Source organism: the organism of the source record quoted next, unplaced genomic scaffold, assembly GCF_019419815.1.
Source record: "Pyrus x bretschneideri cultivar Hongxiangsu unplaced genomic scaffold, Pyrus_bretschneideri_v1 Contig24, whole genome shotgun sequence".
In the NCBI taxonomy this organism is placed as follows: Eukaryota; Viridiplantae; Streptophyta; class Magnoliopsida; order Rosales; family Rosaceae; genus Pyrus; species Pyrus x bretschneideri.
This window is the reverse complement of record NW_025999546.1, coordinates 1320224-1382260: the sequence shown is the minus strand read 5'-3', so window position 1 is coordinate 1382260 and position 62037 is coordinate 1320224. Positions and strand designations below refer to the sequence as shown.

The 62037-nt window shown below is 37.0% G+C and overlaps 6 protein-coding genes and 2 long non-coding RNA genes across 8 annotated transcripts; 4 read left to right on the top strand and 4 right to left on the bottom strand.

The window, feature by feature from the left end:
• Positions 1-5428: 5428 nt before the first annotated feature.
• LOC103927876 (glucomannan 4-beta-mannosyltransferase 9) lies at positions 5429-10256 on the bottom strand. The gene is made up of 9 exons (XM_009336839.3): positions 9511-10256; positions 9176-9274; positions 7926-8178; positions 7236-7346; positions 7009-7145; positions 6642-6755; positions 6334-6533; positions 6037-6231; positions 5429-5910 (listed from the first exon to the last, which is right to left on the bottom strand). The coding sequence occupies exons 1-9, from the start codon at positions 9790-9792 to the stop codon at positions 5748-5750; spliced, it is 1554 nt and encodes a 517-aa protein (XP_009335114.2). The 5' UTR covers positions 9793-10256; the 3' UTR covers positions 5429-5747.
• Positions 10257-17170: 6914 nt separating this feature from the next.
• LOC103927884 (ATP-dependent RNA helicase DBP3) lies at positions 17171-22174 on the bottom strand. The gene is made up of 7 exons (XM_048586339.1): positions 21902-22174; positions 20885-21529; positions 20533-20621; positions 19685-19784; positions 18753-19004; positions 18036-18202; positions 17171-17607 (listed from the first exon to the last, which is right to left on the bottom strand). Exons 1-7 carry the CDS (start codon positions 22061-22063, stop codon positions 17322-17324), a joined length of 1701 nt encoding a protein of 566 aa, XP_048442296.1. The 5' UTR covers positions 22064-22174; the 3' UTR covers positions 17171-17321.
• Positions 22175-25028: 2854 nt separating this feature from the next.
• On the top strand, positions 25029-28065 carry LOC103951727 (GABA transporter 1). The gene is made up of 7 exons (XM_048586340.1): positions 25029-25295; positions 25927-26157; positions 26292-26389; positions 26655-26844; positions 26930-27060; positions 27247-27480; positions 27569-28065. Exons 1-7 carry the CDS (start codon positions 25178-25180, stop codon positions 27947-27949), a joined length of 1383 nt encoding a protein of 460 aa, XP_048442297.1. The 5' UTR covers positions 25029-25177; the 3' UTR covers positions 27950-28065.
• Positions 28066-28214: 149 nt separating this feature from the next.
• LOC125478272 lies at positions 28215-29144 on the bottom strand. Its single transcript, XM_048586341.1, has 2 exons — positions 28888-29144; positions 28215-28515 (listed from the first exon to the last, which is right to left on the bottom strand). Exons 1-2 carry the CDS (start codon positions 29047-29049, stop codon positions 28357-28359), a joined length of 321 nt encoding a protein of 106 aa, XP_048442298.1. The 5' UTR covers positions 29050-29144; the 3' UTR covers positions 28215-28356.
• An 8168-nt stretch (positions 29145-37312) lies between these two features.
• LOC103927871 (GABA transporter 1-like) lies at positions 37313-40360 on the top strand. The gene is made up of 7 exons (XM_048586057.1): positions 37313-37579; positions 38198-38428; positions 38562-38659; positions 38926-39115; positions 39201-39331; positions 39516-39749; positions 39838-40360. Exons 1-7 carry the CDS (start codon positions 37462-37464, stop codon positions 40216-40218), a joined length of 1383 nt encoding a protein of 460 aa, XP_048442014.1. The 5' UTR covers positions 37313-37461; the 3' UTR covers positions 40219-40360.
• Positions 40361-41669: 1309 nt separating this feature from the next.
• Positions 41670-52194, top strand: LOC103927886 (GABA transporter 1-like). Its single transcript, XM_009336848.3, has 7 exons — positions 41670-42262; positions 50157-50387; positions 50530-50627; positions 50825-51014; positions 51101-51231; positions 51343-51576; positions 51753-52194. The coding sequence occupies exons 1-7, from the start codon at positions 42145-42147 to the stop codon at positions 52131-52133; spliced, it is 1383 nt and encodes a 460-aa protein (XP_009335123.2). The 5' UTR covers positions 41670-42144; the 3' UTR covers positions 52134-52194.
• A 1547-nt stretch (positions 52195-53741) lies between these two features.
• Positions 53742-55283, bottom strand: LOC125478205. The gene is made up of 2 exons (XR_007258959.1): positions 55186-55283; positions 53742-55101 (listed from the first exon to the last, which is right to left on the bottom strand). It is a non-coding gene; the product is annotated as an uncharacterized LOC125478205 (long non-coding RNA).
• On the top strand, positions 55098-60127 carry LOC125478204. Its single transcript, XR_007258958.1, has 2 exons — positions 55098-58410; positions 58495-60127. It is a non-coding gene; the product is annotated as an uncharacterized LOC125478204 (long non-coding RNA).
• Positions 60128-62037: the final 1910 nt, after the last annotated feature.

Here is a 62037-nt window from a genome sequence, read left to right as displayed (position 1 = left end):
AACAAAATAAAGCATGAGGATAGAAAGAATTTTGGAACGAAAAAGTGTGGATAAAGGGTATGAAGCTAGCAACTGATGATGATTGGGTATTGATGGTAGTTATCGGAGTACAGAATCATACAACAACAGAGCATTTGAAGGGTCATTCACTTACTAGTAGATTATTGTCGGCGACTTAGTTGGTGGGGAAATATCATTTCAATTTTTTAGGAATAATAATGGGGTGGGGAAATAACATTTCATTTGTACCTTCTTATGGTGTGTGAAATTTTAAAGTGGGTGAAGAAATAAAACATTGAAGTGGGTCTAGCAATTCTCGTTATATATAACTTACTAAACTAAATAAAATTAAAGAGAAAAGTTATGAACAAATAAAAGACTGTCACATTATATGTTACCTCCATCCATTTAATTAGACTTTAGTATTAACTTTTCCATATGCTCAACGTATGGTGATGTCATGTCCAAATGCATTTTTCATTATCTTTGCCTCATATGATTCATCACATATATAGAAACCATCCTTCTGAAAACAAGGTAATGATTGTCTTGTATGTCTTTTTAGATAGTATAAATCGAAACTCTCGAATGCATATATTTTCTATCCAACGAAAAAAAGTTACCATTTTTAAAGGGTGTATGTTGTCTATTTCTACTCTTGTATTAACAAATCTCTAAGAATGGTATTTTAGTAGGTGTAACGCGTGAACTGCCTTTACATTTACTTGACTAGAAAATAAGTGCATTTTGTGAAAGACCGCTTTGTCATTTGAGAATAGGGTGCTCAAATTGGAAAAAGGGTGTGCATGAACAACAATAAAGTTTTATCCCACTAAGTGGAGTAAGCTGTATGAATCCTAAAACACTACTGCGTCTTGTTTTGCGCCAATTTTTCGTTAGCTCTAAGTACTCTATGTCTTTTCTTAAAATCTCTTTCTAAGTCTTCCTAAATATTCCTCTACCCCTTTTTTACTGAGTCTCTACCTCATTACTGCATTTTCTAGCCGGAGCATCTATAGGTCTTTGTTTCACATATCCAAACCACCTTAGCTGGTTTTCTCTTATCTTATCTTTAATCGCGGCGGCTCTTACTTTACCTCGGATGTCCTCGTACCTAGTCATGTCCTTTCTTGTGTTCTCACACATCCAACGAAGCATTCTCATCTAGTCCTTTCTCGAGTACTTGAATAACTTGGCATAATAAATTGGCATGCCTAGCAAGTAACATCTTTTGTCATTGTCTCCCAACTTATGAAAAAGTGTGCTTCAGAAACAACCTTTTTAAATCAACCCAATTACAACTTATTAAGAAGTGTTTAAGAAACAATCTTTTTAAATAAATCAAGTAAATGTGAACTTATTACTTTTGGATTAAAACGGTCAAAGCAAAATATGAAATTAGTGCATTTCCATTTATTTGTTTAGGCATAAATGAGTGGTTGCTTAGCTCCTCCATCTGTGTAAATTGACTTATTTAAATGTGGTTTAAATGGCAACAAATGACCATATCTTGAGAAAATCTTCTTGTGATATGAAATGAAATGTTAAAATGTGTTTCACTGCCGGCGGCTTAGCTCGCCGCTGGTGCGGCCGAGTGTTGGAGCCGGGTGAAGGGGTCAGTCAATGGCGGAAAATACAGTCAGTTTCCACAGCAACACAGGAGATATGCGTGTGTTTATATATATGAGAGAGAGAGAGAGGGAAGAAAATTAGTCCGAGCACTTCAGGTATGTACAAAATGGGCACCTGGGGAGGTTAGACAAAAGCTCAGGAAACTGCTTTTGGTAGTTTGTTTCTTCAATTTAGTACGTTGCCTTGAATGACGTTGTGGTAAAGTTCAATGTAAACGGATGCCCAAGCGCTGTTACCATAACGAATTACCTTTTTTTTTTCCTTTCTTTTTTGTCAATTGAAAAATAATGACTTTTGACTTTTGCCTTATAAATAGAACTAGGGGACCTCCCAAAACAAAAATTAAGGGGATCCAAAAGTTTTCCAAATTTCAGCTAATCCCAACAATCAAACGTACCGTTATTCTTATTCCAGTGTCTTATCTTTTCACCTACTTTTTAATGAAATTTTTATTTACAAATTTACTTTTTATAAAGTGACTGATAAAGACCTTAAAAGATATATAATAATAACAAAAGAACAACAACAACAACAACAACAACAATAATAATAATAATAATAATAATAATAAGAAGAAGAAGAAGTTGGACGCAAAGGGTAACAAGAGCCTTAAACTTACACTTCATTGATGGACACTATGTAAACCGAATTTACAAAAACAACATAAAGCATGAGGATAGAAGGAATTTTGGAACGAAAAAATGTGGATAAAGGGTATGAAGCTAGCAACTGATGATGATTGGATATTGATGGTAGTTATCAGAGTACAAAATCATATGACATCAGAGCATTTGGAGGGTGATTTACTTATTGGTAGATTATTGTCGGCGACTTGGTTGGGAAATACCATTTCAATTTTTTAGGAATAATAGTGGAACGGGGAAATAACATTTCATTTTTAGCTTCTTATGGTGCGTGAAATTATAAAGTGAGAGGAGAAATAAGACACTGAAGTAGATCTAGCAGTTCTCATCATATGTTACTTACTAAACTAAATAAAACTAAAAAGAGAAGTTATGAATAAATAAAAGACTGTTACATCATATGTGACATTCATCCATTTAATTAGACCTTGATATTAACTTTTTCATATGCTCAACCTATGGTGATGTCATTTCCGAATGCATTTTTTCATGGTCTTTGCCTCATATGATTCATCACACATATAGAAACTATCCTTCTGAAAACAAGGTAATGATTGTCTTGTATGTTTTTTTAGATAGTATACATCGAAACTCTCGAATGCATATATTTTCTATCCAAAGAAAAAAAGTTACCATTTTTAAAGGGTGTATGTTGTCTATATCTACTCTTGTATTAACAAATCTCTAAGAATGGTATTTTAGTAGGTGTAACGCGTGAACTGCCTTTACATTTACTTGATTAGAAAATAAGTGCATTTTGTGAAAGACCGCTTTGTCATTTGAGAATGGGGTGCTCAAATTGGAAAAAGGGAGTGCATGAATAACAACAATAAAGTTTTATTCCACTAAATGGAGTAGGCTATATGAATCATAGAATGCTACTGCGGTCGGTTTTGCGCTAATTTTTTCATTAGCTCTAAGTACTCTATGTCTTTTCTTAAAATCTCTTTCCAAATCTTCCTAAGTCTTTCTCTACCCCTTTTCACATGTCCAAACCACTTTAACCGGGTTTCTCTCATCTTCTCTTTAATCACGACAGCTCTTACTTTACTTCAGATATTCTCGTTCCTAGTCATATCTTTTCTTGTATGCTCATACATCTAACGAAGTATTGTCATCTAGTCCTTTCTCTAATACTTGAATAACTTGGCATAATAAATTGGCATGCCTAGCAAGTAACATCTTTTGTCATTGTCTCCCAACTTATGAAAAAATGTGCTTCAGAAACAACCTTTTTAAATCAACCCAATTACAACTTATTAAGAAGTGTTTAAGAAACAATCTTTTTTAAATAAATCAAGTAAATGTGAACTTATTACTTTTGGGATTAAAACGGTCAAAGCAAAATATGAAATTAGTGCATTTCCATTTGTATTTATTTGTTTAGGCATAAATGAGTGGTAGCTTAGCTCCTCCATCGCTAGCCTTTGGTGAAATGAAACGGCCTTTGGTAAAAACTCCTAAACAAAATAAAGGCCATAAGTTTTGTTGTTCCTTTTCTTGGTATACAACGAGGACCATATGTTTGTATGTAACTACAAATCTGCAGGAAGTACTTAAAAAGCAAAACTTTCATTACATTCTCATTTTGCATTGTCGTTTTGTGGAGATCGAGCAATTGGTTGCTTTGCTAAACCTTTACTCCCACATGTATTTTTTGCGTCACCGACTTGGATATGGGGCAATGTATTGACACAATCCGACTTGAATATCTACATAGATACCGAAATCGAGGTATGCTGGCTGGCACCCAAAGGGTAACGAAGCCATAAAGTGAAGGTGATATGTAACAAAGCCATATAGTAACCTCTCTCAATCATGTAGTTTGCAAAATCATACTATGTAAGTATGAAAATCAAGGTACCGAAAAAATAAATTAATCTCAAGAATATGGGTACATCGCAAATATCTCCACAATATAATATGATATAATAATATGATATAATGTAATGCTTATCAAAACGTGTAGGCACATTAGTCTATGAAGAAAGTAGCCATATGAACAGATTGAGTGTATAAATTTATGTTCTAGTACAATATACATATAAAGATGGCGTCAAGGGCATGATATACAAGTCTTAGTTGCCTAATGCAAAACTAGTACATGTTGGCACCTACAATGGATCCATTGTGAATGTAACGGTGCATGTGAATATACACATAAAGCTGGTCCTAGCCCCAAACAGTGCTATAAACACTATGCAAACATACATGATGAGCAAATAAAGTATATTTATGATCATACCATTGACGGATTAACAAAGCTCATAAATCATAACAATAGTAATGTATAAAAACATTTTGTTTTTTACAATCAAAAGTCATGGCATGATATATGAGTATTCATAAAACAATTATGGAAACCATATAACATATATATAGTTGAAAACAAAAGCCCATTCACTGTAGGGACGTAACCGTCTTGCCCTGTTTACCCTCTGAAATTCTTATGATAAGTCTTTCCGATATGAGAAACAACTATACTAATCATTAATCTAATTTCGGGAGTTACAAGTGTTTGAAAAAGAACTCATCCGCCATCACACGTCACCAGGTGTTGTCAATCACGCGTCACCACGCGCCGTTACCCGCCGACATGCACCAGCACTCGCTGACACGGCATAAAGTAACGTTCAGGGTACGAACATTGTATTGTACTGTTTTGTTTATGTACTGAAATTTACCTTAACATAATACTTTCATCTCTTTTTTTTTTTCTTGAACAATTAGTTTTTTTTTTTTTTTTCAACAATTAGTTTGACCTCATTTTTTTTGCAACATGTTTTATGTTTCTTCGGACAACTTATTGTTTTACAAACAAATCAACCATTTCACCCTTTGTAGTGTTGAGCTTGTTCATTCTACATAAAAATTTAATCGTAATCAGTATCTCAAAATAGCAAAGTGGAGAAATAGATTATGATTAAATTAATTCAAGAGGGTGAGTACTAAAATAAAATCACTCAAAATAGCAGTAAAGCCCTGACCCTCTTGAATTAATTTGATCGTAATCCGTTTCTCTACTCACCCTCACAATAGGAATACTGCTATTTTGAGTGATTTCATTTTAGTACTTGCAAGACTTAAAAGTTATGTGTGCCTATTGAGCAATCAGTGCAAAGTGCAAAGAATGAAAGATGGCGCCAGTCCACTTAAACAGAGTAAACCTTCATGTGAACCATGTTCAAAATTTTATTCTTGTCACAGTTTCAACAAGTTTGGTAAGCTTTGTTGGTGCTTGTGTTTACAATATGATGCGCTTCCAATACATATCCTTGTATTTTCCTAGACTATCCACAAAGAAATAGCTTATTTTGAACCATCGCTCGTCACAAAAGAATGATCCGCCTTCATTAATCTTAAAACACCGAATCTTGATAACGAAAAAACAGTAGTCTGATCTTCTGATGAAAATGCCGGAAGGGATGTTGATGAATGAATTCTTGAAACAATTTGAGGCAGTGTATGCGACTATGAGTTGGGGACAAAGGTGCCAACGTAACCAACCCCCGCGATGAAGAATGCAATAGATTGGATGAATAGGAAGATGAAGTAGCCGTTCTTTCCAAAGGCAAGATCATAGCACCCGCAGAAGAAGAGGTAGAATCCAACAATGAGCTCAAGCATATGCAGTCTGTTCATTAGGAACCAGAAGAATGGAAAACGTAAACATCATATTCTCGCCTTCAAAACAGACGGACATATGGTTCTACGAATGATAAAGAAAAGAAAAGAAACGAAATGCAAAGAATCATTATACCTTTCTCCAATCCTCGATCGAGGTCTCCTCGCAGCCTTTCCTCCTGATTTTGTCTTGAGAGCATCTCCCAGTTTCTCCGTGACGACCCATTCATTTACTCTCCCTGCTTCAAATAGACCTATAAATGTTGCCTTGGTACGGTGCAGAGACATGACATTCTCAAAGAGGATCCAGAAAATCATAAGGTGGAGTGATCTGTAAATACGACCTTTGAAAGTATTAGTAATGAACATCTATCGCATTATCTGTCAATGTAGAGATAGGCTTTAGTTCGTAATAATTCGAAACAACAAAGACCTTGGAGTTCCAACGGCGTTGAGGAGAGTAATGATGGATGGAATGTAAACAGCACCCCAAATGGGAACTTGAACTTCAGGAACCAAAACAGTAGCTGGTAAAATGATACAGTAGAACACAAATGTAACAATATGCGCTACAATCTTGCGAACAAAGAAAAAGCTGTAGATCACATGAAGCTTTTTCATTGGGGACACCTTCTGCAATATATTTAGAGTAACAGTGAGTAGGAAGAAATTAAAGGATCTAGTACTTGTGCCTTCATAAACCGCTTTCATAACCACAACAGAAACGGTGTGGAAATTTACCTTGTTTCTTACAATCTCCATTACCATCTTTCGGAAGAGATTAGCAGGGCCACAAGACCATCGGTGCTGTTGATAACGGTAAGCTTTGAAAGTACTTGGCAATTCATTTTTCACCTGAAATGTACACAATTATTAATATTGGATCAAAAGTGAAATGCTCACATCTAAAAAATCACAGAACAGGATTTCTACTAAAACGGTAAAATTATTCATTTGCACGGTAATTTTCGAAACCTCGATACCAGGGGATGATTATCATGGAAATCGTCTTTCTTAAGGCATGATTAATTCGAACTTGTAGTAAATGTAGGTAGCTAAGATTTCTCCATATTTTGACAAGACTGTTATCATTAGCATATTTGATTACCTTAACGTCAGAAAGATATACGAATTTCCAGCCTCCGAGACTAGCCCGGACAGCTAAATCCATATCCTCCACAGTTGTTCGGTCCTTCCATCCTCCGGCCTCATTGAGTGCTGCAATTCTCCAGACACCAGCCGTGCCTGCACCACATTCTCAGTGTCATGTCATTAATTGGGGAAACCGGAAACTGCTTCGTACTTCCCTTGGCAATTTTTTCTAAAATGCTTTACCATTGAAACCGAAGAAGGCATGAGTTGCAGACCCCACTTCTTGCTCCACTGTGAAATGGTAATCCAGTGACATCTCTTGTATTCTTGTCATCAAGCACTCATCAGAATTTACTGCAACAGCAGCACCAATAAATTATTATCACACCTTTACCCTTGCGTGTTTTTACAACTCTATTTTCCTCCATTATATTAGATCGTAAAGAGAATCTAAACAAACTCAATCACATATCCACAGAATATTTGAAAAGCCCTGAAATTGTGAAGTGCTCAACTAATCTTGGATTATGGTTTTTATGCATCAAAGTAGAAAAACCCTCGTGATGATGTTATGCGAACATATGTATACGAACACTTCTTCTCTTCTTATAGTATCTAAAATTATGCAACAAATGTTTACTAACACTTCTTCTCTTCTTATTCATTTATTCGAGTGGTACTCTAATTTAGTTTAAACCAAATTACATAAAGAGGGATTCGAACTTGATCCAAAAGATGGAGCACACTGTTATAGCCAACTTAGCTACATCCGGTCTTATCCTCTCTTTAAGAGACCCGAAGTAATATATTTAAGAAGCACTCAACTCACATTCCACATAAAGTATGGCTATCAATAATTAAACAAGTTTAGTCAAGTATATAATAATAATTATATGATAATAATAGTAATTAAGAAGAAATAACGATGATTACCAAATTTCCAGCGAGTTTGGACAAGACCAACTTCAGGGTTGTGGATGAGAAATGGAATGGTGCGCCAGAGAAAATCAGGCTCAGGTTGGAAGTCAGCATCAAAGATGGCAACATAATCACAGTGTTTGACATAACTGTGCTTCATTCCTTCTTTCAGAGCCCCTGCCTTGTACCCATTTCTGTTGCCTCTGATCTCATACTTTATGTTTATACCTTTGCTTGCCCATCTTTGCACTTCTAGTTCCACCAAATCCTGTTGTTTTTCGAGGTCAAAACCCACATCACAAATTGAAATGTTTGTTGATTTAATTGGGCAAGTTTTGGTTTTATTTTATTTTTTGATGGGGAAATTGCTGCATTGGACTTTTCCCAGAAGGGAAATACTAGCAGAAAAAAGTTATTAATTAGTGGGAATTCCGATCCCCGTTGGATCCTCTTTATGAGAATTTTGAAGATTCGTGAATCGTGTTCGTTCATTGCATATCTTGAGATCATAAATCATTTTAAATATTTTTATTTAAAATTAAACACAAATAGTACTTAACAAAATTAACAATATATTATACGATAAACAGACATAATTCACGAAGCTTCAAAAATTTCAACCCAGAAAAGACCCTGTTGGAATTAGTGGTCTGGCTGCGATTTGTCTCATGTTTTTTGACCCACATGGTTTTTTATTTTTTATTTTTAGTCAGATTATTAATTTTCTGGAGGAAAGTTGATTGAAGAATTGTTTTTTCATTTTTGAATGTGTTATCCATACATTTCAAATTACTTTTCACACACCCTTGTTTATTTCTGTCCGTTGATATTCTTCAATCCATCCGATCTGATGGTCGAAAATTAGAAAGATGTGTAAGAAGTAAAATGAAATGTGTGGATATCACACTCCTTCGTTTAAAGCACTCATAAAGGGTAAACCAGCTTGAGCAAAAAGTACATAAAACTCATAAAATGTGCAAAAGTTCACGTCTTTGTGTCATTGTCACTTTCAAAAAAGTCATTCATCTTCTTTCTTATAAAGAGATGAGATGTTACAGTATAAATAGATCAGGATGATTTTTTTGTAATGTTAATACCAATTCTTAGATTTGAATAATCTCATATTTAATATATTATGTTGTCATATTGTCAATCTAAGGTATGAATTAAACAACTCTTGTCTAAATGCCTAATCAGTCTATCAACTTTGAAATTGCGAAGAAGAAAAACTCATGAAGTTTAAATAATATGCTAGAATAAAGAACCTTGATGGCTGGATCTGTTGAATCATCAAGAACTTGAATGATGATCCTGTCAGATGGCCAGGAAAGTCCACATGCCGCTCCAATTGATAGCTGGTAAACCTGCATCATGCACCACAATATTACACGAGAAACTCTAAATTCATTTTTTTTTTAAATAAGATGCTATAATATTTATAAGGTGGGAAAATAAATTGTTATTGAATTTGTTGTCTATAAAATTAATTTAAATCTAAAATCTTCTATTTAAAAATGAAGAAAAATATTTTTAAACTGTAGTACAACGTGGTAACTCCAAAACCAAACTTAAGCTACCGACAAAAGAACACAAAAAATACCTCTTTTTCGTTGTACATTGGAATTTGCACAAGAACCATAGGATAAGCTGAGTTTCCAAGCTCAACATCATCCTTAACGGCCTCCCATTTCCACTTCTTCTCAGGCTTTCTTCTAAACAGCTTAATCAACGTTATGACAATGCCCATGTACACCTTCTCGACAAAAAGCATCACAGACATACCCAAGCACAAAACCACCACCAACTTCAGCAACGGTACGATTAGCGGCGCCTTAGCTTGCTGCAAAACCAACCCAATTTGCCCTCCTTGCATTGCCTCCATTGTCAATGGTAAGAAATGAACACTGAGTTGGCTTTGACAATAAGTGCTTATTTGGAGGTTTGGGAGTAGAAGTGCTTATAAGGTCCCTGCTGGCTTTGCGAAAAGAACAAGTTTCTTTTTTTGTTCTAGCTTTTGGTTGTATTGGTGTGCACTGATTTTTGCTTCTGCGTTACTTCAACCTAATGCTGGAGAGCTGGATGGAGTTGTGTCAGTGAGTTGGGTTTTATGATCACAAAGGAAAAATTGGAGACTTCACTCAAAATTCACCAAGAAAAAAAAAAAAAAAAAAGTAAACGCAAGCAGGACCTGGATTTTTTTGCACCTGATGAGAGAGAAAGATAGACTCATAAAATTGTATTTTTTTAGGCCTCTCTTTCTCTTCACCAACGGCTTGCCCTGCTCTGCAATATATTTTTGAATCCAGAGAAGGGTTTGCTTTTGAACCTGCAAATTATGTGTGACATGCAGTGTGTTTATATAGAGAAAAATATTTATTATATGAAAAATAGGAGACAGGTCAAAATGATGAGGACAGTGGACCGGAAACAATGTGTCATACTCCGGCAGCGTTTATATTACAATTTACAACTAATTAGAAGAAAAATAGAGTTGTTTCACATAATTAATTTTATCATTACAGTATAAATTTCCTTTTGGAACTACCATATTTTCTTCATATATAGCATTAAATTTTCATTAACTGTAATTTGCTAGTTTAGATATCATTTTCTTGGAAGGTGAAACGTTGGCTATATCTTGAATTAAGTCTCAATTAAACGGGTTCTGAATTCATTTGGATGGACTCCTCCAGAACCAGCTAATTATTTCTTCGAAAGTTTAAATTAATTTGAATCATTTGTTCAATCACAACGCTGCACGAATATGATTGCGTTCAAATTGATAATTTAACATATGCTTTTATGAAAGATATTACTGACACTCTAAAAATGTTATTGTACACTCCTTCAATATCAAAATATCCGTAAGTAATTGTAATTTCCGTAGTTCATAATGACTTTTTAAGAGTAACAATTCTCTCTAAAATATTTGTAAGAACATTTCTTATCACAGATCGACTAACTACGTTTGCGTTTGAAAGACAATTTTGAAACCTTTTTGTCGAATTTTGAAACCATGTGAAGTCACGACATTAACTTTACATACATGTTTAATTACATCCTCTTAAAGCGAGCTTCCCCAAAAACTAAATTTAATTAAAGCATAGAATATTCCTCGGTGGGTTCTATCTTTTTGTTCATATACCATGGTATTCCAAATGCATTTGAGTGTAAAATTTAGAATTGGCTCTTCAACTTTTAATTTTAGGTTACAATGAGTTTTTGAATTGAAATTTTAAAAACTTGTTTGTTTGTTTTTAAGCAACGATGTATTAGCATTAAGGGGTGGTGAATAAATTGGTTACGAACCTGTCATTCTATACGATATTTGAATCTAATACCTTTAAGTTATAAGTGAAGAGCAATGTCACTAGATCGTTGTACTAAATGGATAAAAGCTTGTTATTTGATGTCTTTGAATTTAACAAAACATGGACTCAGTAACAATCATTAATGAATTTTTAGTTAAACTTCCGAATTTAGGACTAAAGTAACATGTTCATTAACCTGAGAAATACCTCATATGAAAATTCAGGAACTAATTCTAAATTTCAATTTTTTTAGGACTAAAGTACTGTGTACATTTGAGGCCAACTTTTTTTTTTTTTTTTTTTATGTTAATTAAGCCTGAAAAAATTCCTGTGATTTTCTATCCACCTATGGTGGTGTGGTGCATCCTAGCCACTAACCCCCTCAAAAGCTTCTAATGTGTGCATTTGAAATCATCTTTCTAACATGGTGAGGAAGAATTATTTTACAGTGAATTTTTATGGGTCAAATCCACGTCGAGGGTGCACCTCATTGTCTAACCAATTGTGTTTGACCAATTTGCACGATACATGTCATAATAAAAAATATTCGTTTTTTCTTAAACCTTATTTGAAGATCATATTTGTAATAAAAATAAAAAATCAAACTGGACATCTTAATTTCATTTTTATCGAACAAATTCTAACGATTAAAACCCTAATAATGAAACTTAAATAGTTTGATGCGTATGCATGGACGCTAGATGATTGATCTCTAAATTGATTGATTCCTTGCAAAGATGGTTTATGAAGAATGACTTATAAAAAGATTTCGATTATGATATGTGTATTTTTAAAACTCGATCATAATTACTACGTGGACAAGAAAATGCACCCTTGAAGTAGCGTATTGTGCAATTTTTATTGGATGCATTTTTGCTCATTATCCTAAAGTGGTAGAGGTGAACATCATCACCACATTGATTATCGTTAAATGAGTGTGATTTAATCTATTTACTACACATATATTTGTACTTTTAACGGCAATCCATATGGTGTTAGTACTCACCACCACTTATAAGTGGTGAGCAAATATATTTCTTTTTTATTTAGGAAATTATACTATTATTATTTATTAGATTTATGGGACTTCAAGTAATTATTATTAGACCATTCTTATTGTGTGCGTGCATAATGCATATGTGTAGGGGTGTACTTCTACACATTCTAAGCAAAAATATTTGTCAATGTGCTCGTAATTACTTAAGCCCGCATGCATTCGGATCTCTTTGGCTGTTTCTAGATTACCGGTGAAAGTAATTAGGCCTGGAAGGAAACGATTGGGAAGAACCCTCCTCACAAAGCGCAGGTCCTCTCTGTGAGAATAATTCTATGGATTACATATACATATATAGGGATAGGATCAAAAGACAAAGATTTTGACATTCCTTTGTAGCCTCTAGATCTTATAAGATCCAAGGTGATTAAGAGTGATTTGGAGGCTTTTAAAAATTAAATGACTTGGATGATTATGTGGATTATAACTAATAAGGAAAACACTAATTTAAATAAAAAGAATATCAAATAATAATAAAATTGAAAAAGAAATAATCAAACTTTGAAATATCCAGTGTAAAAAAATTAAAAAAAAAAAAACATGAAATTCCATTTCCATCTTTGTTGAAGAGGTCTACAACTTCTTGATGAAAAGTCTTTCTTTCCTTCAAACAAAGAACCCTAATTACAGAAGGAAAAAAAAAAAAAAAACATGATACCACGCAGAAAGAGTTTTGCTTCGACAATAATTTATTTTTAGTTTAAGCACCCTAATCCTAGGCTAGCAACTCAATCACTTTGCCACCTCCATGCATGTTTGAGATTTCTACAGCCACAAACTCATCAACCATTCATTTGCACCGTATTTAATAATAAAAAAAAAAAGTGAAATCCAAGAGTCCAGATTGAAGATTTAGAATTTAGGATTTTTTTTCCTGAGAAGATTTAAGAGACTGATAGCTTGATTCGTGCACATCAAAATTTTTATTAGTTGAATTAGAGTATCACATGTAATGAGGCGTGAGAACATCGATCTGTCTTCTCACCTTTCTTGGGTATTCTTCACTATGGGTTTTACATTCTTTTTTTATGAGTTCAAATTTTGATTATTTTTTTCAATTTTATTGTAGATAATTCTACTTAATTTAAATTTGTGTTTTCCTTATTAGTTATAATCCACAAAATCATCCAAGTCATTTAATGTTTAACAATCTCCACATCTTTCTTAATCTAGACCATTGAATGTTATAGGATCCAAGGACTACAAAAGAGTGTAAAAGTGTTTGTCAAAATCTTTATCCCTTAATCCTATATATATACAGTTTTCAACTTTCATATCTTTTATTTAAAGGCTAAGGGATGAGTAGAGAGGGGGGCAGACTTTAGGCATAAATGGGTTCATCAGTTAAGAAAGTAAAATCATTACGCAAAGATGTACGTTTTCTTTGTAGTAAAGGACCATCCTAACTAGTTCAGCTTCCAGAAACCCTTCGATATGCTCGTGATGGATTGAAATGCCAAAGAATACATTGCTTATTATCTGAAGGTAAAATAGTAAAAATCACATATTGAGAAGGTAGAGACATATTTCACTCACCAACTACAATTCGTAGTTCTCTGCAGATTAGTCAGTGTCATATCTCAATTTTTTTTCGATTTAAAATATAAGAAGCTCAAACTCTATGAAAAATAAGATATTGTGATGTACAGAAATTACATTTTGTAAGTTAATGTGAAGAGATAGGGTCCATTAATATAAGTCTTACCCTTTATTACATAGATAATTTAAATGTAATCTACAAAATGTGATCTGCCTAGAGAAATTTTCTCTTGTGCCCGTAACACCATGTGTTATTATATAAATGGTGGAAAATTTTATTTTTTATGTTATTGATTTTTTAGCACAATAATCTCACCACTTATATAGAGACACGTAGTGTACCATCCCGTGTTTCAAGCACATTGAAAAATCTTTGATCTGGCTAACAATTTTTCTTATCAAAATAATGGTATATGGAAAGCGTATTCGTATCGTGCATGTCTGGAGGCTAATGATACACTAATTTAATTAGCATGCAAATTAGTCATGGGTCAGGACCACCAAAACAGCTATATATACGTTTTCACGCAAGCTAATTGATCTATAACTTGTGTCGGACATGCTCGTTGCTAATTAATTACATTTTTTCATAGAGGTAGGATCTTCACGAGATCCATTTATATACTTAGTCGTTCATGCATGCATGCCCGCTAAACCTACGTACGTGACCTCAAATGTTAAGTTACACATATAAATGGTCAATGAATTTTGAACATAACAAATTTTCACATGAGATTAGACATCTATTTTCTTTGTGGGCATCCACTTCAACTCTACCTAACATTTTTATATGTGTCGTTGCACCCAGTCAAAGTGTAAAATTGTCTACAGTTACTTGAATCGATAAGGATAAAAAACTTGAATCCATAATTAAGGAACAATTTGTCAGTTATAAACCTATTGTTAAGGTAGAATAAAATGTCTATTAAACGAACAAAAAAAAAAAAAACTCAAAAATCATCAACACATGGACACTTAGGGTTAGTCAATTAAAACATTATCAATAGGTAGGAAAATTCTATCTACATCACCTTTGCGATAGGTATCAAAACCTATATTTCCACGTACATAACCTATATATTTGGTATCAAACTCATCTATATTACTACACATTTGGTATCAAATTCATCCACTTCTACCCATCTATAAGACTCAAATATAATAAATTTTAAATTAAAAATCAATTTGTTTCACACAACATTAAATAAGAAAAATGATGGTTGACAAAAAAAAATTATGGCGGTAAAATAGGCATGAAACAAAATGACAAATGAGAACCTTAGTTATTAATTGACCTTATCATCTTACTATGGAAAGTTTTTCAACATCACAAGATTGTCAAAGATATATGAATTTTTCCTAAGAAATTCTAACGAAAGTGGGTCGATATCAAATTTTCTGTTTTTTTTTCATGCACAAGTGACAGCTAGTAATACTACAAGCTTACAAGTTACAAATTGGACAGTGCTACCCGCACACCTATTTTTACTTCTCACACATCTTTATTAGTTTTTGTTCATTAATCTTCTTTAATTCATCTACTGACGAAGGAAAGTTGAAAGAGTTGTGTAAAAAATAAAAATAAATGTGTGAATATATATCACATCCCCATAAAACTATTTGATCAAATATCGCGCATGCTGTTAAACCTTTATTTACTAACTTAAATGCGCAAACAATAAATTCATCAGTAAGATCGGGAAGCTGGTTATTTGACAAACTTGATTGCTTTTGTACATGGGACGGTGATCTTGCTGGCCGCTCATGCATGGCCATTTCTAGACCCACACAAATTAATTAAAGCAACATTTTCCACGTGTTGTGGAAGAACAAGTTAATGTACTGGCCATCAGGTCATGTGGGAAAAGAGGAACAAAATGTAAAAAGAACGAAATCTTTTCATGATGATGACTGGATTTACAAAATGTAAAATCCAGGATTAATATATAGTTAGATTTATTATAAAACCTTAAACTATATATATATATATATATATATAGGTGAACTTCAATATTTGTAACACAAATCTCAGATGAAAAGCTGAGTTAATGTCAAGAAAAGCAGAGATTTATATTAGACCAAAACATGTGTCAAAATGTGTCGCAAAAGCATAAGACATACAATCCCACAAAAATCTATGTCAAAATGTGTTGTAAAAGTGTGTGTTTCCGAATCCTCTAGTTATAATTTGATCTGGCTGTAAGACAATTATGAATTTTTATCGTTAATATCGTTAATAGTGGTCACAAAAGACTATGGGTGCCTGAGTTTTAGAGCATCAAGGTAGGGCAAGAGTTTGACAACTTACTTAAAGTAGATTGATACTGAACAGAAAACTGATGATATTCTTCCATTCAAACCTTGGAACTAAAGCTTAAAAAGGTGTGTGGTTAAGGCGTCCAACTCAGAGAATGATACTTCATTTGTGGCAGAAACTTGAAAAGGAAAATTGATGTGGATAAAAGTGATGTAGAATAGCACGCATAGCTCCAAAAGCTTATTCAACTCATGGTCGATGGCACATCATTTTTATTTCGTGACGTGAGGAACTTAGACATCCTACTCTTCTCCCCAACCAATAAACCTTCGAAATTAGTGTTCGATCGAAACTAAACAGATAATATGATTTTATTGATAGCAGTAATTTCATTACAAACTACTCTTCTCCACACTTTCGGAAACGTTGTGCTGCCCATAAGCCCATAGCAAAGCTAATTGGTGAGAAAATATAATTACTTTGATTTTCTTATCAATTCGAGAGGATTCAAAGTTCAGACATCATTTGACTTAGGATACGCGTATTATATTCGTACGTATGTACTTTTCATAAAACTTCCGTTTTCTGTATACATATTAATGATCCGATAAATTGCATGTTTTTAAAACCTCCGACATAAGATACACACATTATAAACATACATACGTACTTTTCACGTTTAAACATGTTATTTTCACATGTTTTTTAATAATATATAAAAAAATTCATGCATTTTACTAATATTTTAATTTTCTTTTACAAGCGATAACATTAATGTGTTAACTTGGTAAATGTTAAGGAGAGGGAGATCAGTGGGAATTTTAAACTCAAACCAGACCAGGGCGCATAAACATTATTGCTTTCTATCACTACGAGTATCTTAACATATTATTGAATAAATAAAAACAAATAAATTTTAAATTAAAAAATGGCCAAAATTTTCAAGGTATTATTTAGCAAAATTGCTGAATATTACACGGAACATATTTTTCACGTACTATATCCATTTGCATTTTGCTAACTATGCTTCCAACATAATTAAGAAAAATATCACAAAACTAAAGAGCTAATTGGTGAAAAAATAGAGAGAGCCAAACGATTGATAAAGAGGAGAATTTTTCTTAGGGGATTCAGGCAATAGAATTATAACGTATTACAATTAAGACTTGCAAGAAGAAATCAATTATAAAACGACAACATTTGCCAAAATTGGTGAATCAAAACGGACGAAACAAATCCAAATGTCATTGCTATGAAGACGACATTTTTCTTAGGGCATCAGGCACTGCCTGCCCACATTGTTCAAGGATCTTAATCAACGGTGCAGCAAGCTTTGCATCTTCTCTGGTAAAAAAGCTATGCAATACGCCATTCACAGAGTACCGAGCCATTCTCGTGAGGATTTGAACGTAACTGTCAATTGAGAGAATCAGATCGGGTAGAACTACACATTCGTATTCACTGAAGTCGGTTGCACCAATTTGGTCTATGTCAATCATGGAGACTGCAGGCCTGGTCCTGCCCTTCATTTCCACACTGAACAGATGACAAAGACAAACAATGAGCCATTCTCAGAAAACAGAGCATGAGCATATATTGAGCAGCAGTTTAGTTTATGGGACTGCAGAAAGGAATACAATACTGTTTTCTCATAAGCACACCAGTCGACTACTGCCACGAGGAGCGTTACCGCAGTAACTAACTTCTCCCTGACCAAAGAAAAAACTAACTTCTACCTTTTTGTACATGATACAAGCCCTCAAATTTGTATAGCATGCCTTTAGTTTAAACTAACTCAATTAATTGAACATTCGACCCAAAAAACACTCGGTTTATTGAACAAGATGCCTTTAGTTTAAACTCCGAATTTGTATAACACAATAAACTCCAAACAAATGCTGCATGACAAATATGAAATACAAGTCATTGAAGGCATTCATGAATAAAATAAAGAGAATAACGACCTGTTCCCAACTTCTGTAAAAACTGAGTCAGATGTGACGGAATAACCCTTGAACTTCAGAGCGGTAGCTAGTTTACGATACTTATCATCTTTCCCTACTATATATAGCACCTTAGAAGCCTGAGGCTGGTGTCGACCACGATAAGCCTGATCAAGAACTCCGATAGCCTGCAAAAGTACTTGACAGGTAGGTATAACTGAATTCTGTTTCAAGGATGTATTCCCCAACAATCCAGAGCTAATTAAATGAATAAATAACTACATGATAAAGCTTTCTCCACTATAACTGAGCAGCATTTTCCTTCATATTACTCGTGTAATTACTCTTTCTTTTTCTATAATGCACATTAAAAAATTCAAGAGAGTGAGTTATGTTTACGAAATCCTTCGCAAGTCTAGCTACATCAAGGAATTTTAGAACTTGCACATTTAAGAATTCAATAGCATCCTGTTGCTCTTCAACAAACCAACCCTAAGTCCTCTAACCATCACTACCATCCAATTCCTTAGGTAAAGATACACATAACGTATTGAGGCTTACAGCGTACCTCCACATTACAAACTTTTTATCAAGATACGATTTTTAAATATTAAAAAAGACAACAGTTATAGTGGAAAATTGAAATAATTAAGAAACAGTATTCTTTCGAGAATTACAGTTAACCTTACTATCAACATCACACATGGAAAGTAGATTTTCTTTCAAAAGTCCACATACCTTTGGCAGTTTTTCTTTCGAAAGACACATGTTTACAGACTGAATGATGCATGCACTTTGACTGGTGAGAGAACTATTTAGAGATAATCTATGAACTGATCCCGTCAGAAGATTTTGCACCACTTGTACACAGGCATATCTATGGCAATCGTTGAAAACAACTGTATGGGTTTTTCCACTTATAGATTGGCGAATAGAATTTATTTTATCCAAGCACCCTTTGCTATAGAAAGATTCCAGTCCATCAACAACCTGTTCAAGTGACAAAGGAATACATTAAAAAAAATCTTTCTAAAAGTAACGTAAAAGGAACAAAACAAAACATCATTATGGACACCTGGTGGATTCATGAAACATACTTAACTGTTAGCTATCATCGATCTTAGAGTGAAAATTACTACCCTATGTTTCACAAAGGTCTATGAAAAGCATTGGCTAAAGGTATTGTGAGCTAAGGAGACGAATTATGAATTTATGGTGTGGTTGGATGAGGAATTTCCAGTAACAAGGGATTTAGGCTAAATTAGTCCGAAATGCACCGCAAAACATTAAGCAGAGGGAATGAAAATGCACTTAATAAGCCTTACAAAACTGTTAAACAAAGTATTTTCAAAAGACTCATTTGAAGTAGTTATGTACAAATCCCTTCGTGTTCATGTTTCATCTTTTGTAGTTCATTTGTTAATGTAGCTAAAATCCTTGGTACTTGGTACTCCCTCATCCAGCACAACATTCCAATGTATGGGAGGTAACAGTGATAGTGTAACTATACCTACAGTAAGTCATTACCGCTCATTTTGAAAATTCAATGGATTTACAAATGGGCTAAAGAGTAATTAGAAATTTAATAAGAAGTAAGAAAAAATAATGTAAGATTAACAAATGTACACCTGATTCTGCACAATAAATAAAAAAGTTCAGGAACAAAATACCAGCAAGGAAACCCCAGATAGATCAACGGCCTTCAAGGAAAGAAGCTCCAAAAGTCTCTCAGGTGTTGAAATCATAATCTCAGGTTCAGAGCTTTTCAGACTATTTACAAAACCACAACTAATCAGAAACTGTAGTAAGGAAAAACTGTTTATGAAAGGCTAAGTAGATCCAGCATAAACAAGAAAGGCACACAACCAACAACTTAAAGCTTGTGTTTATAATTCTGCATGCATAACTTAATAGACAACGAGCATAACTTAATAGACAACTATACAACGCAAATTTACATGTGCATATAAGCACGGAAGAACAGTCCCATGACAAATGTGCACCCACACATACAGGCGTACATGCACACACACCTGCAAGCCCGCATATATACACGAACACACACCCCAGAGCACTAAGCATACTTATTAACTTGATAAGAACGATAAGAGACGTGCTATGCCAAATGTACTCCATTTTGTTTCCTTTTTACATCATTTGCAGTTCATGCTTAAAACAGCAAAGCCATTGCATCATAGACCTTTTTCTTTTTCCCACAAGTTTAAAAATCAGAATCATGTTGTGTAAATGGTCATGTTGTATCACTGGTCTGAACAAGCATGCCACAGAGCTTTTATATGATATATATATATATATACACACACACACTTGTAAGAAAAACTTTAAAACAAAACTAAAAACATCAAGCGTTAAGGTTACATGAAAGTCACTAATTAATATGGACATGGTAAATCAAGAATGCCCATGACAAGAATTGCAAAAAGCAAATGAACTAATTTTGCGACAAATGCGCCAAAATGGCATTATCCTGAGGCACCAATTTTGAAATATCAATTACCCTTCAATCTGGTGATCCAAGGAAGCACCAGGATGTATACTCACTGTATGTATTCCAAGAGCCTTCAATGGTTTGCATACTGAACGTACCTGATCATCATTAAACAAACATGTCATACAACAACATAAATAACTTAACGAGGACAAATGAAACTCTAGAGAGGGCGTATGTGATTCCATAGATATGGAGTCGGAGCAATACATCGTGCTTGAATTAACAATTTAACAGTCTCATGCACCGCATTTATGTGTCACTTTTATGCAACCTAGATTAAACCTTAAAGTGGTCGGCCGCTCAAAGTGAGCTTTAAAATTTTCAACCAATGATTGCTAAACTACTATATCATACAAACCTTTGTGGCCTTCTCCTGGGATGGAACAAGGAACAAAAGAAACGGGCTGGTGACTGATAAACCTTCTTCATCCTTTCTAGAAACTGAATCAGCAACGCAGGAAACCATCCATGCAATTTGCTCCATTGTAGAAGAGGTTCCGGTTGTCTCGAGTATATCCTTCCCAGCTGAATAACATTTCCAAAACTCAACTCCCCAAGTACTCACAAACAAGGGCTTATCCTCCTCGTTATCGTAGGTACCATCACAGCGAAGTGAATTTTCTATAGCATTCAAGCACTGAATAAGATACTTAGATGGACAATCTAAGTTTTCGCAGACCTTTCCCTGATGCCCGCAGATGCCACCATTCCCATCCAGCTGAATCTTTGTATTTCCAGGGTCAATTCGGCTTCTACGAGCCATGGTATTAATAGACGCCAGTGATTTCTTTAGCTCATCCTTCAAAACAGTTACCATCTCCTTCTTCTTCGCTGGACCATCCACCATTTCAGTATCGAGAGTTTCTTTGCTTTTTTCATTCAAAAACACATTCTCATGCTTATGTGAAACCATGGATTTCTTGGTTGCTTTCTTCTCAAAATCCTTTGCACCATTCCTGTCGTTGAAGGGATCATCAAGGGTAGGAAGGCTAAAGCACATACCCTGCAATGTCATGATAAATAAGACTCTGCCTAATTACTCGGGGGCCGGTATTCAAATCTAAATGCTTCCGTTACAAAACCGGCAGTAAATTACTTGGTCTCACATATCATACGGAAGGTAGCAACACATGAACTTAGGAATTACCACCATTAATTAGTGTTAAAATTCACCAACTCGTTATTTGTCGTTAGATGATTTTAAATTTCGAGATTTGTGTCCTACTTACATTAAATCAAAATCATCCAACAAACAAAAATAATGTGAGCAAAATGCACTCTAATTGACATATAATCAATTTCCGTTTTCCTTCTTTTCTATAATTAACATATAATCAAAGCAAAGGAGCTCCAAAAGTCGGGTTGGAGGAAGTACCTGACATTTGCGGCGTTTACCGGAATGGCGGCGCTTCTTGGCAGCAATAATGGAGGCAACGCGGGCAGAGATTGCAGAGGAAGAACGGTCGTTCTTGTTGTGGAGCTTCTTTCTTTTGACCTTGTTCTGCTTCTTCCTCACTGCATCATCACCCTTCGCCATTCTGGAATTCCAGAGATTCAGAGAGACTCGGAGAGAGAGGGGTTGCTCGCTCTTCCTTCCACTTCAACTGAGACCCTGAGAGGTCGCGGCGGTTTATATTTCGTGCCTTTCGTGGGAATTTTGTTGCAGTTTGGGGTTTAAGGGTACTTTGGTCATTTAAAAATTCTATTAGAGCTTCACATGTGATTGAACAAAAGAATAAATTTTCAATGCGCCGCGAACACAATCTGTATACTAAGTGTTATAATACAATTAGTTGAGATCAATCAGTTAGATAATTACACTTTATGTATTATGTCATATTCGCAGTATACTGAAAAATCTTTCGAACAACAAACTCTCAACGTAACAAATACATACCAATAAAAAAAAATGGAGTTTTAACGAAAAACCCGCAGTACTGTTCACTTTAATGAAAAACCATATTTTTACACTAAAAAATCAAACCTGGTACTATTCACTTTATCCTTTATTTAATCTTTATCGTTAAAACTCAAAGTTTTTAAACCTTTTTCATTAACTCTCCTAAAAAAAAAAACCCTAACAAATACGCACATTTTTTTTTTGTATTAACCCATGCTTTATCTTTCCACATGTTTTTTTAATGTTTTGTCATCAGATTAAATAAATGGATTCTGGTAATGTCTTACATGGATATTGGACATCGGTAATGTGTTTTGGAAGCCCAAGAAGAACTTCTTCGAATATAGGAGAAGATTCAACAAGCTCATGACCACCTAGTCGAAAATTCAAATACCACATTGGAAGTTCAAATAACTGTTTCTTCATGTTGTATTCTAATTACTCAGTCTTTGTAATAATTTTATGGCTAACTGTTCGCGTCCCAAATTCGCCGGCGTAGGCCGGCAATTTATTTATATATTTGTTAAAAAGCAGTGAATTTATTTGAACATGAGATTGGAGATTGTGAGCGTGCGACTACTAGTTACCTTTAGTAAATGAAATTTGACTGATGGAGATTGCGCTATTTAACTTCTAATCAAAAGATTGTATCATTAAGGGAAATGAACTCAACTTAGGTTCTTTCTTTGTCTTATATGATAAGGACTTTACCTTATGTAAAGAATGCAATAACAATATGTAAAGAGGTGTGATATAAAAACGGGTGCCACTTGATATCTGTAAGCCAAACATGTGCTTCAAATATATAGAGAACAAACCATAATCTCAACACAAAGCCACTTGATGCAGATTCAACCTCCCCGAAATCCACCTCTTTAGGAAATGATATTAAAAGAAGTCACTTGCTGCATTCCACCGTCCAAACCTCAATTATATGATAAATATCTACAAACATATATCATATAAAAATGGATGCACTTGATATCTGTAAGCCAAACATGTGCCACTAGTCTAGCCTAATTTCACAATAACCCCAAAAAATGCCATAATTTGGCTTTAGTCCCAAATGAGTGAAATTTGCCAATTTTAGGCACAAACACTTGCATAAAAATAATCCCTTTTATGTGTACAATAAGCTTTTGAACAGAAGCAGGCATCCATGTTTGTTGATTGGGATAGGCTATGTGCCTTGCACAACGCCTTACTGGTGGAATCGTGGTCAATGAAAGCAGACCTTTTCTACCTCATATGGATACTTGTCATTTACATGTTAACCAGCACAAAGCAAACCATCCAGCGAGACACTGGCTTTAATTGTGTAAGCATATCATCGAATCATTGTCAGTATTTTTAACTAATGTATGTTTTGTGATTTCTTAACTAAACTGGCACTGGAATGATTTTTCGTCACAGTTCTGTGCCCAGCATTCCTGCTCGAATTCACGATCCTTAGATTTCCAACAATGGAATAGAGCAGTGGACTCGGTGGGTTAGTGGAGTTAGGACGTTTATGTGCTGTATGCTGCACTTCACGTATTATATATGCTTGTTGGAAATACAAGTAAATGAAAATTTCAGGGACCACGAAAGGCTAAACTACGATATGCTACATAAACCAACGGAGGATGTTATGATTAAGCTTGCGAAAAAATGCAGAGTTGTCGTGAGAATCATCAGATGATGAATCTGACTGGTCTGCATACGCTGACAAAGACATATCAGATGGCATTGAACACCTGAAGAGTTCCAACTATTTCAGGGAAGAAGTTGGAGATAATCTACGTGAAGATATATCCTGGAAGGTTTCTGCAGTTGCAGTCGAATATAATTTGATATAAAAATTTATTTAGATTATTCAGGACTCAATAGTCCTAATCTATTTGTATTTTGTATATATAAATCATCATTCATCATCAACATATGTAATCTTTTTTTTTTACTAGATATTTAAAGTGGATACTAGAATTATGTGATCAAAAAATCAGAAAAAGGGTAAGAGAGAGTGTACATAGACAAACGATGGTACCATTTATACAATTCAATTAGATTGTAGTATTACGTGATTGTTAAATGGAGTACTTCAAAGAAGTTATCACATCCTCCAGACAAAAAGTATATGCGAAAAAATACGTTTGGTGAAGAAGTTAAGGTCTTTCATGCCATTAATGTCAAATTCATTCTCAACACGGTCACTCATACGTGGCGAATTTTCAAGCCTCGCACGTGGACAATAGAAATTGCGTGACGTGGAGCACGTATGGCCGCTGGCCTTTACACATTGGCAACCTGCTCTGATACCATAAAGAAGTTGAGATTTCACTATAAAACCAATTGACAATATAGAGAGTAGCTCAATTACTTATACACACATGCAAGATCCCTCCTCCCATGAATGTAAGATTGATTATCAACATTTACAAGATAGCAAAATGATAGTTTCAAGTGCTAATAACATTTCCCTTCAATTATTGTGGGATCCTAATTAAATCCGTTGCCTTCTTTGTCAAATCAGTTTTTAGTCTTTAATTTCTTTTTCTTTGCTGAAAGACGACAGTGGCTTATAAACAAGTCAAAGTGTTTTTCTTGCTTTGTCTATATCTTCACAAAAAAAAAAAAAAAAAAACAAAACCATTTCCTTTTCCAATTTTTTGTGAAGGGGAGGAATATGTGGTTGTCAATTATATGAAGTTCATGTTGCAGCAATATTGTTAATCCAAAGGCAGACCAAAACATTCTGATAGCTCGAGAGCTATGGAGTCAGTTCTTCCCAGTTCAAATACTGATTTATCAGCAGAAAATAAGGAAGATGAAGAAGTCAACATTTCAAAGGAGCTTGATGCTGGAGCTTTATTTGTGCTCAAATCTAGAGGTATTGATTCTCTCTTTGCGTCATATGAAGGAATTAAGATCTGTAGTGATGTTAGACTGGTTTATTCTCTCTCTCTCTCTCTCTTTCTCTATGGAAGTGAATTGGAATGAAGGAAATGGTTTGACTGCAAACTTATTTATAGGCAACGAGAGGGTACCATAAAACAAGACCCTTGTTGAATGGCTGTACCTTTAAAAGAGGTGCAACCCTTGCTCCAAGGGGTGTACCTTATTATACACTTATTGTATTTGGTTCACACTTCACATGTGAAGCGACGTGAATCTCTTCGCTAGAACCGAAGCCCCTTTTCCTAGAGTCATGCCTCTTGGCCAATAGGCGTGTCATTCCTGCGAAAGCCCTATCACTTGGATCACTTATTCGTTCATCATAGGCTTCTGTTAGGCAGTATGTGTCCGCCACCTTGCGCCCAAATTCGAATCAACTTTTCCCTAGATTGAGTAGTTCATATATCATTTAGTCAAAAAATGAAATTAAAGTGTGTCAAGAATCAAGATCAGTGAGCTTTGGTCTGTTGTTAAATTGAAGAGTTTAATTGATGATGATGATGATGATGATGATGATGATGATGATGATGATGATGATGATGATGATGATGATGATATGTATGTAGGGTCATGGTTGCATTGTGGATATCACCTGACAACTTCAATTGTAGCTCCTGCCCTTTTAAGTCTTCCCTATGCACTTTCCTTGATGGGTTGGTTTGCTGGGGCTTTATGCCTCACCATTTCAGCTCTTGTAACGTTCTACTCCTACAACCTTCTGTCCTTGGTTTTAGAACACCATGACCAGCTTGGCATGCGCCAGCTTCGATTCCGCGACATGGCTAGAGATATTTTGGGTGAGTACTATTTATAGCTGCCCTCTTCCCCTTGAGATTCCTCTTAAATGTAAATTGCCCTGTGATTTGAGGCAAAATTATTAACATTGCGAAAAAAAAAATATGATATGAGCATGCATGGTCTAATTTTACAGGACCAGGGTGGGGAAGATACCTTGTTGGTCCAATTCAATTTGGCTTGTGCTATGGTGCAGTTATAGCTTGCATTCTTCTGGGAGGGCAGAGCCTTAAGGTGATCATCAGTTTAATATTTCTGTCGACATTTCCCCTACCCTGCATTCTCTTCAAACTTTTGTTATGTGATCTTTACGAGAACACTGAATTATGAACTTATAATTTATTAATTTATCTTTAATTTCTTTGAAGTCTGGAAATTATGTCAAGCAGCAGTAGCTTGCCAAACAATTAAAGTAGTAGTTTGTTTGCAGATTATTTGGGATGTTAACTGAATTTTAATTTTCTTTTGTTTTTCCCACATATAATTCTTCTTCTACAAGTATATATATTTGCTTTCTAGTTCCCGACCAGAAGCCATGCAACTCTACCAATTTGTTATAATTTTTGGTGTCCTGATGCTGGTGTTGGCACAAATTCCATCCTTCCACTCCTTGAGGCATATCAACCTTGTCTCTCTAATCCTTTGTCTTGCATATAGCATCTGTGCCACAGCTGGTTCCGTATATATCGGTAAGAAATCACAAAACAATTTCTTTACATTATTCGGAATGTATAACTTGCGATCAGTTTAATTAACTAACTTCCATGCTCATAGGAAATTCGACTAATGCTCCTAGGAAGGACTACTCTTTAAGCGGAAGTGGACAGAATCGTGTTTTTGGATCCTTCAGCGCTATTTCAATCATCGCAACCACATATGGAAATGGCATTATTCCTGAAATACAGGTTTTCCAATTGCTTTATTACTTGAGGGAAAAAAAGGAAAAGAAAAAAAAAAAAAGACAACGGAGTCCTATTATTTCGAATTTATTGTTTGCTTTTGATCTAATGCAGTGATAAAAGATAGAGGTCAAACATTGTTCAGTAGAATCAGTAAATTCTCACTTAATGGGGCAATTTATATGTTTGCAGGCAACAATAGCACCTCCAGTTAAAGGAAAAATGTTCAAAGGATTATGCGTATGCTATGCTGTTGTACTTTCGACATTTTTCAGTGTTGGTATCTCGGGTTATTGGGCGTTTGGAAATCAGGCCAAAGGAACAATTCTGCTCAATTTTTTAGTTGACGGAAAGCCTCTGTTGCCAACTTGGGTTCTATTGATGACCAATGTTTTCACCTTCTTGCAAGTATCAGCTGTTAGTGTGGTAAGTCTTCCAATCCGCTTCACAACACCAAGAATGAATCGTAAAGACTACATTCAGTGGATGATACAAAACTTGATCGGTTCTGCAGGTTTACTTACAACCAACAAATGAAGTACTTGAACGCAAGTTTGCGAATGCAAAGGTTGATCAGTTCTCTGTTCGCAATGTTGTGCCAAGGTTGGTTTATCGATCTCTGTCTGTGGTCATAGCCACAACTGTTGCAGCTATGTTTCCATTCTTTGGTGACATCAACGCTCTGATTGGAGCATTTGGATGCATTCCTCTGGACTTCATTTTGCCAATGGTGTTCTACAATGTTGTATTCAAGCCCTCCAAGTACAGCTTACTTTTCTGGGGAAACACAATCATTGCCTCAACATTTTCTGCACTAGGACTGTTGGGTGCAATATCTTCGATCCGACAGATCGTTCTTGATTCTAACACGTACAGTTTTTTTGCTAACATATAAACTATAATGTAGGACTGCTTCAAAATCTTGTTGCAAGTATGTAAACGGCATTTTGAACTGTTTATCTGCTTCTTTTCCTTTTTCTCATGATTTAAGCAATTATGCATTACTTATTATTTATCGTTGATCAGATGTTTCTCTATGAACATTATGAATCGAAGTTTAATGAGGTTTGAAGAAGGGGGTACTTGAAAATTAATCAACTGACCGCGATCACAGAAGCTAATCTGCAACCTAAATAGTCAAACTAATTAAGCTAGCGAGCTGAAACAAAGTCTTCCATGGCAATTTTATTACTTGCAAGTTGGTTGATTAGTTCATGATACATTCCTTATCCTCAGTGCCAGAGGACATGTTGCGGCAAGGTTAATGACCTAGAGTAAAAATGAGATACTCTAACAGGCTGTTCAATAACTATCGAGAGTTTCTTTACTTTTTTCATTCAAAAACACATTCTTATGCTTATGTGAAACCATGGGTTTCTTGGTTGCTTTCTTCTCAAAATCCTTTGCATCATTCCTGTCGTTGAAGGGATCATCAAGGGTAGGAAGGCTAAAGCACATACCCTGCAATGTCATGATAAATAAGACTCTGCCTAATTACTCGGGGACCGGTATTCAAATCTAAATGCTTCCGTTACAAAACCGGCAGTAAATTACTTGCTCTCACATATCATATGGAAGGTAGCAACACATGAACTTAGGAATTACCACCATTAATTAGTGTTAAAATTCACCACCTCGTTATCTGTCGTTAGATGATTTTAAATTTCGAGATTTGTGTCCTGCTTACATTAAATCAAAATCATCCAACAAACAAAAATAATGTGAGCAAAATGCACTCTAATTAACATATAATCAATTTCCGTTTTCCTTCTTTTCTATAATTAACATATAATCAAAGCAAAGGAACTCCAAAAGTCGGGTTGGAGGAAGTACCTGACATTTGCGGCGTTTACCGGAATGGCGGCGCTTCTTGGCAGCAATAATGGAGGCAACGCGGGCAGAGATTGCAGAGGAAGAGCGGTCGTTCTTGTTGTGGAGCTTCTTTCTTTTGACCTTGTTCTGCTTCTTCCTCACTGCATCATCACCTTTCGCCATTCTGGATTTCCAGAGATTCAGAGAGACTCGGGGAGAGAGGGGTTGCTCGCTCTTCCTTCCACTTCAACTGAGACGCTGAGAGGTCGCGGCGGTTTATAGTTCGTGCCTTTCGTGGGAATTTTGTAGCAGTTTGGGGTTTAAGGGTACTTTGGTCATTTAAATTTTCTATTAGAGCTTCAAATGTGATTGAATAAAAGAAGAAATTTTCAATGTGCGCAAACACAATTCATATATTAAGTGTTGTAATACAATTAATTGAGATCAATCAGTTAGATAATTAAACACTTTGTGTATTATGTCATATTCGCAGTATGCTGAAAAATCTTTCGAACAACAAACTCTCAACGTAACAAATACGTACCAATAAAAAAAAAAAAAACCCCAGCGAATACGCACATTTTTTTTTTGGATTAATCCATGCTTTATCTTTCTACATGTTTTTTTTTAATGTTTTGTCATCAGATTAAATAAATAGATTCTGGTAATGTGTTATATGGATATTGGATACGGGTAGTGTGTTTTGAAGCCCAATAAGAACGTCTTCGAATATAGGAGAAGATTCAACAAGCTCATGACCACCTAGTCGAAAATTCAAATACCATATTGGAAGTTCAAATAACTGTTTCTTCATGTTGTATTCTAATTACTCAGTCTTTGTAATAATTTAATGGCCAACTGTTCGCGTCCCAAATTCGCCGGCGTAGGCCGGAAATTTATTTATTTATATATTTGTTAAAAAGCAGTGAATTTATTTGAACATGGGATTGGGGATTGTGAGCGTACGACTACTAGTTACCTCTAGTAAATGAGATTTGAGTGATGGAGATTGCGCTATTTAATTTCTAATCAAAAGATTGTATCATTGAGGGAGAGGAACTCAACTTAGGTTCTTTCTTTGTCTTATATGATAAAGACTTCACTTATGTAAAGAATGCAATAACAATATGTAAAGGGGTGTGATATCCACACACCCCATTTACTTCTCACACACTTTTTTTAATTTTCGGCCGTCGGATTGGATAAATCGAAGAAGATCAACGGACAGAATGATCAAGGGGTGTGTGAGAAGTAAAATGGGGTGTGTGGATAGCACACCCCTATGTAAATAGTGAAGAGAAAGAAAAATTGCTTAAGTGCTTTATATTGAGATGACAATAACAATTCAAAGAGAAAACTTGTATTGAATTGGAGGAATACTAGTAAAGACAACAAAGCTATAATGAATTGAAAGAGTGCGTAGACTTTAATTGAAAGAAATGAAATGAAAGAGCTTTGAAATGATTGAAATGAAAATGGTGCAGCTGTAAAGAGGTTTGTTTGATTGTTTGAGTGTCCCTTCTCAGCTTTGGCTTCAAATATATAGAGAACAAACCATAATGTCAACACAAAGCCACTTGATGCAAATTCAACCTCCCCGAAATCCACCTCTTTAGGAAATGATATTAAAAGAAGTTACTTGCTGCATTCCACCATCCAAACCTCGATTATATGATGAATATCTACAAACATATATCATATAAAAATGGGTGCCACTTGATATCTGTAAGCCAAACATGTGCCACTAGTCTAGCCTAATTTCACAATAACCCCACAAAATGCCATAATTTGGCTTTAGTCCCAAGTGAGTGAAATTTGCCAAATTTAGGCACAAACACTTGCATAAAAATACTCCCCTTTATGTGTACAAGAAGCTTTTGAACAGAAGCAGACATCCATGTTTGTTGCTTGGGATAGGCTATGTGCCTTGCACAACGCCTTACTGGTGGAATCGTGGTCAATGAAAGCAGTCCTTTTCTACCTCATATGGATGCTTGCCATTTACATGTTAACCAGCACAAAGCAAACTATCCAGCGAGACACTGGCTTTAATTGTGTAAGTATATCATCGAATCATTGTCAGTATTTTTAACTAATGTATGTTTTGTGATTTCTTAACTAAACTGGCACTAGAACGATTTTTCGTCACAGTTCTGTGCCTGGCATTCCTGCTCGAATTCACGATCCTTAGATTTCCAACAATGGAATAAAGCAGCGGACTCGGTGCGTTAGCGGAGTTAGGACGTTTATGTGCTGTATGCTGCACTTCACCTATTATATATGCTTGTTGGACATACAAGTAGATGAAATTTTCACGGACCACGAAAGGCTAAACTACGATATGTTAGTGTTACTTTGGTTTCGCTGAGTTTAATTTCCAGAAGGCTGAACAGAAGCAAGAACAAAAGACAGAGGAAGCTGAACCGAAAAAGTTTTCTTTCTGTTCTCTCTTGCAAAAGTATTGCAGAGGAATAATCTTTGTACAGCACACACAATGCGCACTCACACTGCTTTACATTTAATTGATGGCCTTAGCTTTAGGACCACACAAAAACACTACTTTTAATCTTAGTCACTCATCAACCTAATTACATGGATCAAATACCACATGGCACTCATGGCCTTACATCATTTAACCTTACACTTGGCAGATATGCTCAAGTGAATACACACATTAAAACTCACCTTATTTCTAATACTTAATCAGCTATAGACTTATAATTCAACACTCCCCTTTAAGTCTTGAGCTGATTTCACTCCTAGCATGCTCCTGAGATAATTAAACCGATCTTTAGGCAGAGGTTTTGTGAAGATATCAGCAAGTTGCTCATTAGTTGGACAGTACACCAGATCAATGATGCCATCCTTCAGTGCATCCTTGATGAAATGGTATCTTCTGTTAATGTGTTTGGTCTTTTGATGGAACACAGAGTTCTTGGTGATTGCAATTGCTGAGGTGTTGTCACAGTGCACTGGAGTGGCTTCAGTTTGAAATTCACCAAAATCTTCAAGAACAAATCTCAACCAAATGGCTTGAGTAGTTGCTTCTGAAGCACTAATGTACTCTGCTTCTGCAGTGGAAAGAGCAACACAATTTTGCTTCACAGATGCCCAAGAGAATACTCCACTGCCAAAGGAGAAAGCATAACCAGAAGTACTCTTACTGTCCTCAATTGATCCACTCCAGTCACTGTCACAGAACCCAATTAACATTGAGTTCTTACCTTTCACATATTCCAGACCATAATCAAGTGTGCCCTTAATGTATCTTAGCACTCTTTTAGCAGTTCCAACATGCTTACTGGTAGGGCAGTGCATAAATCTGGCTAACAGACTAGATGCATACATAATATCGGGCCTGGTTGCAGTGAGATATAAGAGACTTCCCACCATGCTTCTGTATAACTCTTCACTTGCTGCACCACTTCCATCATCCGTGGTTAACTTCTCAGTTGCAACCAATGGAGTAAGTACAGGTTTGCACTCCTTTAGACCAAATTTGTTTAACAGAGAGCTTGCATATTTCTTTTGGTGGATGAAAATGCTTGAAGTTGATTGAATTATTCCCATTCCAAGGAAATGATGGAGAAGACCCAAATCAGTCATCTCATACTTTCGTGTCATGTCTTCCTTGAATTTTTCAAGCATTTGTTTGTTGCTCCCAGTATAGATTATGTCATCCACATAGATCGACACAATCAAAATGTCTTTCTCTTCTGCCTTGATGTATAGTGTTGGTTCACTTAAACTTCTTGTGAAACCACATTGTAAGAAATATGTATTGATCTCTCCATACCAGGCCCGTGGTGCCTGTTTTAGGCCATACAAAGCTTTGTGAAGTTTATATACCCTGTCTTCCTCCCCTTTAGCTACAAAACCATCAGGCTGCTCCACATAAACCTCCTCCTCTAGAACACCATTTAGAAAAGCCGACTTGACATCAAGTTGATAGAGTTTCCACCTCTTTTGTGCAGCCAATGCTATAAGGGTTCTGATTGTATCTAACCGAGCAACAGGAGCAAAAGTCTCATTGTAGTCTATTCCTGGTTTCTGAGCATATCCCTTTGCAACAAGCCTTGCCTTGTTCTTTTGCACGGTTCCATCCAGGTTGAGTTTGGTTTTAAACACCCATTTTACTCCAATTACAGGCTTGTTACTTGGCCTGTCTACTAACTCCCAGGTTGCATTCTTTTCAATCATGGAAAGCTCATCCTTCATAGCATTCATCCAAGATTCATCCTTAACTGCATCTTCAAATTTCTCTGGTTCTATAATGCACAGATTGCATTGAGCAAGTACATCATCCAGCTTTCTCCATTTTAATGGAGTATGATCAAATGTCTGAGTGTCACTCACACCTGCACTTGACTGAGAATTGTCCTGTGTATCATCAATACCACTTGCAGCTTCTTCCAATATACCAGGTGATAAACCACTTGAACCTTGAGTGTCATTTTCTGCATTCTCACTTCTTGGTGTATCCACAGTGTCAATTTCATAAGTAGGCAGTGACATATATCTTTCTGTGCTTCTTTCCCAATTCCAAGCTGAGTTTTCATCGAACACAACATCTCTTGACAGAATCAGTCTCTTAGAGAGTGGATCAAATACTCTATAACCTTTCTCACATTTTGCATATCCAACAAAGACTCCTTTTATACTCTTGGGTTCTAGCTTGTGTCTTAACTCGGATGGAGTATGAACATAACAAACCGAGCCAAAAACTTTCAAATGAGCAATACCAGGTTTCCTTTTGCTGTAAGCTTCAAAAGGTGTTATACTATCCAGTGATTTGGTAGGACATCTGTTTAACAGATAGACAGCAGTATGCACAGCTTCTGCCCACATATAGTAAGGCATTCCTTTATCATGAAGCATAGACTTGGCCATTTCAATCACAGTTCTGTTTTTTCTTTCAACCACTCCATTTTGCTGTGGAGTGTAAGAGAGAGACAGTTGCCTTTGGATTCCCTCTGTGTCACAGAATTGCTTGAATTCATTTGATAAGAACTCCCCTCCTCTATCACTCCTTACACATTTTACCTTCATTCCACTTTGCAACTCAGTCATGGCCTTGAATTTCTGAAAACAAGTAAAAGCTTCAGATTTGAATCTAAGGAAATACACCCATATCATCCTGGTTGCATCATCTACAAGCAACATGAAGTACTTGTTTCCTCCAGTAGACTCGATTCTCATTGGTCCACACAGATCTACATGAACCAATTCAAGTGGAGCACTAGCTCTTTGTGCTTGACCACTAGGAAACCTTTCTCTGTGTTGCTTACCATATTGACAGCCTTCACACACTTTGTCATACTCATCCAGATATGGTAATCCATGAACCATGTCATTATCCTTCAATTTCTTGATTCCACCAAAGTGTAGGTGGCCTAATCTTCTGTGCCAAGTCAGAGAACAATGAGCAAAACTGGTCTTCAACACAAGTTGTTTCTCAGGCTGTAGAGATAGAGGATAGCACCTGTTTTCTTTCATTTTTACACAGATAATTTGACATTTCAGAGAAGGACCATCAAAAACAGTACACATATGTCCACCAAACACAAGATAATATCCGTGCTCATCCATTTGTCCTACACTTAATAGATTCTCTTTCAACCCAGGTAGGTACATGACTTCTCGAATGTATTTTCTTCCTCTATTAGTCTCAATTTCCAGTGATCCCATTCCTGCCACATTAACTAACCCTCCTGTTGGCATTTGAACTTTCCCTGCAACATTTGTATTCACATCAACAAGAAGATCAACATTTCCTGTCATATGATTACTGCAGCCACTATCTATGTACCAATCTCCATTAACCTTAGTCTCAGCAACTGCAGAATTTACAAAAAATAAGTTTCCTGTTACTTCCATTTGGCTTGCACAGTTTGCCTTTGGAACAGACTTTCCAACAGTACACTCTCTGGCCCAATGACCAAATCTATCACAGTTATGGCACCTGGATTTCCCCTTATATCTACATTCACCATAATGAAACTTTGAACAGACCTTACACTGAGGTTTTACACCCTCTTGACCCATAACCTGTGAGGAAGTACTATTCTGTGCAACATTTGTGAATGATTTCTGCTGAAACTTTGGTTTCGAATCCCATTTCTTACCCTTTTGATTCCAATTTTTCTGTGGTTTAAAAGTACTAGACTGAGCATAACTTCGATTCTGCCCTTTTGAACTAACAGTAAGAGAAGAAAATGCTCTCTCAGCTACATCTGAGGAATGCAAATCAAACCTCTGCTCTTGACTCTTCAATATAGCTAGTACCTCTTGCAGTTCAACAGATTCTAAACATTTGGTGTTTTCTATCACTAAGCATATAGGATCATATATCTTAGTGAGACTGATTAACACCTTCTGAACTAATCTCTCATTTGACAGAATTTCACCAAACGTCTTCATTTGATTTATCAAATCATTTAAACGAGTAAGATACCCAGTCAAGGATTCATCATCACGCATTCTAGTGTATTCAAACTCTCGTCTAAGGTTCTGGAGTTTCACAGATCTTACCTGATCCCCACCGTGATATTCGCCATATAACAGATCCCATGCCATTTTTGCTGAGTCTGCGTTTGCGATTCGAGGGAAAATCTGGTCAGAGACTGCGTTTTGAATGATTCCGAGAGCTTTTGCATCTTTCATGAAGATTGCAGCCATTTTCTCATCATCGTCAGCATCAACATCTGTATCTTCATCAGTCTTAGCTTTCTTCTTCTTCGAATCAGAAACCGGAATCCCATTTTCCACCAGATTCCACAGTCCATATGACTTGAAAATTGTAACCATTTTGATTCTCCAGAACTCGTAGTTCTCACCGGAGAAGATCGGGGTCCTCACTTCAGCACTCCCAGATCCAGCCATCGTGAGCTTGTGTGAATCCAGAAACACGTAGTTCTTAGATTACAGATAAGCTCCGGCAAACTTCACCGAGTCCAGAAACGGTGATGTTTGAGCTCACAGAAAACACGCCCAGATCTAATCGAAACAAGGCTCTGAGGCCATGTTAGTGTTACTTTGGTTTCGCTGAGTTTAATTTCCAGAAGGCTGAACAGAAGCAAGAACAAAAGACAGAGGAAGCTGAACCGAAAAAGTTTTCTTTCTGTTCTCTCTTGCAAAAGTATTGCAGAGGAATAATCTTTGTACAGCACACACAATGCGCACTCACACTGCTTTACATTTAATTGATGGCCTTAGCTTTAGGACCACACAAAAACACTACTTTTAATCTTAGTCACTCATCAACCTAATTACATGGATCAAATACCACATGGCACTCATGGCCTTACATCATTTAACCTTACACTTGGCAGATATGCTCAAGTGAATACACACATTAAAACTCACCTTATTTCTAATACTTAATCAGCTATAGACTTATAATTCAACAATATGCTACATAAACCAACGGAGGATGTTATGATTAAGCTTGCGAAAAAATGCAGAGTTGTCGTGGGAATCATCAGATGATGAATCTGACTGGTCTGCATACGCTGACAAAGACATATCAGATGGCATTGAACACCTGAAGGGTTCCAACTATTTCAGGGAAGAAGTTGGAGATAATCTACGTGAAGATATATCCTGGAAGGTTTCTGCAGTTGCAGTCGAATATAATTTGATATAAAAATTTATTTAGATTATTCAGGACTCAATAGTCCTAATCTATTTGTATTTTGTATATATAAATCATCATTCATCATCAACATATGTAATCTCTTTTTTTTACTAGATATTTAAAGTGGATACTAGAATTATGTGATCAAAAAATCAGAAAAAGGGTAAGAGAGAGTGTACATAGACAAACGATGGTACCATTTATGCAATTCAATTAGATTGTAGTATTACGTGATTGTTAAATGGAGTACTTCAAAGAAGTTATCACATCCTCCAAACAAAAAGTACATGCGAAAAAATATCCAAACAAAAAGTACATGCGAAAAAATACGTTTGGTGAAGAAGTTAAGGTCCCTCCTGCCATCAATATCAAATTCATTCTCAACACGGTCACTCATATGTGGCGAATTTTCAAGTCTCGCACGTGGACAATACAAATTGGGTGACGTGGAGCACGTATGGCTGCTGGCCTTCACACATTGAAAACCTGCTCTGATACCATAAAGAAGTTGAGATTTCACTATAAAATCAATTGACAATATAGAGAGTAGTTCAATTACTTATACGCACATGCTAGATCCCTCCTCCCTTGAATGTAAGATTGATTCTCAACATTTACAAGATAGCAAAATGATAGTTTCAAGTGCTAATAACATTTTCCTTTAATTATTGTGGGATCCTAATTAAATCCATTGCCTTCTTTGGCAAATCAGTTTTTCCACTATAATTTATTTTTCTTTGCTAAAAGACGACAGTGGCTTATAAACAAGTCAAAGAGTTTTTCTTGCTTTGTCTATATCTTCACAAAAAAAAAAAAAAAAACAAAACAAAACAAAACCATTTCCTTTTCCAATTTTTTGTGAAGGGGAGGAATATGTGGTTGTCAATTATATGAAGTTCATGTTGCAGCAATATTGTTAATCCAAAGGCAAACCAAAACATTCTGATAGCTAGAGAGCTATGGAGTCAGTTCTTCCCAGTTCAAATACTGATTTATCAGCAGAAAATAAGGAAGATGAAGAAGTCAACATTTCAAAGGAGCTTGATGCTGGAGCTTTATTTGTGCTTAAATCTAGAGGTATTGATTCTCTCTTTGTGTCATATGAAGGAATTAAGATCTGTAGTGATGTTAGCTGGTTTATTCTCTCTCTCTCTCTCTCTCTCTCTCTCTCTCTATGGAAGTGAATTGGAATGAAGGAAATGGTTTGACTGCAAACTTATTTATAGGCAACGAGAGGGTACCATAAAACAAGACCCTTGTTGAATGGCTGTAACCTTTAAAAGAGGTGCAACCCTTGATCCAAGGGGTGTACCTTATTATACACTCATTGTATTTGGTTCACACTTCACATGTGAAGCGACGTGAATCTCTTCACTAGAACCGAAGCCCCTTTTCCTAGAGTCATGCCTCTTGGCCAATAGGCGTGTCATTCCTGCGAAAGCCCTATCGCTTGGATCACTTATTCGTTCATCATAGGCTTCTGTTAGGCAGTATGTGTCCGCCACCTTGCGCCCAAATTCGAATCAACTTTTCCCTAGATTGAGTAGTTCATATATCATTTAGTCAAAAAATGAAATTAAAGTGTGTCAAGAATCAAGATCAGTGAGCTTTGGTCTGTTGTTAATTTGAAGAGTTTAATTGATGATGATGATGATGATGATGATGATGATGATGATGATGATGATATGTATGTAGGGTCATGGTTGCATTGTGGATATCACCTGACAACTTCAATTGTAGCTCCTGCCCTTTTAAGTCTTCCCTATGCACTTTCCTTGATGGGTTGGTTTGCTGGGGCTTTATGCCTCACCATTTCAGCTCTTGTAACGTTCTACTCCTACAACCTTCTGTCCTTGGTTTTAGAACACCATGACCAGCTTGGCATGCGCCAGCTTCGATTCCGCGACATGGCCAGAGATATTTTGGGTGAGTACTATTTATAGCTGCCCTCTTCCCCTTGAGATTCCTCTTAAATGTAAATTGCCCTATGATTTGAGGCAAAATTATTAACATTGCGAAAAAAAAATATGATATGAGCATGCATGGTCTAATTTTACAGGACCAGGGTGGGGAAGATACCTTGTTGGTCCAATTCAATTTGGCTTGTGCTATGGTGCAGTTATAGCTTGCATTCTTCTGGGAGGGCAGAGCCTTAAGGTGATCATCAGTTTAATATTTATGTCGACATTTCCCCTACCCTGCATTCTCTTCAAACTTTTGTTATGTGATCTTTTACGAGAACACTGAATTATGAACTTATAATTTATTAATTTATCTTTAATTTCTTTGAAGTCTGGAAATTATGTCAAGCAGCAGTAGCTTGCCAAACAATTAAAGTAGTAGTTTGTTTGCAGATTATTTGGGATGTTAACTGAATTTTAATTTTCTTTTGTTTTTCCCACATATAATTCTTCTTCTACAAGTATATATATTTGCTTTCTAGTTCCCGACCAGAAGCCATGCAACTCTACCAATTTGTTATAATTTTCGGTGTCCTGATGCTGGTGTTGGCACAAATTCCATCCTTCCACTCCTTGAGGCATATCAACCTTGTCTCTCTAATCCTTTGTCTTGCATATAGCATCTGTACCACAGCTGGTTCCGTATATATCGGTAAGAAATCACAAAACAATTTCTTTACATTATTCGGAATGTATAACTTGCGATCAGTTTAATTAACTAACTTCCATGCTCATAGGAAATTCGACTAATGCTCCTAGGAAGGACTACTCTTTAAACGGAAGTGGACAGAATCGTGTTTTTGGATCCTTCAGCGCTATTTCAATCATCGCAACCACATATGGAAATGGCATTATTCCTGAAATACAGGTTTTCCAATTGCTTTATTACTTGAGGGAAAAAAAGGAAAAGAAAAAAAAAAAGACAACGGAATCCTATTATTTTGAATTTATTGTTTGCTTTTGATCTAATGCAGTGATAAAAGATAGAGGTCAAACATTGTTCAGTAGAATCAGTAAATTCTCACTTAATGGGGCAATTTATATGTTTGCAGGCAACAATAGCACCTCCAGTTAAAGGAAAAATGTTCAAAGGATTATGCGTATGCTATGCTGTTGTACTTTCGACATTTTTCAGTGTTGGTATCTCGGGTTATTGGGCGTTTGGAAATCAGGCCAAAGGAACAATTCTGCTCAATTTTTTAGTTGATGGAAAGCCTCTGTTGCCAACTTGGGTTCTATTGATGACCAATGTTTTCACCTTCTTGCAAGTATCAGCTGTTAGTGTGGTAAGTCTTCTAATCCGCTTCACAACACCAAGAATGAATCGTAAAGACTACATTCAGTGGATGATACAAAACTTGATCGGTTCTGCAGGTTTACTTACAACCAACAAATGAAGTACTTGAACGCAAGTTTGCGAATGCAAAGGTTGATCAGTTCTCTGTTCGCAATGTTGTGCCAAGGTTGGTTTATCGATCTCTGTCTGTGGTCATAGCCACAACTGTTGCAGCTATGTTTCCATTCTTTGGTGACATCAACGCTCTGATTGGAGCATTTGGATGCATTCCTCTGGACTTCATTTTGCCAATGGTGTTGTACAATGTTGTATTCAAGCCCTCCAAGTACAGCTTACTTTTCTGGGGAAACACAATCATTGCCTCAACATTTTCTGCACTAGGACTGTTGGGTGCAATATCTTCGATCCGACAGATCGTTCTTGATTCTAACACGTACAGTTTTTTTGCTAACATATAAACTATAATGTAGGACTGCTTCAAAATCTTGTCGCAAGTTTGTAAACAGCATTTTGAACTGTTTATCTGCTTCTTTTCCTTTTTCTCATGATTTAAGCAATTATGCATTACTTATTATTTATCGTTGATCAGATGTTTCTCTATGAACATTATGAATCAAAGTTTAATTAGGTTTGAAGAAGGGGGTACTTGAAAATTAATCAACTGACTGCGATCACAGAAGCTAATCTGCAACCTAAATAGTCAAACTAATTAAGCTAGCTAGCTGAAACAAAGTCTTCCATGGCAATTTTTATTACTTGCAAGTTGGTTGATTAGTTCATGATACATTCCTTATCCTCAGAGCCAGAGGACATGTTGCGGCAAGGTTAATGACCTAGAGTAAAAATGAGATACTCTAACAGGCTGTTCAATAACTATTGTTTTTCAATTTTTATTTTTTAACCGACAACGAAATAGTCATGAGCGAACCAGACAGATTGCCACTTTATTTGGGATAAGATTTTATTTGGGATAAGATACATGATGGTTCAGTTGTCACAAGGTATGCTCCCTCTTCACACCAACTTACAGATGTATTCACGAAAGCATTGGGTAAGGAAACTTTCTCAAGGATTATACACAAGTTGGGAGTTCTCAACATCCACTCTTCAACTCGAGGGGGAGTGTTGAGAAGTCAATGATATCATTCCTGATATCTTGGCTTAATTTGGGAAAAAAGTCAACAATACCATTCCTGATATCTTGGCTTAATTTGGTAAACGAATTTGTAATTTGTTTGTAATTGATTTGTAAACCTCGAACGTAGGCTAGATTACTCCTCTGTCAAGAGTTCCTCTTTGTATAAAAATCTTTGTATCACTAGAAGCAAGTTACTTCTGCAAAACATATTCCCTTCGTTATTTTACACACACACGCACAGACACACACACACATATATATATATGCTTGTTAGAAATACGTACTATTTGAAATTTTCAGGGACCGCGAAAGGCTAAACTACGATATGCTTCAAAAACTGAGGAGATTGATGCTTGCAAAAAATGCAGAGTTGTCATGGGAATCATTAGATGATGAGTCTGACTTGTCTGCATACGTTGACAAAGACATATCAGATGGCATTGAACACCTGAAGAGCTCCAGTTATTTCAAGGAAGAAGTTGGAGATAATCTCCATGCAGATTATCCTGGAAGGTCTCTGCAGTCGCAATCCTATATAATTTGACCTAAAAATCTGTTTAGATCATTCACGACTCAATAGTCCTAATGCATTTGTAACTGTATATGTAAATAATCATCCATCATCAACATATGTAATCTTTTCTTTAACAAGATATCTAAAGTGGATACGAGAATTATGTGATCACAAAATCAAAAAAAGGTAAAGAGAGAGTGTATATATCGAACTCGCCATTCATGAAATTCAATTAGACGTGGTTGTTAAATGGAGCCCAGCTGTTGTCGTACTTCAAAAAAGTCATCATGTCCTCGAAAGTTCGAAACAAAAAAATACATGGGAAAAAATGCATTTGGATGACGGGAAAATGATTGTTTAAATCTACCGTTGATTATTGTGGGATCCTAGTTAAATCCATTGCCTTTTTGTCAAATCTGAGACTAGAGTGAAGCCGCCCTTGGTTGAACTGTAGTCATCAAATAGCTAAACAAATATGTAAGTGTTCAGTTTTTCAACTGTAATATATTTTCTCTGCTAAAAGACGACAGTGGCTTATAAACAAGTCAAAGTGTTTATCTTGCTTTGTCTATATCTTCACAAAAAAAAAAAAAAAAAAACAAAAACAAAACCTTTTCCTTTTCCAATTTTCTGTGAAGGGGAGGAATATGTGGTTGTCAATTATATGAAGTTCATGTTGCAGCAAATTGTTAATCCAAAGGCAAACCAAAACATTCTGATAGCTAGAGAGCTATGGAGTCAGTTCTTCCCAGTTCAAATACTGATTTATCAGCAGAAAATAAGGAAGATGAAGAAGCCAACATTTCAAAGGAGCTTGATGCTGGAGCTTTATTTGTGCTCAAATCCAGAGGTATGGATTCTCTCTTTGTGTCATATGAAGGAATTAAGATCTCTAGTGATCACACAGAAAGATGATTCTCTCTCTCTCTCTCTCTCTCTCTCTCTCTATAGAAGTGAATTGGAATGAATGAAATGGTTCGACTGCAAACCAGTTTATAATTTTATAGACAACGAGAGGGTACCTGACACGCCCCAATCCTGAAGTCCGAGGGACATCGGGATGGCCACGGGCTGGCCGACATCCGAGGGTGACGAAAACCATTTAATGAATGCATATACCGAGAACATGGGAAACATGCATATAAATTTTGTGCGCAACCATGCAAAGTAATATTCAAATATAAGTCTTACAAAATACCATAATAATATTCAAGAGCCAACAATGAATATAATGGTAATGCATGACATGTTCAGAGCATACAACTAATCCAGAGTACTAGCAGAAGGTAAAATAGAGAGGTGCTATTACAATAGATGCAAAGCAAAGAGGATGATAAGATATCACTGGTAGAGGAATGCCTCATGGCTCGGATTGTACGCCTCGTTCCTATGTCTTGAGGGGGGGCGCAAAACAAATATGAGTGGATCAAATTGATATACATACATATATATATATATATATATATATATATTACTTAAACAATTATTCAATAACGTACTAACCCCTAAAGTTTTATGAAAACTCAATAGCATAATATGTAATAGGTTTTCCGAAAAACCCTTGCATGCCATAAAACCTTTCATAAAGCATATAATGTACAATGTGCTAAATAGTGGTATCATAATCGACCCGAAGGCCCCTACATCACCCGTCCCGTGGGCCAAATATATATATCTTCATTTGACCCGTTGGCCCCTACATCACCCGACCCGTATGCCAATATAATATCTCCTGACCCGTAGGCCCCTACATCACCCGATCGAAGCCAATATAAGTATCGTCGCCCATAGGCAGAACAATGACCACTAAATGCGCAAAAAACATTGAATATAATCTTTCCAAACATAGGTGCGTATATCTCAAAACATCTTCATAACATATAGTCATCCATCATATATACTACAAAGAAGTGTAAAAACATGTTCATAAATAGTATATAGTCATCCATCATATATACTACAAGGAACATAATTTCATAAAGTATGGTATTCCAAAATATTCTCAGTAAAGCATGATAATCATAAGTGTAAATCTAATTTACTCATAAAACGTAACCATTTAATCATACTTTTCATGTATGCATTTCTACTATTAAAACATGCATTTTAGAAAAGGTCCAATCACAGATACTAATAAGAACCTTGTTCTAACCTCAACGCATGGTACACATAAGCCTGCTATATAACTGTTCACAACATACTTTCCATATCATAACCTCCTTTGCACAATTAGTCTGCTATATATCTATCTCAGACTTGCAAGGTAAGTTTCTAAACAGTAACCACCCAACTAACTAAATCATCCCATCTCATGACAAGTGTCAACCATCTAATAGGGTTCCATTATCTAACAGAACATACACATATCTCATTAATTTGGATAACCCAACTTAGTATCCTAACATTACCCCGCCCATAGAAACAGACCTTGTCCTCAAGGTTGAAAAGAAGGAAATCGACACTTGAAATCGTCATACGGCTCCCAGGTGGCATCCTCCTTGCGATGATTCTTCCAATGAACAACAACTTCAGTGATCTGGGAATTGTCCTTGGTAAGTACACGAGACTGGAGAATGGCAACCGGGGTTGCGGGGAGCAGCCCATCATCCGTGACATCAGGGAGCGGAGTAGTAGGAGCCACACCCACACCCAATTGCTTCTTCAAGCATGAGACATGGAAGACAGGATGTAATTTAGAGTGAACTGGCAGTCTGATCTTATAAGCTACTGATCCAATCTTCTCCAATACCTCAAAAGGTCCATAAAATTTCGGTTGGAGCTTATGAAATGGATGACTAGCCAAAGACTGATGTTGATAAGGAACAAGCCGGAGATATACCATGTCACCGACTTCAAAAGAACGGTCAGTACGATGTTTATCCGCCTGTTGCTTCATGCGGACCTGAGCAGCTTCCAAATTAGTTTTGAGTTGAGATAAAATCTGCGAGCGGGTTTGTAAACAGCGATCGACCATGTCCAATTTGGTGGTGCCAGACTCATACGTTAGAATGGCAGGAGGAAGTTGGCCATACACAATTTCATATGGTGTGAGCTTCGAAGAAGAGTGATAAGAAGTGTTGTAACTCCATTCAGCCCATGATAACCATTGGAGCCATTTCTTTGGTTGAAGGCTGCAAAAACAACGCAGATATGTTTCCAGACAACGGTTGACGACCTCAGTTTGCCCATCAGACTGGGGGTGATACCCCGAGCTCAAACAGAGTTTAGACCCTTGTAATGCAAAGAACTCTTTCCAAAATGCACTGAGGAACACCGGATCTCGGTCACTAACGATCGTGGCAGGCATTCCATGGAGCTTGAAGATGTGGTCCACAAAAACCTGAGCAACGGAATGGGCCGTGTATGGATGTGACAGTGCCACAAAATGGGCGTATTTAGAGAACCGATCAACAACTACAAAAATAACCGTCTTCCCTTTGCAAGGCGGCAACCCAACAATAAAATCCATGGAAATATCAGTCCACACAGTTTGAGGAATCGGCAGGGGATTCAAGAGGCCTGGTGAAGCCAAAGTTTCATATTTGTTTTGTTGACACACCTGACAGTCAGCAACCATCCGTCGAATATCAGTCTTCATGCCATGCCAATAGAAAGAACGAAAGAGTCGCTTGTAAGTCTTAAGAAACCCGGAATGTCCCGCCATCAAGGTACTGTGATGTTCATGAAACACCTTATCCCTCCAATTGGTCGTCGGACTCAACACAATTCTGCCCTTATGCTTAAGGAACCCATTATCAAAATGGAAGGAAGAGGAAGATGTAGCCGCAACACTAGTCAACACCGAGGGGTCCGTACGTTTTGAAATAATCCAAGGCTCCTGTTCCAAGTGGCGCCGCAAGTCGTCTAACCAACCCATATAGGGATAGGAAATAGCACAGAACTGAGCCTCCGAATGTAGTCGAGACAAAGCATCCGCAGCTTGATTTTCAGTGCCTTGTTTGTACTGGATTTCATAATCAAAGCCCAAGAGTTTAGAAATCCATTTTTGTTGGAATGGAGTATGAGCCCGATTTTGCAGAAAGAATTTCAAACTATGGTGGTCTGTGCGGATAACAAAGTGGCTGCCTTGAAGATAAGTTTGCCATTTCTTAATAGCATGGACGATTGCAAGCATCTCCCGTTCATATGCCGACATAGCTTGAGACCGAGGACCAAGGGCTTTACTTGTAAAAGCTATAGGGCGGCCTGCCTGTTGGAGAACAGCCCCAATGCCCGTGTTAGATGCATCTGTTTCAATCACAAATGGCTGCGAAAAATCTGGAAGAGCCAGAACTTGGGGAGATAACATCACATCCTTAAGCTGATTGAAAGCAACCGTAGCGTCGGAAGTCCAATGGAAGGCATTCTTCTTTGTTAAGGCAGTTAGTGGGCCACAAATTCTGCCATAACCTGGTATAAACTTGCGGTAATACCCAGTTAAACCCAAAAATCCACGCAAGGCTGTAATGGTACCAGGTAAAGGCCAATCTTGAATGACCCGGAGCTTGGAAGGATCCGCTGCAACGCCATCCCGTGAGACCACATGACCCAAATACTCAATCTGTGTTTTACCAAAATCACATTTTGATTTCTTCACAAACAATTTATGCTGCTGTAGCACGTGAAAAACTGTACTGAGATGTCGCAAGTGTTCCTCCCAAGTAGAACTGTAAACTAAGATATCGTCAAAAAAGACCAGAACAAAGTGACGTAAAAAGGGCCGGAAAATCTCATTCATGAGACTTTGAAAAGTTGCTGGAGCGTTAGTGAGGCCAAAGGGCATTACCAGAAACTCATAGTGGCCACTGTGAGTACGGAAGGCTGTTTTGGCAATATCATCAGGATGAACTCGGATTTGATGATATCCTGCTCGGAGATCGAGCTTAGAAAAAAATTGAGCCCCAAAGAGTTCATCTAACAATTCATCAATTAAAGGAATCGGATACTTATCTTTGATCGTCAACAAATTCAAAGCCCGGTAATCCATACACATCCTCCAACTGTTGTCGTTTTTCCGAACCAACAAAACAGGAGAGGAAAATGGACTGTTACTAGCACGGATAAACCCGGAATCCAATAGCTCTTGAACACATTTCTCAATTTCAGATTTTTGTATAGGACTGTAACGATAAGGTCTTGCACTAGGTGGTTTACTGCCCTCCAAAAGTGGAATTTGATGGTCATGGGATCTTGAAGGAGGTAAAGTAGTAGGTGTTTGGAAGATAGAGTCAAACTGAGAAAGCAATTCCTGCAACCCTGCTTGTTGACTATCCGAGAGATCCCCAACCACTGCTACTGTTGTATTCGGATCAAGAAGGAATAAAACAACCCCAAAAGACCCTTGACTGAGCAATCGTTCCATTTGACACACTGAAACGGAACTTGGCGCAGGAGGAGGAGAGCTATACAAACAATAGTGTCGTTGGCCTAAGGTGAATTCCATCTTCAACTTCTCAAAATCCCAGAGAATGGGTCCCAAGTTTCGCAACCATTGAGCACCCAAGACAACATCACAACCACCCAATTGCAAAACATACAAATCCGAGATATATTCGTAGTCTTGGATACTAATTCTAACTTGAGAACAACACCCCATACTGGTAATTGTACCACCATTGGCAATCATCACATCAAACTTTATAAGAGGGTCGACTCTCCAACCCATCTTCTTGGCAAGGGCAGAGTTGATGAAATTATGGGAACTTCCCGAATCGAAAAGAATCACTGTAGGGCAATGTTTAATAGACCCTAGGACCTTCATAGTTTGAATATTATCAGGAGCAGAGACACCATACACAGCACAGGCAGTAATACGAGCCTTCGATAACTCAGCACCCTCATCTAACACAGGATCCTCATCAAGAACCTCCTCAGATCTATCAGACAAATCAAGCAGTAAGAGTTGTTGACTTTGGCAAACATGCCCTATAAACCATTTGACAGGACAATAATCGCAAAGACCCTTTTTCCGTCGTTCCCTAATTTCCTCAAAAGTCATCTTCTTCACAGTGTTTGGTTTAGGAAAAGTAACAGAGGAATTGGGGTTACCTGAATCCGTAAGACCTGGAGTAACCTTACTGCCCCCCGAATTATGCCAAGAGAAATTTGGAGTCTTCGAAAAAGATCGGATCTTGGAATCAGCAAGCTTAGCATCGAGTTGTAAGGCAATAGCCTGCGCCTCATAAACGTCCGATGGTCGCAGAAGCTTGACATCGTGACGGAGCTCCGGTCGCAATCCCCCTATGAAACAGCTTTTAAGCATCGACGGAGCAATCTCATGGGTTCGATTCGCCAAACGCCGAAACTCTGTAATGTAATCCCGAACTAACCCCGTCTGCCGCAATTGAATCAAAGCTTCAGAAAAATCCTCAAACTCCGATGGCCCGAACTCACGACAGAAAACCCTAACAAATTCCGGCCAACGAGGAAAGTTCTTGATACAATTCCGCCATTGAAACCACTGAAGGGCTTCTCGGTCAAAATGAAAAGATGCCAATTGCACCTTGCGATCGTCAGCGACCGAGAAATATTCAAAGAAATGTTCCGCCTTATACACCCAAGCCAAGGGATCATCACCTTCACCAAATCTTGGAAAATCGAGCTTGATTGGTGGCTGGCGAAACTGGACCTGATAATCTTGAGGACGGAACCGAGTATCGACGCTGGAATTGCAGATTGGGATCAAGATTCTGATCGCTGAAGGTTTCCTCCGAATCCATGGGATTTCCCCCCAATTCAGACGGACCCACACGATTGGTACGATCGCGGCCTTGCTCTTCCATGGAAACCGACCGAGATTCCACCAACGAGAGACGAGTATCGATCGACGCCATGAATTTGGTCATTTGGGCTGTCAGATTCTGAACCGATTCTTCGATTCTGGAGTTCGAAGCTTCAAGGGCGGTGACGCGAGCATCCATCTTTGTGGCTCGAGTGGTTGCTCTCGGCATACGCAAGGGAAACGTGGGATCGTAGAATTGGCTGATACCAATAATAAGAACCTTGTTCTAACCTCAACGCATGGTACACATAAGCCTGCTATATAACTGTTCACAACATACTTTCCATATCATAACCTCCTTTGCACAATTAGTCTGCTATATATCTATCTCAGACTTGCAAGGTAAGTTTCTAAACAGTAACCACCCAACTAACTAAATCATCCCATCTCATGACAAGTGTCAACCATCTAATAGGGTTCCATTATCTAACAGAACATACACATATCTCATTAATTTGGATAACCCAACTTAGTATCCTAACAGATACTCCGTCGTCAAAGAGCCGTACGAAATAGGCTAGACGAAAACGCTACTAATAATTGCACCTAAGCACATAAAGGGTCCAATTAATAAAACTATACTTAAACGATTGAATTTCATAAAACAGACGTCATAAATAGATTCAAGACGTTGAAAAACTTAGAAAGGGACCTCGGGTACCCCCATGCACCCTCACACACCGTCATGGGTCACCGGAAAAGTCACCAGCATCGCTGTAGACGATGGCGCGTGTACTTCACACGTCGGCACCTGCAGGTACTCACGCGCGGCTGGGCTTAAGGTTTGGACCTGGTTTGGGCCTGGGCCTGGGATCCTGGCTTGGGCTGAAGGCCCAAGCTATGCACGGCCCGAAAGGGTTTTGGGTTTAATGGGCCTAGGCTTAATAGCTTGACCCAATGGTTTAGTGGGTTGGGTTCTAATGGGCTAGAGGCCCGGGTTGGTGCGGCCTGAAGGGCATGGTTTCAAGGGTTTTAGGTTGGGGGTTTCACGTGCCTTTCTCTTGTAAGCCCAGCCCCAAAGGATTTGGGTTTAGGTTGCTCAGTGGGTCGAAGCCTTTAGGTCTTAGGCTAAAGGGTGCGGGTCGACCAACCTATTTCTTGTTGTGAACGAAGGTCGAAGCCTTTCGAGCTCCGGTCGACATCAACATGTAAACCTAGGCTACAATCAACCTATGAAAACAAAGGTAGAGGTGAAAGGGAGAGGTTTGTACCTAAGATTCATTGTGAAATGGCTGGAGGGGGCCGAATCTTTGCTCGAAACCTACTGGACTCGCCAGAGTCTGGGTTCTCGATCTCGCCGAGTTTCACAGAGACTAAGGAGAGTGAGAGAGAGTCCACGTGAGGTTGGTGGTGGTGGTGGTGAGGTCGTTAATGGTGTGGGTGTGTGAATGGGTGCGTAAGTGTAGGTCGGGGAGAGAAGGAGAGTCTGTGTGAGAAAGGGAGAGAGAGTTGTGAGAGAGAGAATGAGTGAGCTGAGAGAGAGTTTGGGGAGGAGAGGAGAGAGAATGGGGAGATGAGTTTAGGGGTTGCCACATGGCAGGCAGAGAGAGGAGGAGAATCCAAAAAGTAAACAGGATTGGGTAAGGATAAGGGACCAATTCGTAATTTCAATAAATCTTTAAGGAAAAATGTGAAATTACATAAACTTTTGGGGTGGGGTTTCACAGTACCATTGAATAAGACCCTTGTTGAATGGTTGTAGCCCTTATAAGAGGTGTAACTCTAGGTCAATAGGCATATCTTTCCATGTGAAAGCCGCATCACATGGATCACTTATTCGTACATCACAGACTTCTGTTAGGCCATGCAACCAAGTTTGAATCATCTTCTCCTAGATTGAGTAGTTTAGAATATCATTTAGTAAAAAATGAAATTCAATGTGTGTGTCAAGAATCAAGATGAGTGAGTTTTAGTCTGTTGTTAAATCGAATAGTTTTAACTCATGATGATGATATGTATGTAGGATCATGGTTGCATTGTGGATATCACCTGACAACTACAATTGTAGCTCCTGCAACTTTAAGTCTTCCCTATGCACTTTCCTTGATGGGTTGGTTTGCTGGGGCTTTATGCCTCACCATTTCAGCTCTTGTAACGTTCTACTCCTACAACCTTCTGTCCTTGGTTTTAGAGCACCATGAACAGTTTGGCATGCGCCAGCTCCGATTCCGTGACATGGCCAAAGATATTTTGGGTGAGTACTGTACTGTGTATAGCTGCCCTCTTCCCCTTGAGATTCCTCTTAAATTTAGATTTTCCCGTGATTTGAGGCAAAATTATTATTGACATTGGAAAAAAAGAAATATGATATGAGCATGCATGGTCTAATTTTACAGGACCAGGGTGGGGAAGATACCTTGTTGGTCCAATTCAATTTGGCTTGTGCTATGGTGCAGTTGTAGCTTGCATTCTTGTGGGAGGGCAGAGCCTTAAGGTGATCGTCAGTCTAATATTCCGTCGACATGTCCCCTAACCCGCATTCTTTTTTAACTTTTGTTTTGTGATCTTTTACTATAACGCTGAATTATAAAACTTAAAAGAATTATCAAGTTTGTTTGCTGATTATTGGGGATGTTTACTGAATTTTATTTTTTCCTTTGTTTTTCCCACATATAATTCTTCTTCTGCAAGTATATATATTTGCTTTCTAATTCAAGACCAGAAGCCATGCAACTCTACCAATTTGTTATTATTTTTGGTGTCCTGATGCTGGTGTTGGCACAAATTCCATCCTTCCACTCCTTGAGGCATATCAACCTTATCTCTCTAATCCTTTGTCTTGCATACAGCATCTGTGCCACAGCTGGTTCCGTATACGTTGGTAAGATATCACGAAACAAATTTCTTTACATTATTATGAATGTGTATTTTGTGACTAGTTTAATTAATTAACTTCCATGCTCATAGGAAATTCAGCGAATGCTCCTAGGAAGGACTACTCTTTAAATGGAAGTGGACAGAATCGTGTTTTTGGACCCTTCAACGCTATTTCAATCATCGCTACCTCGTATGGAAATGGCATTATTCCTGAAATACAGGTTTTCCTAATCTTTGCATTTGATCTTATGCAGTGATAAAAGATAGAGGTCAAACATTGTTCAGCAGAATCAGTAAATTATCACTTAATGGGGTAAGTTATATGTTTGCAGGCAACAATAGCTCCTCCAGTTAAAGGAAAAATGTTCAAAGGACTATGCGTATGCTATGCTGTTGTAATTTCGACATTTTTCAGTGTTGGTATCTCGGGTTATTGGGCGTTCGGAAATCATGCCGAAGGAACAGTTCTGCTCAATTTTTTAGTTGACGGAAAGCCTTTGTTGCCAACTTGGGTTCTCTTGATGACCAATGTTTTCACCTTCTTGCAAGTATCAGCTGTTAGTGTGGTAAGTCTTCTGATCCGCTTCACAACACCAAGAAATGAATCATAACGAATACATTCAGTGGATGACACAAAACTTTATTGGTTCTGCAAGTTAATTTACTAGTAACAAATGAAGTACTTGAACGCAAGTTTGTGAACGCAAAGGTTGATCAATTCTCTGTTCGCAATATTCTGCAGGTTAATTTACAAGTAACAAATGAAGTACTTGAACGCAAGTTTGTGAACGCAAAGGTTGATCAATTCTCTGTTCGCAATGTAGTGCCAAGGATGGTTTATCGATCTCTGTCCGTGGTCATAGCCACAACTGTTGCAGCTATGTTTCCATTCTTTGGCGACATCAACGCTTTGATTGGAGCATTTGGATGCATTCCTCTGGACTTTGTTTTGCCAACGGTGTTCTACAATGTTGTGTTCAAACCCTCCAAATACAGCTTACTTTTCTGGGGAAACACAATCATTGCCTTAACATTTTCTGCGCTAGGACTGTTGGGTGCAATATCTTCGATCCGACAGATCGTTCTTGATTCTAACACATACAGTTTTTTTGCTAACATATAAATTAAATGTAGGACTGCTTTAAAATCTTGTTGCAAATTTCTAGACGGCGTCTTGAACTGTTTACCTGGTTATTTTTTTCTTCTCTCTCGTGACTTAAGCTATTACGCAATGCTTACTATTTATCATTGATGAGATGTTTCTCTATGAACAATATGAATCAAAGTTTAATTAAGTTTGGCTCCGGGGGTACTTGAAAATTAATCAACTGACGGGGATCACAGAAGCTAATCTGCAACCTAGAAGTCAAGCTAGTTAAGCTAGCTAGCTGACTTGTTGCTGCATGGTTAATGATCTAGACAAAAAATGACACTCTAACACGCCGTTTGATAACTATTTTTTTTTACCTAAAAATGAAATAGTCAAGAGCAACCCTAAAATAACATCGATTTGGACTACAATTTCAGCATCACCATATCTAAAATAAACTAATATAGCTGAAAAAGCAATATTAAAGCATATAATATAATATAATACAATAAATCTTCCGGCCGGGTGCCGTTGGTAGACCGTTTTCTTGCGTAGTCCAAAACAGTTTTCAACAATATGACTCTTCATTCTTCATAATACCCGATATTCTACTCTGTCACTGCATACACATTCTGAAACGACAAAAGGAATGTCTAAAGCTAATAGTACATTAGCAACTTACATGAAACAAAGTCACTTCAATGTTGCGTCTAGAAACAAAAGTACATTGTGTAGTGAATAAGAACTTGTACATTTCAATGCATTATTAAGATATATTTCTCAATGTTTAAGATATACAAATATATTTTCTTTTATCTATCTAAATGTTTTTGGGTTGAATATATTGTGGTAGGGTCATGGTTGCACTGTGCGTACGGCATCCATAGTAGCTCCAGTTATTCCAAGTCTTCCTTTGCGGTGGCCTTAGGCTGGGTTGGGGGACTCATGTGCCTCACTCTGGCAGTTTTTTTCCTACAATATTTTTATCCTTGGTTCTGGGGCACCATGAAAAACTTGGACATCGCCAGCTTCGGTTTCGAGACGTGGCCTAAGATATTTTTGTTAAGAATGAATACACAATGATGAGAGGAGGGATTTTGCATGTGTTTATAGTAGTTGGGTGCTCCCCATATGTAACAACTAACAACCCGTTTTAAGTTATATGTTTTAATTAGTTAAATTACAAAAATACCCCTAACAACAAAAGCGTTGACTCTCGTGTCGTGACATGTAATAATTAATTTATTCACGTAGCACTCGTCGATACGAATGCGTAGGCGTGAACGGATTGGAATTCGGAGCTAAAACAAAGTTTCTATGAATTTTTGAATGTCAAGGGCATTTAGGTAATTTCACATTTGGAGATTTCCCCATCTTGGACCACTCATAGGGTGACATGTGGCAGGTTCTCCCCCATTTTCTGGGGTGCTCTTCCTTGTCTCGGGAAGCAGATCCTTTCCTGAGCTGTTGCCAACAGAGCCTAAGGGTCAATTGATCCCAGCCTTTCAAATTGATCCTGTGGCCAAGAATGGCCAAGAAGCTTTCAAATTATTTCACGTAAACCAAGGCAATTATGTTTGCCTTTTACATCTCCTTCCTCCGAAAAGTACCATAATAAGCCCAAGTTCTCTCCCTTTTTGGTGAGAGATTTTTTCTTTCTGTGAGAGAGTTTCTCTTCGGTGTGTGAGAGTTTTCTTCAATTTTCAAGCTTGGTTCTTCAGTTCTTTCTCACTTTTGCTACTGCTGATCCTAACTGTGGCTTGGGTTAGTGGCAGCCCCAGTCCCTCCTCCTTTTTTTTCTTCGACCTGTCTCCTATGTCCCTTCTAGATAGCTTGTATTTCCGACTTGGATCCATGTGTAAATATATCTGATCTTCCAGTTTCCTCTGGTAAAGTTTCAATTTTGCAAGGGAAGGTGTGCAGAACTTCGGTTAGGGTCTTCATACCGCCACTTTCCACGAGAACTATTCCGATGAGACTGTTCTCCTCGGTAGCTGAGCTTCGATCTGGAAATGCTACAACTGGAAGTGTGGAGTTTATCAGGATGACTCAGATTCTGTGCAAACTGGGGCAATTTTGGCAACCTTGGGGATGGATGACTGATTTCCATGGGGTTCCAGCAGCCGTTGTGTATGGATTCCAGTTGGGGATTTTTTTTTTTTTCTGGCTTGTTGTGTTAGGGTTTGTTTGGGTTGGGGCTTATGCCTTTTGTTTGGGTCTTTGGAGGAGGGATTTGTGTATATTGTGGACTTTGTGTATATTTTAGTTCTTTGAATGAAAGTTACTTTACCAAAAAAAAAAATTGAAGGAAAATTTGATTTTTTGCTTGTAAATTTATTCTTTTTTAGTGATGACGTTCTTTTTGCCTAGAACCTTAATGCCATGAAGTACTTTGTTCCCTTTTTTTTTTTTTCCTGGATGTAACTGACTGTGTTGGAGTACATTATTTGAAAATGAATCAATGAGATTCTTATCTGAATAGACATAGCTCTAAGGAAATACACATGTGATATATATTCATTTCAAGAAATAAAAGATGAACGTTAGGTAGACATTTACATAATCAACTGAGGGAGACATTTACATAACAAGTTATGGTTTACAAAAACCCTCTAGCTTTACAACTCATGCATTCTCTGGTGAGTCCCTAATACATTTGGATTTCTTGGTTCACTAAACTAACCCAAAAAACAATAGTTGCATATCAGGAAATCCAATGATGACCAAAAAAACCCAAAAACAGTAGCTGCACATCTGGGAATCCTACCCAAAAAACAATAGTTGCACATTTGGAACCTATCCAAAAACAATAACCACACATCTGGAATCTACCCAAAAAAATCCGGTGATGACCAAAAAACCCAAAACAATAGCCATCTACTTAAGCATGACTATTCCCAGTGATATTTTGATGAAGAAAAGGTTGGGAACTTGACGGGTGAGATTCTTCACAAGGCAGCCAAGGCATTGCGTTCGACATATGCGTATTATGTGGTTGTAACTACATTCAATAACCATAATGAGATAAAAATATATATATGACAGATATCAAACATACAGTGCAAATTGCAAATAGATAACAAACCTGAACAGGATGATATGGAATTGGCATATAGGTATTATTGCCAAACATGTGAACCGGGACCTGTATATCACATAACAATTTCAAGTTTATATTTGTCAACTAATCAAGCCTTGCCATGAAGATTAAAAAACATTCAAAAGTACTTCACTTGTGATGAATGAGAAGGTGGCAGTGGATAAGGACTAAAGACATTGATACCACCAGTATGTTGTGGAATTGTAACCTAAAACATGTCAACGATTAAACTTTAATTATATATATTAAGCACATAGGCATGATAAAGAATTAAATGAGTTTAAGTACTTGATCAGACTTCTTTTTTCTTGGTAAGGCTTTTTCCAAAGCACTCCTAATTCTTCTTCTTCCTCGATGAGACTTTTCTTTCTTCTTAAGCCGTTTTGGAATGATATCAACATTCTCCAAGCAACTGGCCATTTGGCTATTACAGTTGGTATGCATTTTCTCAGGTACATCATATTTCACTTCTAGATGTAATAGGTCTTCAACCATTTTTGCCAATTTATTTGCTTGCTCAATCACCAGTTGGTATGCCTTTATATTTTCAGATGCCCTTGTTGATAATCTAGTGAATATAGAACACAAGGACCTATATCTAAAAGCTTGCTAGAATTTAGGCTCCACTTGAATGTCACGCCCACGCATGTCTACCACACTCTCAACTTTTGCTTATTTACTCTACATGTTCACTATATATTGTTCAGGAATTTCCTTATAAGCATAGTTTCTCTAAGGACTTTAATAGCATGACTGCACAAAATACCTTTCATCTCAAATAGTCTACAGTTGCAAAAAACTGTAGATATACCTTCCCTTTTCACCTTACGCTTCTTAGACGTATCATCTAGTTCAACTGCGTATACAAAGTCATCCCCATCAACAACATAGTTTGTTATTGACAATTCAATAGATTCTTCAAATTGATCTTGAAACAATTTAAATATCGCTTTCGTGTAAACTTCTCTAGCTTATTTCAACATTTTGATATCATATTTGACATGTGCAATTTTGAATTGTAGGTCACACTCCGCTTCCCACTTCTTGTACCCAGTATCGGTAAGAACCCTCTCAAAGTTTGTGAAAAATTGAACAATATTGAGATCTGACTTCAAATAATTTTTTAGTCTTGCATTAAAACTTTCACTGATTTGTGTGCTTCGTATTCCTATAAACCATGCCGATCTCACATATGCATATGCCCATTTCTTTCTAATCTTAAATGTGGTGGCCAACCAGTCATTCTCATGTGCATCATACTCATTAAGCATAGAATACCAAGCAGCTACAAACTCACTTTCCTCCTCAATGTGGTAAAAAAAATTTGTCAAAGCATTGTGAACTCCTTCCTAACCTCTGAATAAAGTATTCACATTTTTACAAGCATTCTGCATCAGATGTCATAAACAAAGTCTATGATAAGTCTGAGGCATCACTTCTAAAATAGCCTTAGCCATCACAGGATCTTGATCGGTAAAAATAGTTCTTGGAGCCTTGCTAGACATTGCCTGCAAAAATGTTTTAAATAACCAACTAAATGAAGTGGCGGTCTCATCATACATTAAAGCTGCTCCAAATACAATGATCTCCTTGTGATGATTAAAGCCAACAAACACTACAAATGGTCGATCCAATTGTTTGACTTTATAAGTTGTATCAAAACTTACATCATCTCCAAAATGGCTATAATCAATTATCATTTTAGCATTTGCCCAAAACATGTTTGTTATTTGCTCCTCTTTGTCCAAGTGTAGTTCATAGAAGAATGATGGGTTTTCCAATATTTGTTTGGAAAAGTATTGTAGCAGGACTTTAACTTCTCCATATGGCATTTTCTTTTGCCTCACAATTCGAAGATAATTTTTTTGATCCTGCTTAATATATCCCAAAGACTCTTCCACCTGCTTGTTTGCTTATTAACTCATAAGCCAACCTAAGTGGAAACCCGGATTCTTCAGCCAATTCTACCTTAGTGGCTTGTAAGGCTGTCATTTTCCATTGGGATGGTACCATATGGGCATATTCTTTCTTTACTAGGGGATGATTAATTTGTTCAACAAAAGTATAAACATAAAACTTTCCCCTATGCCTATCCAACCTAACACCCATACGAGCACCACATCCAGTCCTCGTCTCTGCTCTTGGTCTTCTAATCATACCATTTCGCTTATTTACAGCTTGAAACCCTTCTTTAGCACAAGTAAACAGTCTTGAAGTGAGTTCACCAGCCTTTTTATTATTGCCACTACTTTCTCTTCGAATACTAAACCCCATAATTCCACCATATTTGTTGTAGAAATCATATGCTTCTTGTTCAGAATCAAACTCCATATTTTTTGTAGGTTTCAATTCCAAAGTACCTTCTACGCCATCATTCGGTTTATCCATTATGTCATTCACTATCTAATCCTACCGCAAAAATATACCAAGATTCAGACAACTTGAGCTCAACGAAAAAAACCAAATTTTCTGTAGAAGCAACACAACATCTCCTCTTTTTCAAACATAAACATGCAGCAAATCCAATCTAATTGCAAAAATATCATGAAAAGGAAATTCAACAATGGAAACCTAACCTTTATTATTGAAGACCAGTGGCAACCCGTTGATCGACCAAAGCGAGACAATGATTTCTTTTCCTTCCGAAATTTTTGGAGGAATGAGATGCATGAATTGGATTTTATTTTTTCCTTCGAAATTTTTAGAGGAATGAGATACGAGAATTTCGTAGGAAACAAGAGATTAGTTTCAGAGGAGAAGTGAGCAAGCAGGGAATAGGGGAGCGCATGAGATGTAAAAGGCACAAGATTGCCTTGGTTTGAGCGAAATAATTTGAAAGCTTCTTGGCCGTTCTTGGCTGGAAGATCAATTTGAAAGGCTGAGATCAATTGATCCCTAGGCTTCATTGGCAACAGCTCAGGATAGGATCTGCTTCCCCTGTCCCGTGTCCCGTCATCTCTCTTCCTCTCTTTATTTTCTTATTTTTCTTCTTCTTTCCTCTTCATCATCACTCTCCCTCCCACTCATCTCTCACTATTTGTTTTCTTCTCTTGGCTAAACAGCACCCACATACCCACCCACATTCATATCACCACCATCACATGTACCTTAACACTCTGGCGAGCTCTGGAAGGGGGACAAAACCACCACCAATTCCTCTTTTTCCTTTGCACAGTAGCCTTTACTGTGCAACACCTTTCTCCGGCAAAGGTAAGCCTCGAACTTGGTCCATATCGTTGTAGATCATGTCTAGGTTCACGATTAGTAAGTTTTTGGGTGGTTTTGGTGATGTAGGAACATGGAAAACCCTCGAGGAACTCACTATTCATTTCTGGAAATTCAAAACCGTGGTCGTTTGCCCACCTTCTAGCCAATTTGTCGGCTAACTTTGATCTTCATTGGGCTTCCTCAGGGTATGAATCTCTTCTCCACATTCCTAACCACATTTTAGTTTTTGAATTACTCGATTTGGACATGTATCGAGCTTGGAATGAGCTCTTAAAGTTGGAGGAAAAATCTGGAAAAATTCCAGAAATCGTGGGTTGGCGAGTACAAGTGTACTAACGGCGCATGAAGCTACGCATGGGGTTGTCATGGTTGGTGCGACGAATTTTCATGCTACCCATCTCGACACGTGGTGACCCAAGCTACCACGGGGTGGCGGCGCATGGGGAACCCGAGGTCCCTCCTTAAATTTTTCTATGTGTCGAATTTGAATTCGTCTCCGTTTTTCCAAATTCAATTATTTTAGTAGTGTTTTAATAAATGGTCCCTATTTGTGTTTAGGTACGTTGGTTGGAAGTGATCTTATCCTCTCTAATTCGATCGGCTCCCCGCTAGAGGAATATTTGTGGGTGGACCCCTTCTTAAATTGCATATTTTTATAAAAATATTAGGCTTGCATTCATTCTACATTTCCTGAGTTAATTGCGTTTTATAATATGTTTCTAAGAATTTCTAGATTTATAATTTATGGAGAATTTATGAGTTATCTAAATTGCTTTTATGAAATATTTATAATTTATTAGTTTAAAGTTTATGAAATTTATATTCGTGGAAATCACGTTTATGGAATTGCTTATGATTTCGGATGATGAGATTTTGAATCCTAAGCTTGGTATGAGTTTTTGAGATATGTTTTATGTGGGTAATCGTACATCACATACACACAACCTGAGTATGTATACATCTATGGCCATAGGACACATTGGATGAGTAGTGAGATATTTATGACATACTCCCAGCTTCATTAGCAAAACCAATGTCGGACAAATTCACTAGCCACGGCTAGTGTCGATGTGTTATGTATATATTTCTTCTCTAGCGTAACCTAGAGTCGTACAACTTCAACTTTGGGTGATGGGACCTACCATATTTGTTCACTGGCGTAACCCAATGTCGTACAGCTTCACCTTCGGGTGATGGTTATGCCTTCAAGTGACTATGATACCCCTAGTTGAGTACATTATTATTTTGATTTACGAGATTCTTTGGATTTGCCTTCAGGCGCTTTCGATATCACTTTTAGAGATAATTTTTTTGGCATGTTAGAGTTTTTAGCAAAACCTATATGTAGTATTATATGTGTTTTCCAAACAGGGGGTTAGTATGTTTAGAAAGAAATCGATTTTCTTATTAGTACTATTATTATAAGTATAGTCCACTCACCTTTTGTTTTTGCTCCCCCTTCAGGACATAGTGATGAGGACTACGCCCCGAGCTTCGAAGCATTTCCCTACTAGTGATTTTGTGTCCTCTTACCAACGTATGACTTCTTATGTGCAATTGTAATTTGTCTTTCATTTCCTTTAGTACTCTCGACTAGTAGTATGCTCTAAACATATTCTTGCATCTTTTCTTTCAGAATTGTGATTGTTGGACATCCTTTTTATTTTATGACCTTCTTTCTATTATTATTATTTCTTTACCGATTGTATGATCTTTTTAATTGTCGTTTCTTGCATGACTTTTTTATTAAATGTTTCATTATGTTCATGCATTTTCACATGATTATGGCTTTCGTCATTTTCGAGTGTCGACCAGCACGTGCCATCTATGTGTCATTTGGATATCTGGGTTGGGACGTATCACGATATTGCCAATTAGTATTATGGTGGAACCTCAACTTCTTCAATTTTAAGAAAACCGCCATTTTTTTGCCTCTATTTTTAGATTAAATATTTAGTACTAATCCCACTTCTTCAATTTTAAGAAAATTGGCATTTTTTGCCTCGATTTTTAGATTATCTGTTGAGAACTAATCCCACAATGATGAGGCAAAAGACCTTGCATGGTCATAAAAGTAAGTTAGGTTACTCCTCCTAATTGATTTTATAGTGAAACCTCAATTTTCTTCGTGATCACTAGCTATTTGTTTAATTTGTTTAATTTAAATTTATCAATGAATGTTGGGGTGTGTAGTAAACTTTTTGGGTGATGGGTGTACTGATCACATACTTGTGCGCCTTTAGAAGCCGCGTGTGCATTATTTGATAAGACGTCTATCTATCTACATGTTTAATTGCAACCAACCAACCAACAAATGAAGTATTGGAGAAGAAATTTGCAGACCCAAAAAATGCATCAATTTTTCGTCCGTAACGTTGTACCGAGACTGATTCTCCGGTCACCGTCCGTTATCGGAGCTACAACATTTGTTGCAATGCTACCTTTCTTTGGAGATATTATGGCATTGTTTAGAGCATTTGGATACATTCCTCTAGCTTACATTTTGCCAATGATTTTGTGCAATGCAACTTTCAAGCCTGCCAAACAAAGCCTTATATTTTGGGTTTACACATCGACAGCAGGAGTCTTCTTGTGGGATCTCAGCTGTATTAGTCCATTAGATACGTTTCAACAAGTGTGTCACCACTCTTCACGCGAAGCGCGTCGATCTTCATGTTCAACTAGTCGTCTTCTTCTCTTTCGACTTAGTCTTCTTCGTCTTCTCTCTTCTCTTTTGTTCTTTCTAGCTTGTTCTTTGCATTTGTTTCTCTGTCTTTCTCTCTCACTTTCCTCCCTTCTTCTACGCATTTGTTTCTGTCTTTGTCTCTCACTTTCCTTCTAAGAGAAATATTCACAAGTGAAAAGGAAATTATACCTAACCTTGATGATAATAACAAGTAGTATGCCCTCCCGATGTGGTCATCATCTTTCAATTCTCAAAAGTGAAAAAGAAATTATACCTTGATAATAAGCAGTATGCCCCCTGATGAGAGCAATCATCTTTCAACTCTCAAATTTATTGGTCATGCAAAAATACGGACAAGCCAAAAATACACCATATCACGTAATTAATATATAGTATTTAAATTTAATAAATTAATAGATTTTCGTTCTATTTTTGGATTATTATATTAACAGACTTCATATTGTGAATACACTCCGCATTTACTTTTTCAATTAAAAATTGTCTTAATACACCTCACATACTTCCCCATAATCCCTTACACTCCACATTCTCAACATACATCCTATATTTTTTACATACACCACACATTTTCTATACATTTTAAGATCAAAATTATTTAAAATCGTTGATTAGCAGCAGAAGTGGCAAGATCCAGGAAGAGAAAGAGATAATTATACACCTCAAAATCAAAATTATTCAAAATTGTTGATTAGTAGCAGTAGTGGCAAAATCATTCAATGTCTAGCAAACTGGTATTATAAAACTTTATAGTTTAATTACATATAAAAAGGGAAAGGTTGGGTAAGAAGGGATGGACATATACGATAGTGCAGGGGAAGTTTTTAAAGGTGGGTGTGCGTTGGATAATGAAGAGGCATGATCCAGGCAGAGAAAGAGAATGCTCAATTCAGTGGGGTTGTCGA

Excerpts from the sequence above, each read along its gene's own strand:
- LOC103927876 (XM_009336839.3), bottom strand. The coding sequence starts at position 9,792 with ATGGAGGCAATGCAAGGAGGGCAAATTGGGTTGGTTTTGCAGCAAGCT. Across the intron at positions 7,347-7,925 it reads CCAAACTCGCTGGAAATTTG|TAAATTCTGATGAGTGCTTG; the intron begins GTAATCATCGTT and ends CTGCTGTTGCAG. Across the intron at positions 7,146-7,235 it reads TGCCTTCTTCGGTTTCAATG|GCACGGCTGGTGTCTGGAGA; the intron begins GTAAAGCATTTT and ends AATGTGGTGCAG.
- LOC125478272 (XM_048586341.1), bottom strand. The coding sequence starts at position 29,049 with ATGGCGAAAGGTGATGATGCAGTGAGGAAGAAGCAGAACAAGGTCAAA. Across the intron at positions 28,516-28,887 it reads GTAAACGCCGCAAATGTCAG|GGTATGTGCTTTAGCCTTCC; the intron begins GTACTTCCTCCA and ends ATGACATTGCAG.
- LOC103927886 (XM_009336848.3), top strand. The coding sequence starts at position 42,145 with ATGGAGTCAGTTCTTCCCAGTTCAAATACTGATTTATCAGCAGAAAAT. Across the intron at positions 50,388-50,529 it reads CATGGCCAAAGATATTTTGG|GACCAGGGTGGGGAAGATAC; the intron begins GTGAGTACTGTA and ends CTAATTTTACAG. Across the intron at positions 51,232-51,342 it reads GCATTATTCCTGAAATACAG|GCAACAATAGCTCCTCCAGT; the intron begins GTTTTCCTAATC and ends ATATGTTTGCAG.
- LOC103927884 (XM_048586339.1), bottom strand. The coding sequence starts at position 22,063 with ATGGCGAAGGGTGATGATGCAGTGAGGAAGAAGCAGAACAAGGTCAAA. Across the intron at positions 19,785-20,532 it reads TTGGATCACCAGATTGAAGG|TCTGAAAAGCTCTGAACCTG; the intron begins GTAATTGATATT and ends TTTTGTAAATAG. Across the intron at positions 19,005-19,684 it reads TATCTGGGGTTTCCTTGCTG|GTTGTTGATGGACTGGAATC; the intron begins GTATTTTGTTCC and ends TCACTTGAACAG.
- LOC103951727 (XM_048586340.1), top strand. The coding sequence starts at position 25,178 with ATGGAGTCAGTTCTTCCCAGTTCAAATACTGATTTATCAGCAGAAAAT. Across the intron at positions 26,390-26,654 it reads TGGGAGGGCAGAGCCTTAAG|TATATATATTTGCTTTCTAG; the intron begins GTGATCATCAGT and ends TTCTTCTACAAG. Across the intron at positions 27,481-27,568 it reads AAGTATCAGCTGTTAGTGTG|GTTTACTTACAACCAACAAA; the intron begins GTAAGTCTTCCA and ends TCGGTTCTGCAG.
- LOC103927871 (XM_048586057.1), top strand. The coding sequence starts at position 37,462 with ATGGAGTCAGTTCTTCCCAGTTCAAATACTGATTTATCAGCAGAAAAT. Across the intron at positions 39,332-39,515 it reads GCATTATTCCTGAAATACAG|GCAACAATAGCACCTCCAGT; the intron begins GTTTTCCAATTG and ends ATATGTTTGCAG. Across the intron at positions 39,750-39,837 it reads AAGTATCAGCTGTTAGTGTG|GTTTACTTACAACCAACAAA; the intron begins GTAAGTCTTCTA and ends TCGGTTCTGCAG.